At 45.6% G+C, this 61,211-nt stretch overlaps 4 protein-coding genes across 6 annotated transcripts; 1 reads left to right on the forward strand and 3 right to left on the reverse strand.

Annotated features, from left to right (window-relative positions):
* Positions 1-11,448: 11,448 nt before the first annotated feature.
* Positions 11,449-26,457, reverse strand: tbc1d10ab (TBC1 domain family, member 10Ab). Its single transcript, XM_077020445.1, has 9 exons — positions 25,469-26,457; positions 21,832-21,931; positions 21,465-21,572; positions 20,302-20,408; positions 19,754-19,868; positions 19,504-19,569; positions 16,130-16,319; positions 15,590-15,744; positions 11,449-14,743 (listed from the first exon to the last, which is right to left on the reverse strand). Exons 1-9 carry the CDS (start codon positions 25,663-25,665, stop codon positions 14,312-14,314), a joined length of 1,470 nt encoding a protein of 489 aa, XP_076876560.1. The 5' UTR covers positions 25,666-26,457; the 3' UTR covers positions 11,449-14,311.
* A 2,410-nt stretch (positions 26,458-28,867) lies between these two features.
* pptc7b (protein phosphatase targeting COQ7 b) lies at positions 28,868-42,131 on the reverse strand. The gene is made up of 6 exons (XM_077020449.1): positions 41,526-42,131; positions 38,450-38,629; positions 37,255-37,453; positions 33,649-33,772; positions 33,157-33,286; positions 28,868-33,062 (listed from the first exon to the last, which is right to left on the reverse strand). The coding sequence occupies exons 1-6, from the start codon at positions 41,725-41,727 to the stop codon at positions 33,004-33,006; spliced, it is 894 nt and encodes a 297-aa protein (XP_076876564.1). The 5' UTR covers positions 41,728-42,131; the 3' UTR covers positions 28,868-33,003.
* Positions 42,132-42,267: 136 nt separating this feature from the next.
* On the forward strand, positions 42,268-47,842 carry LOC143525955 (tectonic-1-like). 2 transcript variants are annotated; one of them, XM_077020448.1, is made up of 15 exons: positions 42,268-42,307; positions 42,856-42,933; positions 43,116-43,233; positions 43,394-43,527; positions 43,770-43,924; positions 44,331-44,433; positions 44,678-44,790; positions 44,892-44,912; positions 45,177-45,314; positions 45,541-45,666; positions 45,749-45,837; positions 46,333-46,470; positions 46,613-46,766; positions 47,007-47,138; positions 47,247-47,842. In XM_077020448.1, exons 1-15 carry the CDS (start codon positions 42,283-42,285, stop codon positions 47,373-47,375), a joined length of 1,653 nt encoding a protein of 550 aa, XP_076876563.1. In that variant the 5' UTR covers positions 42,268-42,282; the 3' UTR covers positions 47,376-47,842. The 2 variants fall into 2 exon arrangements, with proteins under 2 accessions (XP_076876563.1, XP_076876562.1); XM_077020447.1 differs by lacking the exon at positions 42,268-42,307 and having other exon boundaries at positions 42,479-42,933.
* On the reverse strand, positions 47,574-52,459 carry hvcn1 (hydrogen voltage-gated channel 1). 2 transcript variants are annotated; one of them, XM_077020450.1, is made up of 6 exons: positions 52,152-52,459; positions 50,110-50,324; positions 49,879-49,983; positions 49,249-49,480; positions 48,626-48,738; positions 47,574-48,324 (listed from the first exon to the last, which is right to left on the reverse strand). In XM_077020450.1, the coding sequence occupies exons 2-6, from the start codon at positions 50,287-50,289 to the stop codon at positions 48,268-48,270; spliced, it is 687 nt and encodes a 228-aa protein (XP_076876565.1). In that variant the 5' UTR covers positions 50,290-50,324; positions 52,152-52,459; the 3' UTR covers positions 47,574-48,267. The 2 variants fall into 2 exon arrangements, with proteins under 2 accessions (XP_076876565.1, XP_076876566.1); XM_077020451.1 differs by lacking the exon at positions 52,152-52,459 and adding an exon at positions 50,412-50,692.
* Between the last annotated feature and the right edge of the window lie 8,752 nt (positions 52,460-61,211).

Consider the following 61,211-nt stretch of genomic DNA (forward strand, 5'->3'; position numbering starts at 1 on the left):
GTGCAATACCTTGATGGACCCTAACACCCCCCCCCCCCCCAACTACTGTCTCCTCCAAGCTGATCTTTGACTCCAGCAGTCAGTCACAGACATCACACCTCCCCAAATAATGTCTTACATTCTGCTGCATCTCACACAAACTACATGATTCACAGAGCACCGCATCAGCCTAATTAAGGTATAAGTGCATATACAATGTACCTTGTCGTGTAAGATGGCTGTGTCTCGCATAAACTACACAACTCGATACCCAGGTTCCACCTAAGCTAAGGGGCACAGGGTTTTTGAGGAAAACAGCCTTGCCGTACTGTTTAAAAGGTGAAGTTTGGGAAGTGTAGTTCAGTGGTAAACCTGTGGTTTATACAAGCTCATCTTCACATCAACCTGTATGGTTTGCAAAGATTACCTAATTTACTTTGGTTACTTTTCAGACCCTAAACTAAACGAGTTGTTTTATAAAGCAATGAATTCAGCTTTGTAGAGCCATTAACAGTCCTGGTTGACATTTTGTGTTCTTTTAACCACTCAGAACCTCGTCATCATCTCCTTCCATGGAGGGGTCGTGGGTGATTGACACCAGCCTGCTAATCACCTGAGCCTTGCACGACAGACAAGCTCACACATCGACACTTAACCTCCCCCCGGCCCAGCATGGACTCCTCTAAATCACATTTCATCCTGGTCCCGTTGGTCTGCTGGAGGTGTGGACGTTTGATTTTACTCTTCTGAAGGTTAATGTTGTGCTTCTCCAGAGCTGGGTTCATAGGACAGAAACATGGCTGATGGATCCATGTTAACGCCGTGTCACTCCCGGACGGATCATCAGATCTGTTTAGAAGTGATTTAAAAAGCAGTGTTAGCAACTGCAGTCCTATGGTTTGAATTGGTAATCTTCTGGAAGCGATCCTAGTGTGATATGGGCACAGCACCATGGGCTTTGTGGGCTGTAGTGGTAACGTTCTTATGTTGAAGTAGTCAAGAAATGAAAGCACTGCTTGTAATAAGAGGCTCAGGATTCATCGTTCAGTGTGTGTTTTGAGAAATGTTTGTGTTTGATAATTAGACTGCCACTAACAGACTCTTACTCCAAGGTGGACATAGGAGATGTCTGTTGGTCCAAAACTAGGACACTACTAAACCAGAAGTGGTGTCTCTCAGCAGAGTCAAAAACAGGGTGTAGAAGAAAAACACCATCAAAATGAGGAGCTGGACAAAGCACAAACGTGCAGGACATCTGGACAGTTTTCCTGGAGACAAGACGCTGATTAATTACTAATTCCTAACATCACCGGACCCCCCCATCCTGTTGCTGTGAAGTCCTACTCTGTCCTCATTTGACCCACACCACAGGGCAGAATATATGAATGCAATGGACCTATTGTAAGATAGCAGGAATGGAAGCTAGAGGTTAGCAGAACTCATTAAAAAGCATGTTAGAAATGCAGGTCATGCTAACCTTCGTTGGCCTTTCCCTATCTGGTCACAAGTGCTCTTCCTCACTCATCCTCATCCCTTTTTTTTGATGATTCCCATCAGGGTCATTAGTGTGGTTTGATTTAGACTTTCCGGTATTTTCAGATCCTAGTGGAGATGGAGCAATTGTTCAGGATGGACGCACCATAAAGAGCGCGCAGACTTCATTTCATGATGCTCTTATACGAGCAAAGCATTCCCATGTCAAGAGGTTAATGTTACAGTCCACAGTTGTGGAGGAGGTTAGTGTTACAGTGCAGCCCACAGGGCTGGAGGAGGTTAATGTTACAGTGTGTCCACAGGGCTGGAAGTTGGTGACACAAGATAGGCCCATACGGGAGACCCGAATGAGTGTGGCAGTAAGACTGTGATGGGTATCCCCAAATGTGACCAACCCCTTACACACGTTCACACACATGCTCCCCCACATCTAGGCCAAACATCCAGACCAAACATCCAGACAAATGTCCAGACAAACATTCGCCGCCTATCCAACACCCTGATGACTCCATCAGATGCTAATCAAGCCAGCATGCGACAGATGATGTTTTAGCCATAATGGATCTCATAATGGAAGCCTCTTTCTCTCCCTCCGTTTCCCCAGCTGTGCTTGTTAACAGTCAGAGTGCCTACCCCAATTAGCCCAGCTGAAAGACAGCCTGCCGCTGCTGCAGGAGTCGGCTAGCGTGTGCCACCTTCGCTGTTTATTTAACCCTGCCTTATCTACTGCCCCCAGAGACCCCTGCTGGGTCTGAGCTTCCCAGACCATCCTTTGTCTGCGTTTTTGTTTCTCTGCCGTTCGATTTCCTCCTCGAGCTTCACGGCAACGCGCCAGCAAGAGGCACAGATCTCTTAAAAGCACTGTAAGGAAGTTAACACTTAGACGGGGCCTTTGGATCTCAATCACGGGGGGTTTTTTTATGTAGAAGTGGCCGACTGAAGTGCGTCCAGTCCCTTGTTGTCTCATGTTGAGTGATATGCATTGTGCTTTGATTCACTAACTACATTTGTGTGCTGTAATAGTTTCTGACCTTCAGAGGGTTTGAAGCCAGACGTTATAACTATTTTTCAACCCGAGGGTCAGTGCCTACTCTTGTGCCGTGTGGCAAACTTTGGCTTGGGCAGGAAGTGCTATCTCTAGCGCCATGGCGACTCTCAACGATGTAAACACTTCCGGCTTGTGTTTGTGCATCACAGAAAGTAGAGAGATTTCACCTGGGGCCATCAATCCCTGTCACTCTATTGTTATGTCTGTTTGCATCTGATGTAAATATTTGATTCTCACCCCAAACCTGAATGTGAGAGGGGGATGTCCTGGTCTGTGTCCTTGAAATGATTCAACACTTACACTTAGCTTCATAGAGCAAAAAAAAAAAGAAGAAAGAACTTTTCCAAGGCTTCTGTTTTGGACAAACAAGGTCCCTGTCTGATCCTTCTGCAAGATGTTGCCTGTCTGATGCCACGGTGGCTACCTGGAATCCCCTGGGGCCAGCAGAGTCATTACTGGCCACCACAGTAGCCATGCAGAGCAGCAGTGCCTTCTGGGCCACCAGAGGAAGAAGGGTCTGGCTGACAGGAAGTGACCTCTATTCATACCCACTGCACCAGGCAGCAGAGCCGGGATGAGCCGTAACCCAGTGTTTAGGTTGTCCCCTTATTGATTAGCCCATTGTTTCTCTTCCTGCTGTGAAGACTGGCGGCAAGTCAGAGATGGAGCGGGACAAACACACTGAGGATGACAGAGAGGAAGAAAGGACGGCATGTGCGCCATTGTTACGGCTGTAAATCAAACCTCCAGCGAGAATCTATATTTACTTCTACACACATTATTAAAGGCTCCAGGAGATCACGGGTGACCTCCCTGTGGTATGTACTACTGTTGTCCAGCTCAGCTTGCGTCTTGTAGCATTTTCCCAAGATGACCTGAGCTGGCCTTTCCCGGAGGCCTGCTGGAAGACAGGTTTGACCTGTGGAAGACGGCACGAGGACGTCTTTTAGCATGGTTGTGTGTGTCTCTCTCTGTCTCTCATTTTTCACAATATGGACCAACTGGACTACTGGGTCACATGAAGCATTGCCCAGTTTAGCCCACAGTTTGTGTCTTCTGAGCTGCTGTCCTCCCAGTCCCACCAGTGGAAGGGCTTCTCTGAGCTTCTCTCTCATCAGAAGGTGGGGCCTGAACCAGGGCCCCCACAGATAAGAGCTCCTGGTACCGCTCCTGCGGACAACAAAACAGCAGCGGTAGTAAACCTCCGAGCCTTCCTCTTCCTCTGGGTCACCGTGGAGACCTGGGCTTTGTTTACACATCCGCTAGAAATTCCCTGGCGAAGCAAGTCCAGTTACACCTACAAACAGCACATAAGGACTATTTCTAGGAAGCAAAATGTTCCTGTGTCTGATGTTCAGTGATGTTCTACATAGATTTGAATTTACATTCATTCACCGGCATGCAGAGGGTAAATTCTGTCTGGGTCAGTGTAGATGTCAGTAGCAATGTCAGTGATCAAATGACAGTTCACAAATCGTATTAGGACATTCAGTGTTCATATGGTTCTAACCTTAAACAAATCACCAATTATTAACAACAGTTTATTTGAAATTATTGAATTGCAATGATTAATCCTAAAAATTACCTTAAGAATCTCGTCTCAGATCTGTGCTCTTAATCTAAGATACATAAGAATATGAAACCACTGCTGGTATTTCATGACCTTGTGATGTGAGGACTGTGCTGTTTCAGGTTTATACCTCCTATACTAGTAAGGGGAGAGGAGTGAGTCAGAAGTGCACACACACACACTGCATGGTCACTTGGTCTGTAGGCTGCACTGGTCTGGGGTCAGATCAGCTTCTGATGTGTCTGTGTGCAAGTGTGTTTGCACTGGTCTGGGGTCAGATCAACTTCTGATAACACCATAGTGGTTGACAGATAGAACACACATACTGCTCATGCAAGCATGCCTACATACTCAAAGGTACTCCCTGTCACACACGTGTGTGTATGCGTGCATATGTGTGCAGGAGAGTACACATGCATGCACACACACACGCACACACACACACACACACACACACACACACACACACACACACACACACACAAATGTACACTGTCTTACATGCATGCACAAACACACACACACACATAAACACCCACATACAAGTATGAATCTAGAATAGAACGGCCTGAATGGTGGGGTTACAGCATTTGGAACACAATAAGCTATTGTCATGTAAACCCAGCAGGTCTGACTGCCATGTGGCCCTTCAATTATTCCATATTAAATGGAATATGGATATAAAAAGCTGCCTTAAGTGGATACCCATTGTGAATCACATCATTGTCATCCCATACATCCTCCTCAGGACACGCACGCACCCATGAACAAACACACACACACACACACACACACGAATATACGTGCAGAGACATATGCGCACACATACACACAGGCGCACACACATACACAAACATGCTGAAACATACACAAAACATACATAACATACACTCTTTTTCCCTGATACACTTGCAATCTGTCACTCTGATGCATATACTCCCACTCTCTGACACACCCATACACTTTCACTCTCACTCTCAAACACACACACACACACACACACACACACACACACACACACACACACACACACACACACACACACACACACTGGTGTATTCCCGTGTGGATAGCTCCATCAGTCTGTTTAAGGCACAGCCACTTCCTTTGCGCTGGCTGTTTTGTTTTTGATGCATTCTTGCTTCCTAGACCTGGTGAAGCTTCCACCACGCAGACACACAAAACATTTAGAACAGCAAGGTGAGTTAACAAACATCATCTAAAAAGGACCAGCAATTAGCATAAACATTAACATGATTATCAGTGGCTTAAACCTAGTGGCCACCATTTATCAGGCTGTCATCTGCATAATGTTATCATCTTCTCATTTGCATAATGTCAACCTGGGTTCACAGGCATGCATGTACCTTTAGCTGCATTAACACTGTTGCTGTTGCTTAAAGAAGGCCAGCGAAGACTTTGGAAAAACAGACCAACCTAATCAGACGTGGGGCAGGTCCCTGGAGGCCAGATCAGCGGAAACTCCTCTCCTCTGCTATCAGTATACTGACTGGGCCTTCTCTCTTTCTCTCTCTCTTGCTCTCTCTCTACCTCCCTCTCTTGTCCTCTCTCTCTCTCTATTTCTCTCTCTCTCACTCTCACTCTCTCTCTCTCTCATCTATCTGGGCTGTTCTGTGTGATTCCTGACTCCCGTGTTTCTCAGGACCTCTGCTGGCACAATGTGCCCACCACCACCCTTGTCACTTCACCCATGTGTGTGTGTGTGTGTGTGTGTGTGTGTTTGTCCTGTATCTGCAAAGTTCCTCAGTGAGGAAGAAGATGGGAGACAGTATAGCAACAATGACAGGAAAAGCCCTCCAGATCACACAGAGATTAGAACTGAAAACCCATGCATAAACTCACACTCACTCACTCTCTCTCACAGACACACACAAACACACACACACACACACACACTTTTTAAATAAATAAACCCAACACACTCCTGCGACAGACTCACACACAAGAAAAACAGTCCTCTACAGTTTTGGTGGAGTTACACACCAAATTCACTAATATGGTCAATGTAGACCACGGCAAGAAAATATTCCGAGGTTAAGTGTGTTGCCCACACTCACTCATCCGCAGTCCACAACAGTCAAGGAGATGGACACGCTCTAAAGATGTTCTCTCACTCAGACCTGTCAAACACCTGAAATCCCACAATGGAAAGAGTCTCTGAGTGGACCAGGACAGACGGCAGGGAGATCAACGCCGGTCCTCCTCCACTATAGACTGACCTTGGCAGCTACTGATGAGTGACCAGGCCCAAACTGGCCCGATCCAAATTCACAAAAGCCCCTAAACACATCAGGAACTACACACGTGGTGATCTAAACAGCAAACACGCAGGGCAGAGGTGAGGCATGACTGGCTGTGGATCTTGAAGTTGTCCTGCACAAACAGCAAACAGGCCACCTTACTTCCTGTCCAGTCTTGACAGTAAAAGCATCTGTCTGTTTGACCTCTGACCTCAACCAACTTCCTGTCTCACACGTTCTCAATCGGACTACTGGATTCTTCCCTTCCAATACCCAACACATGTCCTCCTCATGGATACACACTTAAACACCCAACACACACACTTGCATGCACACACTTACACATGTAAACACACACCTGTATGAAAAAACGCTGCATGGATACACACTTAAACACCCCAATACACACATCTGGACACATGTTTAAATACACAAACACACACGCGCCCTAAAGGATACACATTTAAACACCTACACAGGAACACACACAGAGAGGTACACAAACAACCCCAACACAGTTCCCTAATGAACCCCAAACTCCTCTTCTTATCCCACTCGCAACGCTGCAGCCACGCCTCTCGCCAGCTGAAACCCCGCCTCTCGCCAGCTGAAACCCCGCCTCTCACCAGTTGCCTCTGGGAGCTGCTGCATTCCCGGCTCCCACTCCCCCAGGTCTGACATCATCAGGAAGCGTCCGATAAAGGCCATGTCCTCCTGTCTTACAGAACCCTACACTTTTATAAGCTCCCAGCTGAGCTGTGTAACTTGATAAATGATGAAGAATGGCACCAGCACTCTGTCTGACGCTGAATGCTTCATTAACATACTGAGCCCTGCCACTGCAGGGTTGGACGTGAGGTCATGATTCGAGCTGGGAAATGAGGTCAGAAAAATCTAATCGTTGAACATCAGCAACACTCAATCGTACTGCTGACAGAAATGTTTCATTAAAGTAGATTAACTGTCCACTTGCCTGAGCCGGATATTAGACACTATGTTTTGAAGGAATGAAAGAGGGACGATGTCTCTGGGAAGAAAACTGTAATATTTGGAGGATATTTTAAAGACAAAAACAAAGAAGAGACAGTGAGAGATATGAAGACAAAGAAAGATGGAGACAGACAGAAGACCGAAAAAGAGAGTAAAGTAGGAGGTGTCCAGGGCTCTTTTCCATCAGTGAGACCTTCTTACCTGGGTCTTAATCCTTCCCACAATGTGAGACAATTCTCAAAAAAAGATGCCCTACAGACAAACCAGATAGACTACACACACCACATAGACTACAGACAAACCAGATAGACTACACACTTAGACTTAGACCACATAGACTACAGACAAACCAGATAGACTACACACTTAGACTTAGACCACATAGACTACAGGCACACAAAAACAGGGGGAAGAAAGGCGTGATTCAGCAGTGCTGGTTGAAGAGCCATCATGGTGTGTCTAATACTTAACACTGCTGCATAAATCTGGAAAATGTGACCGTCACGGTGGTTTTGGGGGGCTGGATTACTTCCTGAAATGGGGTCGCCTGGGCTAGTGTGACGGCTGGTGTGAGAGATGGTGTGACGGCTGGTGTGAGAGATGGTGTGAGGGCTAGTATGAGGCCTCGCGTGAGGGCTGGTGTGAGGGCTGGCATGAGAGATGGCGTGAGGGCTGGTGTGAGAGATGGCATGAGGGCTGGTGTGAGAGATGGCATGAGGGCTGGTGTGAGAGATGGCATGAGGGCTGGTGTGAGGGCTGGTGTGAGAGATGTTGTGAGGGCTGGTGTGAGAGATGTTGTGAGGGCTGGTGTGAGGGCTGGTGTGAGGGCTGGCATGAGAGATGGCGTGAGGGCTAGTGTGAGAGATGTTGTGAGGGCTGGTGTGAGAGAGGTTGTGAGGGCTGGTGTGAGGGCTAGTGTGAGGGCTGGTGTGAGGGCTAGTGTGAGGGCTAGTGTGAGAGAGGTTGTGAGGGCTGGTGTGAGGGCTAGTGTGAGAGATGTTGTGAGGGCTGGTGTGAGGGCTAGTGTGAGGGCTGGTGTGAGGGCTAGTGTGAGGGCTGGTGTGAGGGCTAGTGTGAGGGCTAGTGTGAGAGATGTTGTGAGGGCTAGTGTGAGAGAGGTTGTGAGGGCTGGTGTGAGGGCTAGTGTGAGAGATGTTGTGAGGGCTGGTGTGAGGGCTAGTGTGAGAGATGTTGTGAGGGCTGGTGTGAGGGCTAGTGTGAGAGATGTTGTGAGGGCTGGTGTGAGGGCTAGTGTGAGGGCTAGTGTGAGAGATGTTGTGAGGGCTGGTGTGAGGGCTAGTGTGAGAGATGTTGTGAGGGTTGGTGTGAGGGCTAGTGTGAGGGCTAGTGTGAGAGATGTTGTGAGGGCTGGTGTGAGGGCTAGTGTGAGAGATGTTGTGAGGGCTGGTGTGAGGGCTAGTGTGAGGGCTAGTGTGAGAGATGGTGTGAGGGCTAGTGTGAGAGATGTTGTGAGGGCTGGTGTGAGGGCTGGCTGGTGTGTGTTCCTGCTCCAACTATCCAGCTCGCACCCAGGTGGTTGGTGATGCGTTGACTCAGGTGGGCTTCGAGCAGGAAGCCCACTGTGTGTAGCGCAGGGGCGTACTGGAGCAGGCAGTGGGCGTGGCCCATGGAGAGGGAGGGGCTTACGGCTCCATGCGGCCTCATGGGGCCTCGCTGATGAGAGGACCAGCTGCTGCCCAGAAGAGTCCCACACGTTTCCTTCATCGTGAAATCAGAACACGGAGAGCACGCTGGAATGGAGCATGTTCTAAAACGAAAGAGAGAGAAAGGGAGAAAGGGAAAATGCCAGAGGGAATAGAAGAGAAGAAGGAAAAACAGATCAGAGGTGTCACCTTGGCATCATCAGGTTCCAGGTTCAGATGAGCGGCGGTAGGACAGAGAGTGTGTGTGTCCCGGTGGTAATAAAGATCCACTCTACTTCCTCCTCAGGGATCAACACACTCTCCCCTGTGGCGGTTATGACAGTCAGACCCCTGATGATCCATTACCACAGCAGGAGCCCATGCAGAACCACCTGTCACACAGGGCTGTGTGTGTGTGTGTGTGTGTGTGTGTGAGGGAGTAACCTTCCTGTGTTGCAGGCATTGAGGAGCCCTCTTGCTGGGGTGTTCTGAGGTTTGCACATGGCAGTGGGGCCTTCAAACCCCCAGCATGATCGCTGATCGCTGGACTCGGTCCACATGGTTATAAAGACATGCAAAATAATCAGATGACAAACAGTCCCTCGTCCCACTAATGAGCATGACGCACTGCTGATTCAGGCTTTAACTGCTGGAAAACAAACCACATCAGGACGGCATCCTCGCTGAGCTACTAATACACCAGCATGGCACAGACACGGGAAGCTGAGGACCTTAAAGGCTGGATGTTGAGTAACATCCTCTTATTTAACGGACAAAACAAGAGTTCACATGTGATCCAAAGGCAGCTGGAAACTCAACGTCTTAATTATACAGCTATATGTTTGTTATATATGAATTATTTGTTGTAATATGGATATTCAGTTAAAACGTATTGACACAAATCTCTTTGTCCGTAATGAAGGTAACGATGCTAATGAAGAACACTGTCCTTCTAATATTGAGACATTTAGTCATGACACAGAAAGGTAAGTCCTTGTCCTCTGCACATCTTGAGGGCTGTGCTGTCCTGCTGCCCGATCAGATGTAGTTACACTGCTGCACCCAGAGTCCTGACTACTGCCAGAAGGTTTGACCACATTGTTCTTGTTTTAGCTACTCGATATTGGCTGCTGGTTAAATTTCACATTGATTACAAATTTGTGCACCGAGTAAACTCACTGTACCTCGTTAAACTGACAGTATGTGAGGAACCTTCCAGAACTTCAGTACCTCTTATGAGCTTCTCCACCTGCTTTTAAAACAGGAAACATGTTCTTCATTAGTATCTTAAATGAACTCCACATCTGTGTGCTGAACCTTGTTGAACTATGCAAATGCCCTGTCCACCCATCATGCTGGGGTGAACAACCCTGGTCTCCACCCTCGTTCCAGGATGAACAACCCCCATCTCCACCCTCGCTCTGGGGTCAAAAACCCCATATTAACGTCATGGCCAGGATACAAATGCCTTTGTACGGTAAATAAATGTGCTTAATATGAACATCCACTCTGTCATGTCACCCACAGGATTCCTTCCTCACTTCAGTCTCTCAGTTTGGTCCTCCAGTTAGTTTTGTTAGATTGTTGAGTTCTGTCCTGTTACATAAAAAAATGTATTGAATTACATTTTTTATTATGTTGCTGTCACCACTGGCTTGTGATCAGAAAGTACTTCACAAATAAAAATCAACTGATATAAAACCTGGCTGTGAGTTTATGGAAGAATACATAGCCCCGCCCACCACGAGATATGATAAATATAAACTCAGCTGTGATTAAGGTGACAACAGCAGACGAGAAGACATGTGGCTAAATTCAGGGAAACACAGTGGTCCTGCAGTCCTCCACAGATGTGAAACACATTTAAGACAATGACTAATCAATTACAGAGAGCACGGACTGGTTGTGTAGGGGACACTATATTTTTCTTTTGTAATTATTTGTTAATTTCATCTTTATTCTCATGTTGATTCCCTCATTGTTGTAGGAACATTCTCACGTTGTGGTAGGTGTACTGATGTGATAGTGATGTCCTCTAATGTAAATTCATATTTCTTTGTCCAGTACGAGATCATGGGTAGAAGTCTTCTAGCCAGCCTGCTGGATGAGTGTGAAAGATAGAGGGTTACATCCGATTAGAGTGCAGGGGGGAGTCTGAGAAATGCCAGGGAGACAGAGAAAGCAGAAAGCCAAGAAGGAGAGATGGAGAGGAGGAGAGAAAAGAGGAGAGGAGAGCGGCAGCTCCGTTCACATGCAAATCTCAGCGGGGAGCTGAAAGAGGGAGAGGGGAACAGGTGTCCCCGCGCGGGCGGGGGAGGTCGGCCCACACAGATCACTCTTTCACCTCCTGGATCCATCTCTCTCAACCTCCTCCCTCTTTCCTGTGAGCCTGGCCAGCTCTCTAACGACAGCAGACACAACCTGACAGCACGCCCGTTAAAGACCACGCCGCTCACACACGTCTAAAAGTATCAAATTTAATCCTGGGGGGAAAATGATTTTTCCCCTTTTCAGAAACATTGTTTGCATACATAGGAATGTTATGTTGCGGTTAGAACGATGTGTAAATACAGAAGGAAAACATAAAAGTTCAATATCTGCACTCATTCCAGACCACAGTGGCACTGCCCTGAACCACACAAACAACCTTCTGTAATACGGACATAAGAGGTCTGGCACAAAGACTCAGAGTTGAACTTGTCCCATCATGAAATGTTGGAGGCCAATAAAATGATCTTCAAAATCTCTCCCAAATAACGCCAGTATGCTTTCAGTAACTGAGGGAGGGGGTCTGAGGGAGGGAGTATGAGGGGGTCTGAAGGAGGGGGTCTGAGGGAGGGAGTCTAAGGAAGGGAGTCTGAGGGAGGGAGTCTGAGGGAGGGGGTCTGAGGGAGGGGGTCTGAGGGAGGGCGTATGAGGGGGTCTGAGGGAGGAGGTCTGAGGGAAGGAGTCTAAGGAAGGGAGTCTGAGGGAGAGAGTCTGAGGGAGGGAGTCTGAGGGAGGGGGTCTGAGGGAGGGGGTCTGAGGGAGGGGGTCTGAGGAAGGGGGTATATGAAGGAGGGGGTATCTGAGGGAGGGAGTCTGAGGGAGGGAGTCTGAGGGAGGGGGTCTGAGGAAGGGGGTCTGAGGAAGGGGGTATATGAAGGAGGGGGTATCTGAGAGAGGGAGTCTGAGGGAGGGGGTCTGAGGAAGGGGGTATATGAAGGAGGGGGTATCTGAGGGAGGGAGTCTGAGGGAGGGAGTCTGAGGGAAGGGGTCTGAGGAAGGGGGTATATGAAGGAGGGGGTATCTGAGGGAGGGAGTCTGAGGGAGGGAGTCTGAGGAAGGGGGTATATGAAGGAGGGGGTATCTGAGGGAGGGAGTCTGAGGGAGGGGGTCTGAGGAAGGGGGTATATGAAGGAGGGGGTATCTGAGGGAGGGAGTCTGAGGGAGGGGGTCTGAGGAATGGGTGGCACTAGCTTCACATGCAGACGATTCACAGCTCTGACTGAGCACCTGCTCTTATGGAGTGGTTCTGGGGTTTCTGGGATTAAATGCTTTGCCTGGCAAGGGGCAAAATCCTTAGCCATGCAGCTGTATGTCTCCAGAACCAGAAAAGCTTAGCTTAAAGCTTCTGGTGGTTGACAGCAGCACGGAGACACGGCATCTCCACACCCGTATGAGAATGGAACGCTTTCTCATGATAATATAAAGAGACTTGTCTACCTACGTCTCAAAGACGTTTAAAAAAGGAGAAAAAGAGCTTCAACTTCAACTGTGTTTTTGCCATGCCATTCACAATAAAATACATTTATGAAAAGAAAAATATTTTATCTTTAGCAACAAAGGATAATTTAGCTTTGCATGCAACAAACATATAGCGTCAGTAAATTAAGAGTTTAAAGCATTAAAGCAAATGTGCAAACATTGTGCAGGTAATAACAGTGCTGATCTATTAAAAGACTGCAGACACACCAAATGGATCTGAAAACAAAACAAAAACACTGCAACAAACGAGCAAAAACACATGGGGACTGCCTGCTATGCCAGATCAGCACTTGAGATTAGCTTGTCTATATTTGAGAGATCCTTAATTTTTCAACACAGCAAACAAGATTGTCTTAACCCACAGGGGCAAACACATTTCAGTCAAAAGCCAGAAATATTCCCAAGATCAGTGCCCACGAATCCTAAATGGTTCTGGTGTGACTGGAGTGAATCAGGGCCACTGGTTTACAGGTCTGACTGACTCGAGTGAATCAGGTTCACTGTTGGAATTTACTTTGACATCCTTTATTTTTCTTAAGTCTTGGCATTCACTTCTAGCCTAAATTAAATGCTATTAAATAATAATAAAAAAGTTTAACATTTCCTTGAAACTTAAATATGACTGGTGTCTCCACCGAGCCCCAAACACCTGACCAGTGGTGACCTCCTTACTGTCTTGGCACAAAGCTGCTTATGGTTCGATATTCTTCTATGGCTGTTATTCTGATTTTACTGGGATTGTTTGTGCCTCTTGCTACTCTCTAATAATTGCTATAGTAGTTGTACTTAATCACACAGATTAATTTAGGGAGGGAACTGTAAACAAAAACAGCAGCAATCTTTGGTCTAAGAGCTATGAAACACTGCCCCCTGTGGGTTATGGAGGCCACAAAACACTTTGCTATTAAAAGTGCCCTTCAATTCAGCCGATGGGTTGCAGGAACAGCCCGACTCTGCCCCCTAGGGAGTTATTTTGCTTCGTGGTCTTATCATCAAGCTGTGATATTTCAGAGACTTCCAGCTGAGCCGCCTAAACCCGAGATGGACAGTTTATAAAATAAAAGTCCTCCACAGGATTTTGTTCCCAGCGGGAAGAATTGATAAGTGAAATAAATATTTAAAATTTAAATCCTGGCAGGGCTAATCAGACCTTCTGAACTTAAGTTCACGAGAGTGTCTCTGTTTAAGCTTCTCCGTCATAGAGGTAACCACTAATAAAGTTGGTTCATATATATAAAATAAAATCATATATTTCTTCATTAAATGAAAAGACAGGAGAGAGCTACAAACAAAAAAGCCACCCCTTACCAAATGATTGCTCCCATGGCATTCTGGGAGCTGCAGTCCAGTCAAAGTGAATGAGGTCACCTGAGAGTAGGACGTTGGAGATGTTGGCAGCAACACTGTGGTGAATTGAGGGCCTCTTCACACACAGTCAGTAAACATTCATGGGCCAGAATGATGGCAGGAGCACCTGATGTGCACTCACGCTCCCCAAGGATGTGCCCCTATGTTCTCCATTGTGGCTTCATCTGCTCCTCCTTCTCTCCCTCGCAATTTCCTCCCAACATCTCCTTGATTAAAGGTATGTGTCATGTTCTGCACTACTCAGACTCTGATTGGACCCCTGATGGAGCGTGTCCCTCTGCATTGGCTGCAGTTGGTCGATAAATGTGTCACAATGCGTCGACGGGTTTGCATTGGCCGTCTGAGGAGGGGAGGCGGAGACTTTCCCCCCTTTTTTCTCCTCGACGGGCCTTTTGCCGATCTTGGTCCCGCCCGAGTCACGCGGCTGGGCGGGGCTGTTGGAGGAGGTGGGCGGGTCCATCACGATGGTCGGCTTCTGCTGCAGGTCTTGGTGGCTGTGGGGCTCGGCAGCTATAATGGCGCGGGCCCCGTGCATTCTGGGAGGGGATTTGCAGTGGAGCTCGCCGTGCGTCTCCTTCCAGCGGCGCAGCTGGGAGAGGTGTTCCTTCTCAATGTCCCTCTCCGACATGGGTAACTCCAACACCTGGAGGGAGAGACAGAGAGAGGGAGAGGGGGAAGGTGGAGAGAGAGTTACAAAAAACTTTATTAATTCGTTTCAATATACAAACAAAATTATGAAAAAAATAACCACCCCACCGTCACTTATCACACTTGAACATCACTGCAACCCCATATATTTTCAAAAGCAGTCAGCTAATTCATGGCACAATAAAACAAAGAATACTTTTTTTTTTTATTAAAAACAAAAGAATAAAAAATGCAACTTTAAGAGACTTTAAAAACACAAATACAGCGCTGGCCCTCACACGTGCTCCTATACACACTGCCATCTTCCGTCGCTCCGGAATGAAATGTAAGAGATGACATTTCATCTGCGTGAAACTGCACCCACTATTAAAACTATACCAGGGAGACTGCACGTAACATCAGCCTGGAACATTCCAGAAATCAGTGACAATTTGTTTCCCTCATGTCACATGAGGTGGGGGAGGAGGAAAGGTTTAGTTTGTGGGGTAAAGGTCTAGTACTTTCTCTGACTAAAACCAGACGGAGAAGATGGTTAATAATTACTCTCACAAATCAGCTGGTTTCCTCATGATCAAACTGCTCTATGGGACACAATATTTTATGAGTGACTACGGTAAAAAACACTGACACTGCCATGTTCAGAAACAACAGACAGAAACACTGAGGAAAACTAGATGTTGACAGCATCTTACAAGTTTGCTCCAGCTCCACCACTGTAGAGACAAACACTGCCCACTAGATGGCGACATCGGCTTTTCCTCAGTTTGTGGCAAGCTCCTGCTTGCAACGTTCAGGTGAAGATTGCAATCAGACTAAATGTGTGTGTGTGTGTGTTTGTTACCTCTTTGATGAGGAAGGCCTCCTCCATGAAGCGTGGTTCTATTGCCCGGAGAAGCTCCATAGTCTCATACTGCCCCTGACATGCCTTCAGTTTCTCCCGGGATCCCAGCATGCATTTCAGCAGGACAAGGCCCACACGGAAAATGATTTTCACTCCTAAACACACACACACACACAGTTATCTGATGGTGTGGAACATACGGTAGTCTGTGTGTGCACTCTGAGCTGTACACGACAGAGGAGTGCATCATTCTGTACGAGTTCGGTCATGTTTTTCATCGGTGCCAGTCTGATGTGTCAGCGGGAGGTCATTGAAGGACACAGAATGTCTGTGAGAATGTATCAGTTCACCACAGGTTGAACAGAACCGAACCGACTCACGTTCCTGCGTGTGAAAGGCCCAGCGTGAGAACAGAGAACAAGAGGGACCACAAGTACTGACCACAAGTGCGTTAGTACAAACATGTTAACGTGACTGTGGAGAGAGTGTAGGTACGACAGGTTGTGTGTGTGTGTGTGTGTGAACATGCAGCAGCCCCACCCTCGCTAAAGAACATGTCCCACACGCGAAGCACAGAGGCCCAGGGCAGCGTGCGGGAGAAGGCACACATGAACCACTCCGTCATGTACAGCACCGGCTCGATCTTCTGCTTCTTCAGGTGCTGATGGGCCACAGGAGACACCCGGTTCAGCAGAGCAAAGAGAACCTCCCCGTCCAGCTGGATAGCTTCCTGCAGTTACACACACACACACACACACACACACACACACACACACACACACACACACATGAATAGACAGAAACATGAGCACACGCATATAGCCGCACAGGCAAATGCAAACACACACACAATCGTCACAGGTTTCCAAGCAGGAATGTCCAGATTCAATGAAGTAAACAATACTGAATGTTCATTGCATGACGGTGGCGTAATACAGGAATGTTTACTACAGTCCCGAAGACATCAACGCGGACGTTTGGGGCCTTAAGCCTTCGTCAGCCTGCTTCCCCGTGATTTAGGAGGAAGACCTTCCGCCAGCGGCTACACAGAGCAAACGTGATTACACACGTGCACAGCAGACGAAAGTGAAGCAGCCAAATGCATCAAACAGCAGCTGTGACACTGAACACTCGCACCAACTCAAAAACACCGCTGTGAAACACCAGGATAGTAGTGTTTTTACATACAAGCATTAAATTACATATTTATACATCTGTGAAAATGTATAGTAGTACATCCCAGTACACACTGTGGGCGAGCTGCAGGCATCAGGATCAGGGAAACTTCACACAAGACTTTGCCACATCTCCTGTGGCCTTTTAAAACATCACATCGGTCTCCACCACTTTCTCTAAATCATACTTAATTTTTGATGAAACGGCTGCGCTAACAGAGGGCACAATATTGACGACATGCTGTTTCTCCAGTGTGATGTACTCCTAACCCAGCACACAGAGCGCCACCTGCTGTTTCTCCAGTGTGATGTACTCCTAACCCAGCACACAGAGCACCACCTGCTGTTTCTCCAGTGTGATGTACTCTAACCCAGCACACAGAGCACCACCTGCTGTTTCTCCAGTGTGATGTACTCTAACCCAGCACACAGAGCACCACCTGCTGTTTCTCCAGTGTGATGTACTCTAACCCAGCACACAGAGCACCACCTGCTGTTTCTCCAGCGTGATGTACTCCTAACCCAGCACACAGAGCACCACCTGCTGTTTCTCCAGCGTGATGTACTCCTAACCCAGCACACAGAGCACCACCTGCTGTTTCTCCAGCGTGATGTACTCCTAACCCAGCACACAGAGCACCACCTGCTGTTTCTCCAGTGTGATGTACTCCTAACCCAGCACACAGAGCACCACCTGCTGTTTCTCCAACGTGATGTACTCCTAACCCAGCACACAGAGCACCACCTGCTGTTTCTCCAGTGTGATGTACTCCTAACCCAGCACACAGAGCACCACCTGCTGTTTCTCCAGTGTGATGTACTCCTAACCCAGCACACAGAGCACCACCCGCTGTTTCTCCAGTGTGATGTACTCCTAACCCAGCACACAGACCGCCACCTGCTGTTTCTCCAGTGTGATGTACTCCTAACCCAGCACAGCCCAACCATGCTGCATCACAGAGCACGGGCCACACAGGCAGCAGAGATGAGGCTGACAATGATGTCAGTGGAGGTCTTTAAGCTTCCCTAATGTATAAACACATTTACATTTGATGGCTCCCCTACATTTAAAACCTTGTAGAGTTGAGTTTTTTCTGGCTGCTGTATCTTGTTAAGACAGGCTCGTTGAAGATCAGCCTAACGAACTGAAGGTTCATTAATGGACAGCTCCACTTCCAGACATCATGAGACAGGCAGCCCTGCAGTGTGACCCTTGAACTTCAGCAAGATGCCTTTCTACATCAGCAAATTCAGCTGTATGTGTGTGTGTGTGTGTGGAGGGGGGTGTGTGTGTGTGTGTGTATGTATGTACACAGCACTGTGTTATCAATCTAAGCTAGAAAGATTTACGGCTAAATCTTGATGAATTAATCCATATTCTTGTTGTGATAACTGCATTGCAAATAAAGACAAAGAAACGAGAAAGGGACAGTGAGAGTGTAGTAACAGAGGGATAGCAGGAGTATGATATGTGTAGTAACAGGGATAGCAGGAGTATGGTGTGTGGAGTAACAGAGGGATAGCAGGAGTATGGTATGTGTAGTAACAGAGGGATAGCAGGAGTATGGTATGTGTAGTAACAGGGATAGCAGGAGTATGGTGTGTGTAGTAACAGGGATAGCAGGAGTATGGTATGTGTAGTAACGGATAGCAGGAATATGGTGTGTGTAGTAACAGAGATAGCAGGAGTATGGTGTGCATAGTAACAGGGGGACAGCAGGAGTATGGTGTGCATAGTAACGGATAGCAGGAGTAAGGTGTGTGTAGTAAAAGGGTGATAGCAGGTGTATGGTGTGTGTAGTAACAGGGGGACAGCAGGAGTATGGTGTGTGTAGTAACAGAGGGATAGCAGGAGTATGGTGTGTGTGTAGTAACAGAGGGATAGCAGGAGTATGGTGTGTGTGTAGTAACAGAGGGATAGCAGGAGTATGGTATGTGTAGTAACAGAGGGATAGCAGGAGTATGGTATGTGTAGTAACAGGGATAGCAGGAGTATGATGTGTGTAGTAACAGGGATAGCAGGAGTATGGCATGTGTAGTAACAGGGATAGCAGGAGTATGGTGTGCATAGTAACAGTGGGACAGCAGGAGTATGGTGTGCATAGTAACGGATAGCAGGAGTAAGGTGTGTGTAGTAACAGGGTGATAGCAGGTGTATGGTGTGTGTAGTAACAGGGGGACAGCAGGAGTATGGTGTGTGTAGTAACAGAGGGATAGCAGGAGTATGGTGTGTGTGTAGTAACAGAGGGATAGCAGGAGTATGGTGTGTGTAGTAACAGAGGGATAGCAGGAGTATGGTATGTGTAGTAACAGAGGGATAGCAGGAGTATGGTATGTGTAGTAACAGAGGGATAGCAGGAGTATGGTGTGTGTAGTAACAGGGATAGCAGGAGTATGGTGTGCGTAGTGACAGGGGGAAAGCAGGAGTATGGTGTGCATAGTAACAGGGATAGCAGGAGTAAGGTGTGTGTAGTAACAGGGTGATAGCAGGTGTATGGTGTGTGTAGTAACAGGGGGACAGCAGGAGTATGGTGTGTGTAGTAACAGAGGGATAGCAGGAGTATGGTGTGTGTAGTAACAGAGGGATAGCAGGAGTATGGTATGTGTAGTAACAGAGGGATAGCAGGAGTATGGTGTGTGTAGTAACAGAGGGATAGCAGGAGTATGGTGTGTGTGTAGTAACAGAGGGATAGCAGGAGTATGGTGTGTGCTGACAGTGCTGTCAGTGTGAGTTCTCACCAGGCCTGCACTGTAGTATCCAGGCAGATACTTCTCACAGATCTGCACAAGACTCCAAAATGCATCCTGACAAACAGAAAACAGATATATAAACAAATTCTGCTCTGAATACTTCTTCATGGACGTCTGTGAGTGTCACCATATTAAACACATTCTCTCGGCTGGGCGGCAGAGTGAACCGTCCCGGTGAAACTATCTGGCTGTGTGACCTCACCGAGGCTGTCGGTTGCTAAGCGCCAGGGGCACTGACCTCAGCAGGCATGTGCATGAGCAGCACTGCAGCAATGGGAGCCTGAGCCTGACAGTAGCCCTCGTCTGGTCTGTACAGGGTGTAGGACTTCAACACACGGAACAGGTCCTGCTGCCTGTACACACACACACATATTACACACACACACACACACACACACACACACACACACACACACACACACACACACACACACACACACACACACACATACACACACACACACACACACATTATACACACACACACACACACACACACACACACACACACACACACACACATTATACACACACACACACACGCGCGCGCGTGCGCACAAACACACACGGGTGCGCACAAACACACACGTCATTAAGAGTGCCCACATGGACGAGTGAGTGTATAAGGATGAGAGAGAGAGAGAGAGAGAGAGAGAGAGAGAGAGGGAGGAAGGGAGGGAGAGAGGAAGGGAGGGAGAGTGAGAGAGAGAGAGAGAGAGGGAGAGAGAGAGAGAGAGAGAGGGAGGAAGGGAGGGAGAGTGAGTGAGAGAGAGAGGGAGGACTCACCCATGGCCTCCCCGAGCCATGAACATCTCATGAAAGGGGAACTGTCTGTGAAGATCCTTCTCAATCACATCCAGCCACTTGGGGTCTCCAGGCTGTATGTCCAACTCCTGGCACAGATGGACAAACTCTGCGTTGCTTAAGGAACCAGTAAACAAAGCTTAAAGAACTCAGATGCTCATCATCCTATCAGAAAGACCACTGAAGTATGTAAAATCAAAGAAGGACCATTCGTTTAGAGTGCAAAACACATTACAAACACACACACAGACACACACTAATGTTGGTGTTAGAATGTTCTAGAACATAGCAAATGAACACAGAAAAGAAAACAAAAGAAACTAACTGGATTGGTTAATGTACAGTTACTCAGTTACAACATCAACTCGGTAGAGCAGCTGGGTTTCTAGACAGCACTGCTAACTCTGTTCATTTGGTGTGAAGCCTAAATACTAGCAAAGCTGTCTAACACGATTCTTCTGCATGAGTTTACACTCTCTACCAGAGGTCACATGATCACACATCATCACGCATTCATTTCCAGACTGCAAACCAATTACAAACCTTTCAAGTGGCATTTTGAGAAGTTTATATTTGGATATACATTTATGTTTGGGTTTATATATAGTTTAAATAGTTTTGAATTTGGTTGTGTTGTGCTTGTGTGGCCAAAAATGAAATGCAGTGTTGTCCACTGTATGAACTTTAATTAACCACAGATTAACTAACACAATCACTAACACAAAGTGATTTAAAAAGCACAATGTGCTAAAGGGTCATAGTGCAACAGAACAGCAATATGCACAGGACAGTCACATTTAAATTATGGCCATGTACGATAATAATGTTCATCAGTCTAAGGTGAGTGGTGAGACAGGCGGAGACAGGCGAAGACAGGCGGAGACATGCAGAGACATGCAGAGACAGGCGGAGACAGGCGGAGACAGGCGGAGACAGGTGGAGACAGGCAGAGACAGGCAGAGACAGGCAGAGACAGTTGAAGACATGCAGAGACAGGTGGAGACAGTTGAAGACATGCAGAGACAGGCGAAGAAAGGCGGAGACATGCAGAGACCGGCGGAGACAGGCAGAGACAGGCAGAGACAGTTGAAGACAAGCAGAGACAGGCGGAGACAGGCAGAGACAGGCGGAGACAAGCGGCCCACCTTGAACCGGGTTTGGTTCTGCTCCCTCTTAACCTTCCCTCCACACAGGTAGAGCCAGGCACGGCCTCTCAAAGACGGGGGAATCCCCTTCTGACATCGCAGCTTCACCTGGGGGGGGGCGGGGGGGCAATGAACATGCTGGTGATTTAAAAATAATCCCTAACCTGAAGACATCCACAGTAAGCTGACAGCAGAAATGCAAAGATAAAGAGTGAAGAAGAGAGGGAGAGAGAGGGGAAGAGACTCTTCAGCTACGAGCTCTGTGGTCCTTCATCTCTGCACCTCTCACCGCACGCGTTTGGTCCGCGTTTGGGTGGCAGGCGGCATGTGCGGGTCCGACTGTGCGTGTGCGGGTCCGACTGCTCACCTTCTTGTGTCTCTTGCTCATCCACTTGTCCCAGTCGTTGAGCATCTCCAGCCATTTGGCCTCCCTGTGTCTCAGCACCTCTGGGGGGATGTAAGCAGCACTGTGGGGGTAGAACACGGATAAGGGGTCTCTTCTACACACAGGCATGCACACCACCTACACACACACACACACACACACATGATGATATGAGTGTGCCGAAGACATGCTGCCCTGACATGGGCCTGCCCCTCAGCCTTCACAGAATGGGCCCTCTGCCCCTCAGTCTTCACACGGTGGGCCCTCTGTCCCTCAGTCTTCACACGGTGGGCCCTCTGCCCCACATCCTTCACACGGTGGGCCCTCTGCCCCACATCCTTCACACGGTGGGCCCTCTGCCCCTCAGCCTGCCACACGGTGGGCCCTCTGCCCCTCAGCCTTCACACGGTGGGCCCTCTGCCCCTCAGCCTGCACACTTTGGGCCCTCTGCCCCTCAGTCTTCACAGGGTGGGCCCTCTGCCCCTCAGTCTTCACAGGGTGGGCCCTCTGCCCCTCAGTCTTTACAGGGTGGGCCCTCTGCCACTCAGTCTTTACAGGGTGGGCCCTCTGCCCCTCAGTCTTCACAGGGTGGGCCCTCTGCCCCTCAGTCTTCACAGGGTGGGCCCTCTGCCCCTCAGTCTTCACAGGGTGGGCCCTCTGCCACTCAGTCTTTACAGGGTGGGCCCCAACGCAGCTCCAGTACACAATCTGTAGTCATGTTGCGAGACAGATCACTGCTGCAATTCTGGAGAAACAGAAAGCTGAAGACCTGCTAAGGTACTGAGGTGCTGTAATGCAAAACTATCGCAATACTTCAGGTATTCAGATGCTTTAGGCAAACCTCCTCAAATAAAGGGATTAAAACTACACTGACCAAAACGCAGCTCATATACCAAGGGATCTCAGCTGGGAAAGACTAAGTGCTGTGTGGTGTTTTCTAACACTCAAACATGGAGTGGAAAGGTTGTGTGGGTGATGTAGTCTCAAAGAGACTGTTTGACATGTGCAAGCTTTCCAAACTGCACTGCGAGAACGACACACGAAGCCCGTCAAAGAGGCAGCTGGTGGCTTCAGAAGGTTCGGCCCTGTCTGTGTAAGGCTGTGTAGAGGACACTCCTATACACACACACACACAAATTAAAGAGCCAGGATTATAAAGGCTATCCGATAACTGGATAGTGCAGGGTGTACAGCTGTGTGAGAGACTGACCAAACACTGCTCTGTTTGCTTTACTCCTGTTTGTGATTTAAGGTTCTTTTTATGATTAAATAGAAAAACAACCAGGCCAGGACTGACATTAAATAGGAGAGGCGCCTCGCTGGAGCTCTTCAGAGAACACACACACACACACACACACACACACACACACACACACACACACACACACACACACACACACAGAGCTGCCTCCTGCCCTCTTTCCTCCACAGACATTCCTACTGGCAGCGAGGCCCATGCTGCTAACAAAACGAAGTGACACTTGTGCTGGTCAGAGAGGCGGGCATCTCACTCACAGACCAGCTCTAGCAAACCAGGCCCATCATTTGATTTGTTTTCAGCACTGTATGCAATGCTTGGAAACCGGACACTTGGAAACTTGGATGCTGGTCTTGCTAGCACCTTGCTCTACCTGCACTAGCAGGTAAAGCCCTTTATGGGTCAGGTTGTTAATGGGTTTATCGTGATTAGCGGGGCAGCCTCACCAGCTGTCCACAGCCTGAGCTCGGGTGTGAGAAGAACAAAGGTCTTTCAAAGCTTTGTCGTAAAACCCAGCGAGCCCAAACACACAGCACCTCCTGTATCCTTCACGGCCTATCAGGATGTTGTAGTGCACCGCAGAGGTGAATTGTGGGCCCGAACCCTGTAGCCTCATCTCCATGGTAGCAGAAAACTGCTCTGGAAGAATAACAGCAAACAAACTTGCCAAAGCCCATAAGTCAGTGTCTCCATGAATGTCGATGTGTCTGAATGGACTTTGTTCCCTCTGTGGAGAAGGACAGTCGAATCTCAGGCGAACATGCAGTCTGGATCAGAGACGTCACGCCCAATATCTCCCTATTCAGAGTAAAATGTCATTTGGCCTCCACAGAAGTTCTGTTACGTGACGGCTTCCAGACTACAGACTTGCTCAAAGACCCCCTTTAAAAGAAACCACATTCCATTTTCATCTCAGCCAAACGCCTCCGCATGCACCAGGATCCTCCCGGGACCCCAGACCGAGATGGGCCGAGAAAGACAGGAGGGGCTGCACTGCTGCACGGGGTCTTTCTGTTTTCTGAGGCCCTGGGAGATAGAAGTCAACTCCAGATCACATTCAAAAGCACCAAAGTAACAGAAGAGCTTAGGTAGTTTGATATTAAACCATTTTTAACTGTCCATAAATTTAAAAATATATAGTAATAAAACATATGATCCAATCCAATCCAATCTAATCTCTATGGCATCTTATCAGATGAGCTGTGCCAGATCCTTTCTAAAATGTGAACCTTAAAGATGTCCCACAGATTTTGTGGAATTGTGCTGGAGAAATAACAGGTCCATTCACTGGAGACACAAGGAAAATTACTTTCCCTTTGGACATTTGTGCCAAATCTTAAGACTTAGAAATGTTATACCATATTTTCCTCTGTAGGTCTAACCAAACATAGCCATAAAAACAGAACTGCAATATCTGGCTACAGTGAAGAAAACCACATCACACAGAAAACACGAGGCATTCATCAACATCTGGATCCAGCAGGAAATGGGTTGGACATTCAATTAGGAAACGAAAGAACATTAAATAATTAATCACATCATAGAGGCTGGATACAAGCTGTTGCGTGCATTTTGGAAACATACTATAAAGAGTTAACGAAAATGCCAAGTTTTATTTTAAACTACTCGTTCATTCTTTAATGTATCATTTTTGGAGATTTGGGGTCAGACCTAAAATAAGGCCACTGGCCAGTGGGCGACTAGCATTTCACAGTCTGTACGAACACACCAAAACCAGGAGAGAACTGCAGCTCCAGTAAGAACTGGAGTAAGGACGTTCATGCAGTAAGAACTGGAGTAAGGACGTCCATGCAGTAAGAACTGGAGTAAGGACGTCCATGCAGTAAGAACTGGAGTAAGGACGTTCATGCAGTAAGAACTGGAGTAAGGACGTCCATGCAGTAAGAACTGGAGTAAGGACGTCCATGCAGTAAGAACTGGAGTAAGGACGTCCATGCAGTAAGAACTGGAGTAAGGACGTCCATGCAGTAAGAACTGGAGTAAGGACGTCCATGCAGTAAGAACTGGAGTAAGGACGTCCATAAGAACTGGAGTAAGGACGTCCATGCAGTAAGAACTGGAGTAAGGACGTTAATGGACAGACAGGAATGTTATAGACATCCGGTTGTTTTAATAAAGATGTTCACCGAAGCGCTTCCCAACACAAAACGGTACCACAGCCACAGCAATGTGCTTCTAAATAAACTTCTGGGATCAGATGATGCATCCCGTGATGTAGAGCCATGTAGGTATGAGGATCTAACGTTGGGGAAGGTGCAGGACAGTTAGCAGGTTGCATTAGTTGCAGGACACCCGGTCTGTCTACCCTGCAGAGCTGGACATAATGAAGCCCATACTCACGGGTCTGTAGTGTACTGCTGCGAGCCGCCAACGAATCCGTATTTATCGGTCTGTCTCTCTGGGTTGGCACAGCCGTTGGGCTCCAGGTCGGAACCAGAACTTCGTCCCTCTTGGTCGGCAAAACTCGCCGCCGTCCCCCGAAAACTCTTGGAAACTTTAGACTGCAGTCCGTTACCTTGTCGTTGGAGTTTAGCCATTGCGACTTCGTTTCAACTCAAAATGAAGCCGCGAGAAACAAGCTTCATTCAGACAACCCTGCCCACGACTGTTCACGTCCCCCCGACAGACAGACAGGCAGACAGACAGACAGACGTTAGTGCTCCTTCGTTATGTCTCTAACTGGCCTGCCTCCGTCAGACTGCTGTGGCACATCATCGCTTTATCAGCTGGACTAACTGATATTTATTCAAGTGATGTTTTAATACGTTTTTAGCTGTCTAATGTGAACGAAGGCTAATTTAGCAAACCATCTAGACAGACATTATTCTGTTTCAAGCTAAATGTGTTTAGTCAGACCCCAGAGCTGCGTAGCATAAGCAACACAAGACAAACGCTGCCCACAGCTCGCTTATCTACCTACCAACCATTAGAAATACCCGTCAAACACAAAACCTCTCTATTAGTTTGATACATTGTCAGATACAGACCAGCTAGCCAGCCTTTGCAATTCTTGCAAATTCTTTCTAAAAGAAAAAATAACTTAACTCAAGCCATTTTTGGCCAAATTGCCTAGCAAGCTAGCTAACCGGCTACCGTAGGTAACTACCTAGTTACCAAATAATTCACTGATCTAGCAGCTGTATTAAACCGAACAAGTCACCGGAGTTGTTATATGTTATCTGCTGTTATAGGAATTACAGCTCACAAAATGCTTTACCTTAACTAACATCTAGGTTACATGTCTAAATCCGTTAACCCCCACCATATACCCCCGTTAGCTGATGCGGGCTAACACCAGGATGCTAACAGGCTCGGGTCAGCTGCGGCTGGTCCAGGTTATCCGTCACCATGAACTTAAAATTATAACTTTAATATTGTAGCACTTTATCAAACAGATCTTACGAAGTGTTTTACAGAAAATAGAGGGTATACAGAAATATAATAAAGCTTATTACACCTCAGGTATTAACTAAAAAACAATCAGTAAATATAAGAATAAGTTGATATATGGATTACGATCAAACATAATCAAAAATAATTTATAATTTAAAGTTAAATGCTTTTTAAAATCACCAATATCATAATATTCTAATTCATGGCCTATCTGGAAATATAAATTGTTTCGAAATATTTTAACGAATCCATGGTATTTTATTACATCTTAAGAAAATAATTTCTTGAACTATTTTAAAGGGCTTGAAGTTGATTATTTATTTCGCCCGGTTTTTTTTTATCTTATCCAAGGTCGTAAGGATAAGGATTTGATTTGCAGTCAAATCTTTTAATGGACGTGTAATTCATAATAAAATATGTCTAAAACTTACAGATGTCTAGATTTAATGAAATATCTTTAAATACATTGTTACTCTTGTGATAGTTGCAATGAATTAAAAGTAGCACTACCAATTTCTTTGTGTGACTATTCAATGATAATAAAGGCATGTTAATCTTATAAGTAAATAGCGCCATCTACGCGACGTCTTGCCTCTTCAGTAGCGGTTGTTAAAATGGGTCGGAAAAGTTGAATATGAAAGGAGCTTGAGCTACATTACAGTTTACATAACACCGATGAGCCACACGAGGGCGCTGCGTAACAGCGATTTTATTTTAGGCAGTGCGCTGCAGTGATTTTTGGGGAGTTTAGGCACGATGATAAACAGCTTCTTGCCTTTATAAAAGTTCGTATTTGACAGATTTTTTGTAATTAAGTATAAACGTACACATTATGTCGCTACTTGATCCGTTGATGTGTGGACAAAATTTGTATTAATATTAAGCGATAACCGAAACTATAGCTTATATGGTAGCTTAGACCATACGGCATACTATAGACGTGGGGCATACTGAAGAGTTCTGACATTGCTTTTGCTCAACGCTCCCGTGATCTCGGGATTATCCTTTGAGCTGATGGACTGAGTTTGTTTTTATAACATGCTGTTATAGGTAGACACGTGACTGTATGCGATCCACAGAGTCAGACTTTAGTCTACAGCCTGAAGTAAATAAGTAAATTTTTACATTTGACACAGTTTTTGACCCAAGTGTTCCACGGAGAAACTACATATATGACAACCACAGAGGCCCAAAGGAAGCAGGTGTACTGATAAGACAGCAGGAGCTCTATCCTGCTGGTATGAGAAAGAGCAGAGAAGTTAAACCACTTTTTGAGTTTTGGCCTACAGCTGTAGATGAAGGATATGAAGGCATATGCCATATGAGCATGTACATTTCTGCAGCATTGTTGTGTCTCGATGCTGGAGTTTGCAGTTTTGTTTGTGTGTTTCATTATGTACACAGACTGTATGGCTTCAGCTGTCTGTGTCTGGGGTGGAGACTCTGACTTGTCAGTTGTATGTTTGTGAAAGGAGATGCAGGTGTTGACTCTGTACAAGAGCAACATTGAGGCTGTCCAGCACATGTTCCTGTGCTGTTAGAATCAGAAATATTCCTCTTCTGCTCTCTTCTCTCCAGCTAAGGGAAGTTTATACTCAAGAGTTGGTGATTAGCTGGTGCCACTAGGGGGAAAGCTGTCTCCCCTCCCCCCTGCATGTCTGTATCTTCCTGTTATTTATATAGATTACACTACAGTAAATCTTGGGCTGTCCCAAATTATCAATAAAGCATTAAGTAGTATTTTACATGGTGTGAGTAGGCTTTCAACATAGCCTATCAAATTCAGATGATTTACTGAACCCTCCTGAGGTGATTGTCTGTTCTAAGTTGACATTTTGGATCCAATCCCAGGATACAGCAGGTGAGAATCATTGGAGCCGAGTAACGTACTCATAGCTGTAGATAATGCCATTTACTGCCCATAGGGGGCGCTTATTAAGAGGAGTCACAAGTTTGCTTGTTGCTATGGCAGCTCTTGGACACCCAGCTGCATGCACTTGCCCCTATAGGCCTGTATATTGTGTTGGCTTTAGCAGAACCGAGAACAGTAACTTACCTTAATGTTGCACTGGGTTCCTGACAAACACCCAAATGAGTCCTTGCACAATACTAACACGCCTCTTCCAATCGACCAATAAGAGCTGGTCCTGTGATGCATGCCGCCTCTGTGATCTGGCCACTCAAGCCTGGTGCTACAGGAGCACAGTACACATCCCCACTGGGTCAAACTAGCTGCCTGCTTGTGGTCTCATTTTTACATCGCACATCAACAGAGAGCAACTTGTTTAAAGCAAATTCAGACTCAAAAGATGAGTGCAAAATCACAAAAATACCAACAGATAGAAGTATAAATACTATATTTTATTTAAATATTTTACAACTTGGAAAACATATTTACAGAAAGGTTTTGCATTGTTACGCTGTACACACACACACACACACACACACAAAGTGTAGTTCTCATTCAAACAGACTTACAAGACCAAGAGTCAACATATCTGCATAAGCACCGTTGCAAATGATCACGAGAGAGACAGGCAGAAGAGAGAGAGAGAAATAAAAAACAAGTGATGTCAAAGGAGGACAGGAATATATTTGAGAAGCATCCCTCCACCGCACCAGGACCCAGTGTTTGAAGCAACACCTTGGGGTCTACCTGCCTCATAAGCCCTTTTTGGATGGAAATTCAGGAGAGTGTTTAAAGGAAAAATGCTTTTTTTTAAGTCAGATCGAGGACAGGAGTACTGATGAGATCTGGAATAGAATGGAATGAAATAGGGCACGTGTGCGAGACAGAGACAGGGGGAAATCAGAGGAAAGGCAACCCGTGTGTGGCGATCAAATCAGTCAGGCCACACACACCCACCAAAAGCAGCATCTCCAGAAGGACATCTCTGCAATAAGGCTACACTCGTACAGGTTTCGTTGGCCGTATAAGAATAGAACACGATGGACGGTCTGAAATTTCTCCATATACATCAATAACTCAGCGAACGCTCCGCTGGTCCCGTCCAAGGGCGCCCTCTGCAGACGGCCGGGGAGAGGGCGGCCGCCATGGTCGTGCTGGTAATATGGCTTTTCTACTTTGGTTTTTCTTCACAGCACGAGAAGCTGAGACAGGCTCCCTACGCATGGCCGCCCTGCTAGGCGTTCTCCACCAGCCCAATGGCTCAGAGTGCTCTTGGAGTGTGTAAGCGGTGAAATCAGCCTGGGGCGTTTTCGCTCACTCACACACACACGCGAAGCAGACATGTAGGAACAATGAGTACAAATGAGACCGCAGTTCCAGGAGATCCTTCCCTAACAATCCCAGAGAAGGACTTTCTGATGGAGGGCTGCATTTCTCCCTTGTTTCATGCCAATTTTAATCCCAAATAAGACAGTGCCCAGATCTGCATCTCACTCCAAACTGCTGTCAATAGTGGACCTAATATGCATTTGTTCGAGGCACAACTTCAAGGTCAAATATAAAGGTGGGCGGAGGCAGATCTACACACGCCGCCTATAAACACAATTTCATCTGCAACACTGGAAACAGGTTTACAATTTCACCATGGGATTTTCAAAGTCAACTCCATGGAACAGAGTACACACTCCCCTTACTTTAAGTACTTTCTTTTAGATGCTTCCAGATCTTGGAGCAAATTTTTCAGTCAATCGTGAATTAATTTCTTTTGATTGCCTTGTTTATAGACAATCATATAAGCGACGGCTTCCACCGCCTTAACCCCCCCCAAGGCAGCACACCAACACGTGTGCTGTGCCAAAATCACAGTGTGTACCTGAACAGTGGTTTGAATATCCCAGGAGTTCCCAGCCCCAGTGACAATGAACCACAGAACCACGATTACATTATGAAACATCCTGAAAAAACACATTCATCTAGACAGTGTTCCTACTCAGGAATCTGACCGAAATTAAACCAGCATGAAAAATAAAACCATACAAATTGACGGGTCAACCATATCACGTATTGCTGTATATATTCTTAATTAGACCAAAATGTACAGATATGACCCATGGGTTTATAAAAATAAAACCTAACAAATGGTAATAAAACATACGGGTGGTGGATATGTCTTTGGTTTTGCAGAGCTTTTTGCTTCCATTCTCTTATTAACAGGAGAAATGAATCCTGGAAAACCAGCCCCAACCCTCTGATGTGGTCTACCTCTGGACTCAGACATCTGCTCTCCCAGACACGCGTGCACGCGTGCACACATGCACACACACACACACTATTAGAAATAGACCCACTCACATGCGCACACAAATAACTGACAAAATGAAAACAGTATGTGAGAAAGTTGTCTAGAAGTCTTTAAAATAATAATAATAATAAAAACTACACCAGACACCCTTTGAACAATCTGCACAACAAAAACGAACATTTATAGAAAACAGTTTACACAATTTTTTTTTTTAATCTTGAGGCGGCTAAAAACAAAGTGTTTATAAAAATAAAATATTTTAATACCTGACCTAATAATTTCATTAAAAGCCTCCCAGGTGCATTTGTGCGCATATAGCCTGCTTCACCCCTCCACTGGCAGAGGCTTGAAATTCAACACGCTCACACAGACGTCGCCCCCTGGAGGCCAAACAAATTCACACAGGCAATGCCCCATGGCTCACCATTAGTTTTCTATCACAGCAATATCTGACTGACAGTTTGGCTATTGTATATGGCAGAGCTACAGCAGCGATACAGCTTCTAGCTCTGCTCCATCACATGTACTAAAGATGGTAATTAACTGATCTGCTCAAGGAGTGGATGGGACTGAGCAGAGAAATGAAGAAAACCATGTTGGAATTCAGGGCACCAAAGACTTAAGAACTGCACTGGTGGTGTGGACATCTTATACATTCATAAACTGTTGCTGTAATTTTCTCAAACTGAACAAATTTCACATCCAGACGTGCATGTCTAGAAGATCAGCAAACCATCCAGGAGCACCCATCAGATATGCCTCTATATGTCAGATATGCCATACCGTGTGTGTGTGTGTGTGTGTGTGTCCCCAAGTAGCCACCGTTCACACCCAGCCGTAAAGTCACTGCACTATCATTTTACAGTTCGTTCATTGCTCAAAAATTGACATCTCAAATAACCAAAACAAGTTTTACATCTCACCTCGCCTCTTGTGCCCTGGAACACCATGGCCCACTAGACAATGGCCACTCCTGCTCAATCCAAAAGAGGGCGGGGTTAGTAGAGCCAGCCGTTAACGCCATCCGCTGAGGTACTGGCCAAATCACCAAGGCACCGCCACTGAACATGGGGACACATTCTGAACACCCTGCCATTGGCCTACAATTACCGCCTTCCTCTGAAGATTACTGCTATTGGTCAACATCTAACCCCTCCCTCAGATCATCAACTTGCCATTGGCCTACAATGAAGCCCTTCCAGTTGAGCCTTAATCTCGCATCGATGTACTACTAAACAGGGGCGTGTTCAGGACACACCTTGACTTGGTGCTCAGAGGGAGGAGCTGACCGTGGTTGGGGGAGGAGCTGACCATTGCAAGATGGGCAGTTTCTCCTCCCCCTTTAACAAGCTCAAGTGGGATTTGTACAGATGAAATATTTTTTTTGAAGAACAGTAATTTTGCATATGAGCAAAACATTCACACACATTTCACCAGACTGTGTGCTGCACTAGTAACAATTTATGGTATGTGGTTCTGGGCAGAGATTCAAACCAGTGCCTTTAGGCTCTGATATTAAGAGGTGCAGACACCTAACGCTCGCAAAATTCTAACGGTGCAAGTCCTTGCTCTGGCGAGATTAGAATGGCACATGTCATTGTGACGCACCAGTGGTGCCAATTCTAGCCAATGAAAGAAAGAAAAACAAACAAGAACAGCTGAAGCATCCGGGAAAAAAAAAAACACACACACACACACACACACACACACACACACACACACACACACACACACACACACACACACACCAACACAGTTAACAAATTCACTGTTCATTTCTTTCTACAACACTCCAACAGTTCACACAGAAGTGTCTTGGGCAGAAGCCCCTTAGGTAAATGCATTTGCTTAGCCCTCTGTACTCTCCCAAACTTACTACTTAACCACAGATGAGAGGAAGAGGATGAGCAAGTTACTCAGACTCCCATAATTCTCTGCCAAGAGCGAGATCATAAAAAAACATCCACACAAATAGCTTCACAGAGAACCTTCATCCACCCACACCAACTAGTTCATGCTGTACTCTTCCTCTGATTGGTCGGAGAGCTACTGAACAATGAAGAAAAGGTTGGGGCCAGGCAGATGCAAAACAGGAAGCAGCAAAGTTTAAAGATACACAGGTGCGAGAGAGACGACAACCTCCAGTGAGCATGCTCAGTCCGTGTGAGAGAGAACCTCCTCCAGTGAGCATGCTCAGTCCGTGTGAGAGAGAACCTCCTCCAGTGAGCATGCTCAGTCCGTGTGAGAGAGAACCTCCTCCAGTGAGCATGCTCAGTCCGTGTATTCTGCCACTATGGAGAGCAGTACGGTGATGTCATCAGGCTTGCCCCCTGAGGAGCAGAGATGGAGAGAGAAATTAGAGAGGCAAACACCAACAACAGGAAATCCCAGACTGCCACTTGGGATCAAAGCTCAGCCACCAACCTCGAACGTTGAGGCCGTTGTCACAGGCGAACTGGGCGAAGGGGGACATGTAGTTGGGGTCGTAGGCGAGGTCCTGGGCCTGCTCGGCGATACTGCGGGCCGTCTGCTGTATGCTGTCGTAGTTGGAGTTCTGGAACAGAGTAACGGTACCATGGTACGGGTGGGGAAAAACACCAGCACACACCTTCAGGACTGTGATGGCAACAGCAGAGGAGAGACCTCCGTCTCAGTCACAGGAATGATGTAAATAATGAACTGGAGCTGGGAAGGTGTTCCTGCTTATTAAAGCTTTATTAGACTAGGTTACATTATGTTGCACTGCTTCAGACTTGGCTTCCTTCATTAACTAGAACCTCTCTGCACGTTATAAAAAGCATCTAAGGGTGCTTAACACTTAATCTCTGTTAAGTTCAAATCATGCATGGGATGTGTCTCTCTCTCTCTCTCTCTCTCTCTCTCTCTCTCTCTCACAGTGTCTCCTAATGGTCTTACCTTCAGCTTCTTGAGCTCTTGAAGGATCATGTAGTCTGGCATGTTGTCAAAGAGGCCATCGGTGGCAGTGAGGATAATGTCACCAAGCTGAACGTCAAAGGAGGAGTTGTCTGCCATTTCAGGACTGAGAGACGGAGAGAGACAGAGAAACTGCCAGTCACGTCGATGCATTTCCTTAAGCCACCTCGTCACACCATTTACCTACATACAAATACCATTTACCATGCAAATTCACCCAACCTTTCTCTTTTTACAAGTCAGCAATAACCCGACATAAAAAAATCCATTTCTGAAAAGAAATAAGTAAATTAGTATGTTATGCATATTAAATGATATTTAAAACAAACAATTAAATTAACTATTAGAGGCATGGCCAGGTTCTCTTATGAAGACAAAGAAGCGTTTTTCTGTGGAAAACCGATGGCGTAATGCTCAACATTAGCACGGTGCCACTTGGACAGGGCTGAAATTCCAGCTGGAGTGTGGGCGTGGCTCCAGGGCAGGACATTGCAGTGGTATGGCGGGGGGGTGCAAGCCACACCGGGTGGGGGGGGGGGGGGGGGGGGACACACTCTGTCCAGCCCAAGTATGTTCCTGGCCTGATCCCAGGTCAGTTTGTCTTCCTGGAAAGCAGAGGCACTGGCTAGCTTCCCGCCTCTGGGAGCTGGCTGGGTGATCTGCTGCTGTTGCCACAGCAAGGTGACCCTAAGGGTCGTGGGAGCACACGTGGGGTCATATAAATAAATACAAAAGACACTCGCGATAAGAGTGTTTGGCAAATGCTGTGGACATAAATAATCTGCTGGAAGGGAAAAGGCCAACCCAAACCTGTGAGAGGTCAAACCCAAGTCCTGCAAAATTAGTCCTGAAACCCTCTCTATAGTCGTTGCCATTTGTATTTACCTGGTCCTCTCCTGTAAAACCTGGGCACACCTTTGGCCTCTCTACATGCCCCCCCCCCCCCCCCCCCCCCCACACACACACACACACACACACACACAGCCTCTACTGTATACGAACAACACACACATGCCTCTCCAAGACCAGAGTCAGTCACACTGGACCAGACCATACTCACTGGATTTCAGGAACAAAGATTCATACATTATACTCGAAACAAGTTAGCCTGATCTGAAGATCAGCTGTCTTAATAAAACATGCAAAATGCTTAAAATGGCAGTTTTTTCTCCACGAAGACTTTAATGAAACAGAGGACAGGAATAAAAATAACATAGAAAAAGGCGTTCCTTTCATTCACATGGAAACGTATTCTGAGAAAAAGAGAGGTATCAGAGAGGCTATAAAGCTGAAGCTGCACCTGCTACCTCACCACACAGCATCAAACATTAAAATGCTCTGCTTAATTTTAGCATCACATGCTAAGCTCAAAGTAGTCACACCCCCTTTAAGACGAGTGGCTGAACTGTAGGGGTTTTGTGGGATGCCTGCACTCTGATTGGTTTATTTGAGTTTGGCCGACTGCCCCTGGCAAGGCAGTAGGAGTGAGCACATGGAATCACATGGCCTTCTCTCTGCCCTTTGTAGAAAATGTCTCACTCGCACACACACAGACACACGACTCTGCCACCAAACCTCACTTGGAGACGAGCAGTTAAAGGAACACAGCGGGCTAATTACAGAAAAGCTGTTTGACCCAGCGTCACCAGGAATAACAGTCCACAGGATCCCCCTACACCGCCATCCCACTGCAAGGTCATGCCGTGATGGCCACTTCAACAGCTCAGCACTGCACTAACCAGCTGGCTAGCCATCGCAGAAGTGATCCAGCAGATCTCTCCAACAGATCTCTAAAACTATATAGATCAGCAGGACAATAGTGCAGGAGATCTACAAACCAATGATCCGCAAGCTGAAGGAAGCATGGCGTCAATTTCTGATTTGCCACCAACATTAAAGTCTTATACATTCTCAGAATGTTGGTATCATCACTTAATCAGCTTCGGTTTCCTGTGGTAATCTAGCACGAGTCTTCCTGCCCTCACCACACACGATGCCAAGACCTCCACTCACATCTCATAGCCAGACTGCTGCAATGCATCGTGGACGGCACGGTCAAAACCCACAGCACACTGCAGCCATCAGACAGACGCGGTCAGAGCGTCAACACGTACGAGACGGAGAGAGCACCACCCACTTGCTGCACCCTTGGCGCATTGGTGGACTGCTTCTTTTATAACTGGTTTTACTGGGATGTTTCTTTTATTTTACCTGGAATGAGGCACAGCCACACTGACACACAAATGGGGCTTTAAAACAATGATCACTGGATCACTGAACTGGATCAATAAGACTGGAAACTTCTGTTTATTCCCAAATGTGGGAGTCCTTTTCTTTACAAACCCATCACGCCCGCTGTCTCCGAGCTGAGGAGAAGCTAAGTGAGGATCAGAAGGTCTGTGGCAGTATGGCCTTCTTACATAGGAGCACTAACTGCAGGGAGAAGACAAGCCGCTGATGTCGTCCAACACTCTGCCCCCCGCAACAAGATTGACGCTTAAATGTAAGAGACCCCGGCTGTTTACATCAGCCCAGTTGTCTCAGGGGCCACCGTGTCAGGTCAGATGAGACACACTGTGTGCATGTGTGTGTGTGTGGGTGTGTGTGTTCTGGAATCCACGAGGATGTAGGACTGCCAGAGGTAGTCCTCACACTGCTGGTGTGTGTTACAAGTGCGATGCTCCTGTTTTAAATCAGCACGACCTTTCACATCAGCACGTGCTATTGCAGAGGCCACGTTTGCAGAGAGCATTGGCTATTTCTGTCTCCAACAGCATCTACCGATAAACAGTACAAAATTATATATTGCTGCTAATGCCATCCCATAATTAAACTGAAAAAATAGGTTATAGCTGGGCTATATTTCTAATTCACACCTTGACAAAAGGTCTAGACTTTGACTTTTTACTATTCATACTATTCATTCATTGGAATCCTCCAAACAGAAGCAGCTTTAGTTTGAACCATGCAAGACAAGCTCACCCTCACAGTTAACGAGCTGTTAACATATATTTTACTATCTTCCCCTGACGAGCAGGCTGCCATAAAGCTCACCCATGTTACCATCTCTGCAGGAATAGTTTTCATTGGGTCTGTATACATGCGGATCACCATGGTGATTTGCTTTCAGTGTGTAATAGCAAGCGTCTGAGCGGCTGTGACCATCACTGGCAACACCACTTCTGCTGTAACTTGAGCTGGAACTGTTGTGAAGCGGCAACCACATACTGGTTTTTGGGTTTAAATCCATTTGCCGGCATATGCCCGCAAGGCGACGTTAAGCCCGCAAGGCGACGTTAAGCCCGCAAGGCGCTGCAGACGCTTCCTCTGTCAACTAAGCCCATACATGGCTGTAGCAGCCATTTTAGAGCAAACTGCACCATTAGGCAGAGCTTGCTGCTACTAGCGCATTATGGAAGCCTATACGAGTCACAAGGCAGCACAAGCAGAAAAGTACATTTGATATGAAGAGTATTGATAATCCAGGAAACAAGTATTGAACTGTTTCAATATGCCCAGTATTGAGATGTCGATATTTTAACACTGGTGAGGAGTATTGTGATGCCTTCTCTCCCAGACTCCACCCACCTGTCACTCAACACCGCCCCCTCCGCCCCTGGTGGGGCGATTGACAGCTGGAAGGGCGTGTTGAAATAGTGCTGCTGCTCGTCAGACCGGTGGACGACCTCTCCTCCCCGGACGACCAGGAACCCAGAGTCGCCAAGGTTACATGTGTGTATCCGATGACTCCTTCGGTCCAGCACCACAATACAGGCTGTGCTGCTTCCTGCAGGGGTGGGACAGGGGGTGGGAAGAAAGGAATGGAGAGAAGAGGAAAGAGAGAGCAGAGGAGAGAATGCATCTGTAAATCAGCAGCAGTGATACACATGCACATGTGAATTTGGGGGTTCAGTCAGACAACAGTTACTGCCATCAGTGGACACGCTGTGCTTTGTCCTGAGCTGTTCCTCTCCTCCTTAACCGTGAACAGCTAATGACACAAACCAGGCACAGAGAGCACATGCTCAGATGATGTGTCTTTAATCCCACACTACTACGGACCCAGAGCACACATATGCCAGCCTCCCCGCCCCCAGCTCACGATAGGCCACACACCCTCGGCCATCTCCCTCAAGAGGGAAGCGATAGGTCTGTTTAGGGGGCATGAATAAGAATCGCATTTCAGATTAATGAATGTGCGCCAAGGAGGCTAAAGATGGCACCCCAGGGCCATCAAAAGAGATTTACAACAGCAGAGAGAGGAAACACCACACACCAGCTCAACGGCGGGCAGCGCCTGCCGCGTGTGGATCCAGACCGAGGCACTAGGAACACCATGGAATATCTGGAGGGGTTCCAGCCCCACTGGCAGCACTCACAGACAAACCTACCGCTCATGGTGGTACATTCTGTTCACTGTGGTTAGGAGGATATTTAGATATTAAAGCAACACAAACTCAAAGCACTTGGCGAACTGCCACTGTGGATAAACTCCTGAAGCTATGGAACAGTCAGAGCTTCTGGGGTTGCTTGATAGAAAAGCTTGGCCAGTATCACCACACATATGTGTGTGTGTGCGCACACACACACACACACTCTATCCGGGCACCCTGCTGACATTTCTTTATTTAATAAACCAAAACAATATGCAAGTGAGTCACCAAATGTGGGTGACTCACCAAATCTTTGTGTGTGGGTGGGTGGGTGTGTGTGTGTGTGTGTGTGGGGGGGGGGGGGGGGGGGGGGGGGGGGGGTGTTTGTGCGCATAGGTGTGTTCTCTTACCCAACAGGGGCACTTTGTTCTGCAGGAGCTCGTAGTAGGCTGAGGTGAGGATGCCCACAGGACTAGTTGGGGTGAACCGACCCTCTCTCACCAAACGCTCACACGTCCGCATCAAAGTGGCAGAGAACTGGGACGGATCCACGCCGTAGTCCCGCCATCCACCCACGCCATCCGCTACGCCTGTGGGGTGGGGGTAGGGGGCAGTGAAAGAGAAGGAGGGGGTGTAACTGGAAGTGTTCTAAATTGTAAAGACACACACAGATGCACGCATGAATGCAAACCCGCCCATATGCACGCATGCAGACACCTGATACCACTGTTTTGTAATGCAAATCCATGACAGTCTTATTGTGTGTGCAGACAGTGCCTCAACATGGCATCTGTAGGACTGTGATATCAAGCTGCCTCCTCACACACCTGTGCCACCCAGCAGACTAACCAACCTCACTCATGCAACAACTAAGTAAACCTTTCCAAAGTGACCTTTCTGAAGTGCAGGAAAGACAGTGCTCAATTCCTGTACTCTCCGGTTTAGGCCAGCCTATTAAACAAGAGAATGCCATTTCAGCTACAGCCGTCCAAACATTTGTCTCCCCCACAGGACTATAATAGAAAGAGGCTGCTATAAACGTCAAGCAGGAAGGGGTCATATCCCCAATCACTGGGTCAAGACTTGACTGCCATTGCATAACCATAACACAAAACGTCACTGGGAACAGAAGGGAAAGGAGTGAGAATGAATGAACAAAGTGACAGGGCCCCAGATTTTTCCACTCATAGCAGGGACATCCTGAGCGAGGGAGAGAGAGAGAGAGAGAGAGAGAGAGAGAGAGAGAAGTACAATATACTTTGTTCATTTATCATGCCAAGTTTATGATGGCCACTTTTGGAAGGTTCCTTCCGGCCCCGCAATCAGACGTTTGTGTCGTATGGTAATAACTAATGTTGCACGTGACCAATAAAGCCACAAGGGAAAAAGCACCATGACTAAAAACATTTTACAGGCCAAGCTTAAATATTTTACTGCTCAAGTTGTGATTCTCAGTGCTAAGGGGAGCATGAACTTAAATGTGGCGTAGTGCAGAGGTGCCAGGGACCTGTTTGGGGTGACCTGTATTAGGAGTCAGGACCTGTGGCAGGCCTCTGGTTTATTTAAAGCACCGTCTTTCTCAGGACATTTGCAAAGGCCTGACGGAGACAAATTTTAGGCTAGATGTACTGCAGTCCAGCTATTTTGGTGACAGTCCAGACATACAGGTCACAGCAGGTTAGTGCATACACTGCGACTTCCATATGAGACGCTATAAGCAACGGTGTGCAAGGTCTCAAAGCTAGAGTGGCCTGCATGGCTCCTTCCACACCACGGGACTTTCCATATAAAATGCCACGTGAGAATCCACGGGGAAGACCATACAAGGAGTCGGACCAAGACTTATGCAACACACACACGAATACAAAATAGCGTCCAATTTCAACACCCAGACGGGACAATGCCAGGCCAAAGCACGAGGGTTGTCATAGTGACCACAACATAAACAACTAAGCCGTGTCTCCACATGCCTAAACACGGCGAGACGGTGGACTGCAGTCCAAGCGCACAGTGAGCAAATAACACCGCAACGAAAGCGCCAACAGTGCGTGCGGAGGAGAGTCTGAAAGCACGCATGGCGTTAGCGGCCCCTTTACCGAGCTGTATCTCAGAGTGACAAATGTATTCCACAAATAAATATTTTGAAGCAGCAGGGCGCTTTAAAGCATGTTTGCAAAAGGAAGCTCGAGAAGCACCACCACATGCGCGCGCTCGGCGGAGTCTCACAACAGCTGGCTCGCGCTCACCCACGTGGCACGTATTGAGCTCTCACAAAAGGAGGTTATGCCGGAAGCAGAAAACGCAACAGAAAAGTCCCTTTGTTTGACCACGTTTAAGGTTTAAAATTATATACAAGACAGACAGCGATAGTTAACCCTAAATGTTAATCTTAACAGCAGGATTTTATGTTGAGATTTGTTCTGGAATAAACCAACGAGAATAAATAAGTCAGTGAATAAAAAAATTACACGGGCATTTTACAAAACAGCCCTTGCACCGCATGATTGTAGATAAAAGCCCGAGTGTATAAAAGCTTCAATTCCAATATGTCCGATAACCTGTTTCCAGTTTGTCCCGAGATAGCGCACTGACAACTTAAGCGTGCCATTGAAACGTAGGTTTCTCCAACATGGCTGCTTCCATACCCAACCATTCTGACCTTTAAAAGAAACTCTGGCCATATTAACTAGAGCCGTGTCGACGCACAGAAACGTTTATTAAACACAGTTAAAACGCAATACTTTCACCGTCTGGGACAATTTTGCATTCTCGCCGGTTCTTTTAAAACGTTAATATGATACCTTTGCAAAACAGCCAAATTTTGGGACGTTAGCTACTACATATCGTCTTAACAGAATGGACATAAAAAAGGAAAGAAAGAAAAATAAAAAGAAAGGTGTGAGGTGTAAGAATAGTTCGTATTTTGATGCTAGTATGTTTACATCCACACCGTTCACGTCTCCGCCGCTAGTTGTGCCTAGAGGGCTCGTCCTCGGACACTTCTAGGTCAAAGGTCAACTCAGAAACCCAGTCATGCCACAGTGGTCATTTAACTTCGTTCTTAGCTTTACTCCGATAGTTCATGGGAAAACGGAGAAAGGCTAGTAGGATAGAAGACGGAGGTTATTTCAGGTGAGGGTAGCCCTGCTGTTCCCATGTACTCCGCTAATACGACTAGCTAACGTTGGCTATCGTTTGACATGATCACGTTGGCAACACCGCATACTTAACTATATTGCTTTAACCCGTGAAGGTCATTCAGACGAGAGACTCAAACTCATGATGGTTCGGAAAAATGAACAGCTTTTACGCAAAGGCCTTGTTTTTTTATGCAATCCGTTTAAAGTTTCAATTGATACCAATAAACGAAACAATGAACTCGTTTGTCCGTTGTAGGTAGAGTAAGTGTGATGCACATGTAGTTAACTAAAGAGACCAACGTAAATGTCAGCAATGGCTCTTGAACCTAGTTAGGTAGCTACTTACCTAAAACATCTGCGGATCTGTGCCGGGCGATGAAGCACGCATCGTCGCCGTAACACATCCCTTTCTTCAAGATTCCTTTGCGAAAATCTTTCCCGAAACCGCAGCTCGCTGTAACCAGGCTATAATCCCGGCCATCTGTCTGAGAAAGTCCACCCAAGACAGCCCTGGCAACAATCCTTCCATAGGAAAGTACAGATAACATCCCCTATGCGTTAGACTAACGTATACCTGCTAACCCCTTCAGCTGCTATACTAACCGTGCCCGTGTTAACCGACAAGTAACGCCGCCTGTATCTACCAACATTCGGCTGCAGTCGCTTCTTATGGGCTAGCTAAACAATCTGACAATTATATAATATTTAACAATTAAAATCGCAATAAACTTTTGAGAAATGCCCTCGTGTCTTTGGAGAGCGCCGATCGGGTGAAAGAGAGCGATGTTTAGGTTGTAGCTGATTCCGCCGACAATGTTCCTGCACATTGCCCTATGCCACAAGACATCTTTCCGGGCTCTCACGCGCTTGCGAACAAACACCGGGGTTCAGAACTAGAATACATACGGGTCCTACACCCGTGTTAGGAACATACGGGTCCTACACCCGTGTTCGGAACTAGTTTACATACGGGTCCTTGAGTCTTGTGACCGCCTGACGTCACACAGAGCGTAGCAGACGCGCAGGTCTTGTGCTAGTACTATAAGGTTTCTGTTGGTATGTCTAATTTAACAAGTAGGGCCGTACAAATCTCTGTGCTAAAAATGGAAAACCTAGGATTAGGGTTAGGTTATTTCTTTATTATCAGATATATTTGTTATTTGTTTTGGACATAATGTACTTACTGGTGGTGGGTCTGGTGAACCATATTACTCCAATAATACATAAACAATTTTAAATTGTCCTAGTTGATGTCATAAACATTTAACATCCTAAACACTGATTAACGTCTTAAATATAACAATTTTTTGTGACGGCAGGAAAAGCAACACTGATCTCAGAACGGCGTTAAAAACGCCTCGTCTAATTTTTCCCAGAATTCCATTACACCCACTTCCTGGAAACGAGTGACAATGTTCGGTTACTAAGCATGGCTTGGCTCATTTGGTTGTTTATTTTAATGCTCTGCGGGAATATTCTTTGCGACAATGATACACATGTGGGGGAAATAAATGCCACGGACGAAACATTCGTTGATTTGGACAGTCATCTTAATTTTACGACGCAAGATACAAACGTTACCTTGCCTCCCTTTTCCGTGTCAACACTGCCCACCGACACAGCCACACCATTCCCCAGTCAAACAGATCTAACGGAGACACCGATTCCTCCTACAGGCTCCAAACCTGCCCGGTCCGGCACATCTTCGCTGCCTCTACCACTATCTGATTCCCTAACTCCACCTGTAACTGAAGGTAGGAACTTCTGAATATCAAGACCACCTAGCTGCTTCGCTGAAAAGGCTGCCCTGCCACAGCGAACTATTAGCACCAGATTAGCTAGATAACGAATTGTCTATTTCCTGCAAAACAGTAACCATTTAATGTTAGGGTAACGTCGCTGACATCCAGTCAAATGTGGTGTTCCTCCGTTCCAGTGTCTGACGTGTGCCCGTGCAACGTGCAGAGCGCGCGCTGCGAGGTGAACTGTTGCTGTGACCCGGACTGCGCTCGCGAGCGGACACTGTTCACACGCTGCTCGGTGCCCAAAGTCGTGTAAGTTCGTCAGGCCAAACAAGCAAACCAATTTCTCCTCATTTCTTAACACTTTTATTTTACTATTCTTTGTTCTTTTGCTCTAAACAAAGGAGATTAGCGCCTATATTGATAATAACAATAACACTTTCTTATATAAGTTGTATTGGTGTGTTTGCAGTGGTGACACTAAACTGTGTAGTCAGGACACAGCTCTTTACACTCTTGCCACAACACCAGATGGTTTATCCCAAGTGAGGACGTCAGTGCTGCGCGAGGTCAACCCTGACGTTTTCTGTATACAGTCTGCTAACTGTAAGTGCACCATTATGTTGTATGACATTTATATTTGTAGTTACAACAGTTAACCTTTTTGCCCAAAACATGCTACAAAAACTTGTGATTGAAGTCAAACCCTCACAAGGCTGCAAAGCCCACCACTAAGTAAAGGTGCATCAATCACATAACTAGCTAAATGTGTAATTGTGCCATATTAGTTCCTCTGTCCCCTGATTACACACAGTCCTGTCTGAGGCCAATGCTGGTTTGCTCTGTAGATGAACAGGGTATGTCATTTGTCACCCCAACAATACCTACGGAGAGTAATTTTGATGACCTCTTCAGTCATTTTGTGGGATTCTTCTTTGGACTCTCTGATGGCCAAAGCAACATCCTAGACACTGCTCTCCAGGGAAACTCTCCAGGATACCAGGTAAAGTGACACCCTCAGCTTTGGACTCAGTCATGTGACTAATTTAGAAGAATTTTGGTTATTTTGTCATATCTGAGAGTTGTCTTCACTTGACAGTATTTCCAGTTCAACATCATGTGCTTAAATTGACTTTTTGCACTGCCTTGGAGTAATAGATATTGTCACAGAGACCTATATTACAAAGTGACTAGAACTGAATTTGTAATAGTTGTTCTTTTCCCAAACCTCTGCAACAAAATGTCACATCAAGTTTACAAAAGACTGGACAGGTGTAATTGGATTTTGTGTCAAGGAAAACCTGATTACAGAGCAACACAATTAAAAGTTCTAAGAACAACCAAACAACAGATGATTAAACCTAAGTGTGATTATCAATTGTCCCATGCCTGCCGTGGTCGGCCCTCAGTACGGGGACATCATCCTCACAGAGGGAGATGCTGGCCAACAAGACTTCTTTAGGCTTCCTGGGTCTGGAGTGACAGCAAACTGCTTTGACACAAACCCTGCAGGTCAGACACATCATTAGTGAGTTACACACAGCACTGACATTATAGCGAACACTACTCAAATTAGTTATCACAGTGATGCTTTATTTAGTGATGTTCATGAACGTACTCAGAGGTTTCCCCTCCATGTTTGTTTGGTCTACATAGTCACAGTGCTGTGGCCTTACGGTCCCCTGCTGACCTCTGGCCCTTTAGTGCAAGGCCCCTTGGGTCCTGTTGTTATGATGGCCACCATGTCTCTTCACAGCGTTTCTGAAGGACCAGGCGAGCAGCTGTGTGAGGAGCTTTGCCTTGGTGCAGGACTGCACTAGATTAGAGACCTTGAACCTCAGGACCTACAGCAGCTTCCATGTTTTTTCGGTGAGTCAGCAGGGTTAAAGGATCACAGAACCACTTGTAGATTCTTTAATGTGCCAGGCAGAGACTCAGTGCCACTCTTTGTTTTTTGTTTTGTTTTGCAGGGGAAGGGCAAAGAAGCTACCGTAAGAAAATGCCATTATTTGTTATTCAGCCAGACTGCCTTTTATCGCTTGTTTAGTGTGTTGCTTCTTGACACACACATATACAACACATATCCCTCCATGGAATTCTCGCAGGCTTTGAGGCTAAAGATATAAAAGGGTCTGCTGAAGTTCAGGATTAGCAGGAAGGGATTAGCTCTACGTCCTCAATGGTCTCTCTGTATGAGCTGGGCTGTGTGTCTCTCAGCTGGTCTCTCTGACTGAGCCGGTTTGCGTCTGTCTCAGTTAGTGCCTGTAGAGCTGGAAGCTGTTACCCTGCAGACCCTGGAGGGCACACAGACTCTAGCAGACGTGGTTTCGGCTTCTGCCTTCCAGCCTGTGTTACTGGAACCTGCTGAGGTCTGCAGCCAGGTAGTACTACAGGTACGTTATGATGAGGCATATTTATAATTAGTAAAATGCAAAAATGAGCATGAGCAGTATTTCCATATGTAACAGCACTGTCCACACCCATTAGTAAAGAATGGTAATCCTGCCAAAAAAAAGTAATACAAATGTATCTAAAAAAGTATATTTAAAATTTAGATCATTTTATAAAAATCCTATTAGACATGCCTGTAGGAAAACTGTTTTCTGACATGTGCTGCAGGTCAAATACATGGTCAGGTATGCTGACGCAGGGCAGATCGTGGGCGTGACGGCATCGTTGGTGCTGGGTGCTGTTAACAAAGCCATGCTACCCATTCAACAGCAGTTTCAACTAGTCTTTGTTCAGGTGCACATCAGCAGTGAACCGCCACATTATCATCTGTTAATAGTGATTGTCAAGGCCTTAATTACTTGTTACATTTTTCTAGGAGGCCAGAAGTGACGCGCTGCTTCCCTTCAGTGGCAATCCTGGTTATGTGGTGGGACTGCCCCTCGTGGCTGGATGGAGAACTGCAGAATATCCTTTTCCAAAAAAACACTGTGCATTTATAGATTAATATTTTTGCTAATTAGTTCAGTGGTCAAACAAAAAGGAAAATGAAATTGGTTTCAAGTATATTCATATTTCTTTTATCACACTCCTTTCTGCCACCATTCTATAAATGTTTGCCACTGCAGCAGATAAACTGATACCCATAGACTTCTGGGGCTTGATAACCTCTATTTGCTCTTCAAGGGTGTGTTCGTGTATGTGTTCCACCATGCCTTCACTGAGGAGTTAGTCTTGTCGACACAGTAGTTCAACAAGTAAACGAATTGTTTAGTGAATACAAGAACCTGGACCAGGTTTTGATTCTGTACATTTTGGGGCTTTGCATTTTGGTAGTACATTTCAGCAAAAAAAAGAACAAAGATTGTGGTACGAGAACTATACTCTAGGAACTCCAGAACGAACTGAAGAGAAAGGGCTTTCACAAACCTCTCCTTTTAGATCCCTTGACCACATCATCAGGGGCATAGTCCGAAGAGCTGACCCAGAGGGAACTCTCACGGTGGTGCACAGCTCTGCAGATCAGGACTGTCTGTCAGGCTCCCCCCGGCGCTCCCCGGTCTTGTTTGGCAAAGACACGCTTTCAGGGTGCACCTTTAGGTACTCATGTCACAGTATATTTAACATACTGTTCCAAACATTGATATTGGTTTCATCAGCAGGTCCAGCAGACTCGTTGTTGTTGATGTTGACATTGTTGTTTGCGTCTGGTGAAACACTCTTCTGTCACCCGCCTCGGCAGGCTGGATGATGGGGCAAGCTGTTCATTGCTGTCTGAAGCTCTGTTATGGAGAGTGAAAGGCCAGGGCTTCCCAGACTATGTGGCGTCTTTTGGGAATAGTCTGCCTCAAAATCCCATGGACTGGGTGCCTATAGAAAACCAAACTATACTAACGGTAACTAGTTTACTTGTCTCACCCCTTAACCACATAGAGAGCTACTGTTGCAACTTTTGAAAATAATTGCCTGAAACACATAAGTCATGACTCAATTCACTGTGGATAGTCTTGTATGCAGAAGTGGGTTTTTAAGCAAGAGGAAAGTGTCTTCTAGATGAGTTCTCAACCCCAAGATGTAGGTCCACTCATTGATAGACTGAAAGCTGACATTTACAATTCTCTTTAAAATGATGGTAGAGTGTTCCAGGATGCCGTATTCCACTGTCTTATCATCTTGAAGTAAGATGGACCAAGTATGGGACCCTGGTGAACCCCCAAGCTCAGATTGTGAGCATTAAGGAAATAATTCAGACCAATACCAGTGTCTTGGTAAGTCAAGCTTGGATTGTGTTTGGTATATCTGCACATCTTTATGGCATTTGTTCATCATAATCCTTTTGTTAAATGACTTTTGCTGTAAATGATTTGTTTCCACAGCCACCCCTCTCCAGTATTGCTAGCTCTGTGAGCTTTATTGACGTGTCTGCTGCCGCCAGTCCAGGCTTTAGAGCTCCGCCCACCATCGACGCCAAACTCCCCTATGACTTCTTCTTCCCGTTCATATGAGCAGAACACAACATTTCTGAGAGACTGTACACTGGTCAGTGCTTTGCCACGGTCAGCCTGGGCTTTTGAGAGGCTGTGGCTGGCTCCATTCACCATGGCTGGCAGTAATTTTCAAAAGCACAATTTCACTGGGAGGACTATTTGAACTAGTTTACACTATATTGGGTTCCACCTCCTCTCTAAAACACAGTTAGCAACTATTTTACCACTAATTTATTTTGTACATAATGGTTAACATTTTCTTTAAAATTTTCTGTACATACTACCATTTGTAATAAAGAATGTGTTCATGATTGCTTTACAATGCATTACAGTATGTATTCTGACTAAAGCAAATTTCTCAAAGCAAAGGAAAGTTAAAAACCACAAGTGATGCGAGAAATATTAACACACACAATTCTGAACTATGACAACATAGCTTTAAAAAAATCTTAAAAAAAAAAAAATCTGGAAGAGAAGCTAAAGGACTGTGTGAGTATCTTGAGTTATTCTCCATTGGTTTCCCACATACCCTCTTTGCGTCGTCAGGTCAGAAGCTGTTTGTGATCATATTTGATCGCCTGCCGGATGGGCTCTTTATTGTCCTCAGGTGTCCTGATCCACAGATGCTAAATCGCACTGTATATAATGTGCCCTTGTAGTGCAGCTCACAGTGTACTCACTACTGTACTGCTGTGACACCTGACTCGAAGGATCAGCTACTAATAAAGTCCCTAGCATGCATTATTATGGCCCTCCAGGACGGACGTCCTGAAAGGTCTGACACCCCGAGATTGGAGCAGAATTGCTTTATACTGGGGGTGCATTTGGTTCCCTTTGCCTTTGAAATTTGCATTTTGTGTAGATGGAAGCAGCCTTTAATGCAGGGGTGGGGGAGTCTGGGTGCATCTCATCAGAAGTCTACATTGTGTTGCTTTAACAGTGTTCGTAGCCTGCTCATCTCTTCCTCCTGCAAAAAAATAATTATAAAACAATTCAGCAGTGTTGGAAATACTGTATCAAAATCAGGGTCCACAGTCTTCCTGCGTGGTGAGTGCGTTTTCACCTCCAACAGCACTGCACGGTTAGTACTTTCTCTGCTCTTAGTCATGTGCTCACCAAGAACCTGATAACACTCTGAAGCAGACAGCAGTGTGCCGGAGCGTCCAGCTACTGCGGCTCTTCTCGTGCCGCTCGATCAGAGACGCTGGGCACAGGTCGTGCTCGTAAGTGCAGCTCTTCCAGCCTGACCTGTGACCTAAGACACTCACCATTCTAGCTTTCTCTTCTCGCATCTCGTCAACCTGCTGGACAAGCTGTTCGTTGCTCTCTTCCAGCTTTTGTATTTTGTGATGGGCTCGGTTCTCCACCGTCACCAGGATCCCTGCAGGAAACAGAGAGAACAGGTGTGTGGTCTGTCTAACAGCCCACTGCTGCTTTGGACTGTGGCCCAGCAGGGTCACATCCCCGGAAGGCCCATTTTGCTTATAACATTTGAATGGTTTAAACTATGTTAAGATAAGCTAGGAAAGAAAAGGAACTATTTACAGTGAGTGCAGTACATTTGGAATGTGCACATGCATTATTAAGGACTTTTAGAAAAAAATGTTCATCCTTGGATTTATAAATACTTCCTGTTTATGCAAAATATTAACTCTGGCAGGCAGGTGTCTGTTACTTTCATAGACACCTCTAATATAAAAGATGAGTTAAAAACAAAGCCTCTGTTTTTTATGTTGGCAAGCTCCTGTTTTGATATGAGACACAACCCACCAAAGTGCCTGCTATCAGAAAATAAAAGGATGCTTTGAAAGAGGACAATGCTTACATGTATTCTTATAGCCTATAATCTAAAAACAAGTGGATTTATTATTCATGCACAAGAACTACATACCGTTCACAATCCTGGCCACCCTCCAAAGCCTGAGCAGAATCAACAGGCCCATGCCGTCAAAAGCATCTTCCTTGGAGATGTACACGATGTCCAGGACAAAGGACACCACAACCACTATCCCATCAAACACCTCAAACTTGTGCTTGAAGAACTCCAGGCGGAAGGCATAGAGCTTCACTATCAGCTCCACCATGAAGAAGGTGAGGAGAGCCAAGCTGAGGTAGTGGAAGACCTGAAGAGTGAACTTGGTTATGCAAACAGACACAAACAGGTGTCTTTCCTAGACACCCACAGTTGCTGCAAACCGTTTAAAGGAACCCTAAGGACCTTAACGTTTAAAGGAACCCTAGGGACCCTAACGTTTAAAGGAAGGCTTCTGTAAGCCTTCTGCAACTACACAACAATCCCAAAAATGAAACAAAATATGATTTAACATCAGTTCATCAATACTACACTACAACAACATTCATATACCAGCATGAAGAATTTAAATTTTTTTGTACTCTTTCTGAAATGCAAAAACACGTCATCATGGGATGTAAATGCAAATCCACGCAGCAGCCTAGACACAGGCAGTGCTACAGGAAGCACCCTGCACAGCCCTACAGGTTCACCCAGGTCGCCACTCACCCGTGGGGCTATGTGGTGCTCATCTGCATGGATGATCGACAGATCCATGAGCAGCTCACACAAGACAAAAAGAGCATCCAACACCACCAGGCACACAACAGTTATCTACAGCACAGAATACACACAAGGGTTATTCGGAGCTCCACAGAACACATGCATTACAAACCTGGTCAGTACTAATAATAAAATGCATGGGGCTATTGTATTTAATCGTACTTAGAATTTTGGTACCTGAAATTTCTCAGAGCGGAAAAGCTTTTTCATCGATTCTCGGAAGGTAATCTGAGAGATGTGGACCGCTGTTGAATCCAGAACGTCGCTGGCCGCGTGCTGCTCCGCATCGTGCCACTGAAAGTGTGATGCGCTGTGATCATCGCCCACCGCTGTGAAAATTCTCAGATGTCGTGCCATGATGCCTGAGGGTTTTCTGAGGTTGATTAACACACCTAAAACAGTTGTAAAGGGAAATTTAATCAATTTCAGCACAATTTAAAAACAAAATGAAATGTTAAACCAACATCTTACATTATTACCTTTATAACATAGCCAAGGTCAGAAATATTCTCACAACTTCTGCATAAATTCGTATATCAAGCCCACAGAGCGTTCAGAATACAGTAGCTAATGTGCTAGCATGCATGAAAATGCAATACTTGGCTAGGTAGATAACATGTTTGCCTCTCAGCACTAGGTTCTTGAAACCAAGTCCCTATCTGGGTGGTGTTTCCATGTTCTCCCCGTGTCTGTGTGTTAACTGGATTTCCTCTGTGGTTTCCATTTACATGAAATTGTCCTAGTGAGTGAGAATGATTGTGTCTGTCTGTCCTAGTGATGCCTATCCTAATAAAGTTGTCCTCATGCAGGTGTGTGTGAGTAGTTGTGTGTCTGCGTGGCCAGTAGTGGATGGTGCTGTGTTCTGGGTGTCATTCTCTCCCTCCCCTTCCTGTACCCTGTAGTACCTCAGGGAGCTGAGAATTTGTTGCGAACAATTAACTGCTTCTCCACCAGTGTATGACTGGATGTAAAATAACATCACCTTGGGTTCCTTGAAAAGGTGCTGTATACATTTTTAAGTTTATTCATTAAAAAATTAAACACACCCATACACCCATGTTTAAAAGAGTTGCACATGCTACCTGTGCCTCTCAGAACTGACTTCAAAATAATCCTGCCCCTCTATATCTCAACAGTTTGATTGTAAGGCATAGGCATGTACTTTCATGGGCCCTCAGATGACCTGACCAAAATATGCTGGAGGTCCCCACCACCTAAACAGATGGTTCACAGGCTGCCTTTAGCAGACATGGCCCTGACCAGAGAGCCCTTGACTACTTAAACATATTCAGCCGTGTTCCTGTTCCCTACGGCCTATAAATAACCTGCCAATTAATCAGCTCTGTATCATCGTTTTCACTTTTTCTCTGAACTTTGATCTGGCTCAATGCATTTTTATTGAAATCATATTTTAGTTAATATTGATTCTTTTTATTTTCACTGTATATTTAAACATACTTTATTCACAAATTAATCACATTTAACTTTATTTCCTAAATATCTTCCTCAGGTGACAGATCTCAGGATGAAATCTTTATAATACTTCCATGTACCCTCTGTTTTCTGCCAGCACTTTATTAATTGTTTAAGAAAGGGATATACAAATAAAGTTTAATATTATTAATTTAGGCGAACAGTAATGAACAACAAATCATTAGCCACGCGTTACTACTCTATGTCCATGGTGAAAAGAAAGCTAAAACCCGGAGTTACTGTGGCATTTGTGCAATAAACTGCAGACTCAGCAACGTCGACACCGTAATGGCCCCTCAGTGTCCAAGTTAATCAAATCTAATGCATTATTTTCATAACAGATAGTTCATTACACTACAGCTCTCTCTACAGCTCCACGGAGACAATGTGCATTGATGCGTTAATGTCTTTTCATATTCCCAGACGCGCTGTAACTAAGTGTCAACTAAGCGTCGTTTTTGGAAACATCACCACAATAACTGGATAACTCGTGATTTCCTCTTAGGACACCGAAGTCTCGCACGTTTGTAACGACCGATACACAATTAATACCAATATAATTCCAGTCGCAGCCTGCGAATTTTGAAAGCGGATATTTTCATTTTCAAACCACAAAAGAAGGCTAAGCATTAAACTATGTCCGAAACGTAAGACACTTAAGTGTTGGGAGTGTTGCGAGACAACTTAAGTCAACTAAGGTTTCTCACAAATGCCGACTGGACAAAAGTTGTAGGGTACATAGTTACCTTGTCGCCGGAAAGTAAGTAAAGCGAGAGGCGTCAATAAGATTCGATCAAGGTGTGACTGTTTCGGAACCAGAACTCCTCGTTTCCTTCAGTAAACGTTTGACCTCCAGACTCCGCCTCTCGTGTGTTTAGTCCGTTTGGTGAGATCTTCCAGACGGATATTCTGTGAGACGTACGTGTCTCACCATAGCTGTTGTATGTACTATTCTACATATAACTATATTGTATTTTATGTATCTAACCAGCAGTATAGAAACGGGATTCATATCCAAGAACAAAGGTAATATTTGTAGTCTTAAAACAAGATCCAAAGTCCGGCCAGTGGGTACATTTTAATTCGCCCGCGGATTCTCTTAAAACGTAGATGCTCGCTGGCAGACACGTTGTGATTTTTATTTTCACCAGACGGTGGCAGCATGGCGGTAAAATGCGTTAATTGCGTCACACATTTACCGACGTTTGCAGACATGAGTTATTTTTCCATAAAGAAAAAAAAACCCAAGAAAGTTCTGTGGGACCACATAGTGTGCATCAAAGTGTATGTAATCCGATGACTGACTGACGGACAGACAGATGGATGAATGGATGAATGGATGGATGGATGGATGGATGGATGGATGGATGCAGTAGACTAAGCTCGGGTATAAAATATTGGGGGAAAACAAAAGCAAATGGGTTGTTATTACGTCTTTTGATTGACCAAATAAGCGCTGCCCGTGAGCTGGGCCGTCTTGCCTCTACCCTGCAAACACTAGAGTGCAGTCGTGCGTTTCTAGGCAAACTGTTACTAAGTTACCGTTTGTTAAGAATGTCCTCGCGCTTAAAAGGCCACGACTGCTGCACATCTATTAGGACTAGCCAAAGACCGAGTAGCAAATACATTATTCCACGATCGACCTTTTCAATACTTTGGGGACCTTCCACGTTTAGTCACCTGATCCCATGCACAATTAGTTTGTCATACCCCTGTAAAATGCTTTAGTCGAATTATAGCTTTTATTCCAGTACACAAGAATCACGTTCTTCGGGCAGGCAATTTTGAAATATATATATATATAATGTATGTATAGACACTGCTTGTGCAATAGGGCCCAAAATTTGGTGCTACGACCTGGTCCCATATATACGCCACTGCTTTGGGCCCTATTGCACAAGCAGTGTCTATTAACCCCCACCACCCTCCGGAAAAAGGTTCAAAAAGCTGAGCAGTTAATAACAAGTAGTAAGAACAAAGGCTTACTGCCAATCCAGTTACCTACCCACACATTAATCTGACAATTCCGGTTCCCTAAACATAAATGTATAACAAAAATAGCCTAATCACGTAACACTTCACTGAATTTCGGTTTTATTAACGACTAAAAAGCTACACCAGTAAATGCCCCCAAAGGTAGCCTATAACTTCACAGGCCAGCATGACAACGGAGCACTTTTGTATTGCGTTTCACTAGTTAACTTTGCTAATAATTTGACAGTTTTTAACCTATGACATTGAGCCTAGTAAGTTATACTATTAGCCTAATTATATTATGGCCCAATACAGCCCCGTCGACAGGGGGGGACAACCGGGTCTGTTGTCCCGGGCCCCAGGGCCAGGGGGGCCCATCAAAGAGCCCAGCAATTTATTTTTTTATTTAAAGTCTATAATTTTTAAATAATCTTGAAATCTTTCATTAATATAAAATTCTGTACTCAAAATAAACTCAATGGCTAAAATATATATGTTTTTTTTACCTATCTGCATATTTTCCATTAAGTGCATACACCCCCGCATCCCACTGAAAATGGTTTGATCCAGCACCGACCGTAACCGGCTGGTACCCGCACAACAGCGGGAAATACAGTGGTGGATAGTTAAAGTAAATACAGAAATCTGGAGCGCAGAAAAGAAAGGAAAACATTTACCTGACGAATTTTAATGTTGCATTGTGTTCCAGGTTTGAAAAGTGCTGGAATTTAGGCTAAAGTACTTGAAAATGCTTGAAATTGTAACTACTTCGTTTCACAACAAATAGCTGTCTGACTGAACAGTTCTCGTGAAGACGTTAAGATTGGGCGTTTTGAAAATAAACAACCATTAAATAATGTGATAAAAAGCGAATTATTTCGAGTATATGTATAAATATTTAACTTTATTAAGTTTAACGTGCTGGAAATTATTGAAATGGACCTTTAAAGTGAAGTACAAGTGATTTAATTCCACATTATAAAGGTGTATGAACCCTGCAAACATGACTTTGTTCATTGCGCTGAAGCACGTCGCGCGCGAAGTTACAAAAGTCAAGAGGTGCACGACCTCGCGAATGGACAGCGCGCGAGGCCCTCGCACACGGGCGGTGCCACTGCGATTACGTCGTTTTCGCGCGAACCCTCGCGCCGCTCGCGACGCGTCAAATATAAACCAGTCAGCTGACAGAAACAGCTTTGATGTGTGGCTATATTATATACTATATGACCTAACAGAAGGATTGTCAAATGACGAAATTCAAATGACGTGCGCCGGGGGAAGGGGGGGGGGGGCACATTAAACTTTCTTGTCCCGGGCCCTAGCAAGACTGTCAACGGGCCTGGCCCAATAATAAACATTGATTACAATCTTTGAATGAGTATAGCCTACTATTGCAGCGGCGTGGTAGGCTGTGCAAACAAAAAATATATATATTTATAGTTTATCTCCGATTACAGATAAGGCATCATGTTATTTCTAATTTTGTGTTATGCAGTTCTCACTGACAATCGCGGTGGTATTGAAGCGTTTCATAACCACAGGAGTTCATTTAATGTAGGCTATTTCCTTTCACATTTGGGCTCAGTTTTCTTGAGAAATAAGTTTGTTAGCAGTTGCTTTCCTTAATTTCTTTTCTATTTATTTTGTCTCTTTCCAGTCTCGATTTCTTGAGCATGGTCTTCCATAGCACGTATACAACGCCCACTGCCGCTTCAGCAAAATGAACGTCAAATGCTCGTAGTTAAAAAGCCCGGTGAAAACGGACTAAACCATTTCGTGCAAGGGGTGAGGGTGACTAACTCAGTAACATTAATTGTGAGGTTTAAATGTTATTAATATTTAAAGAAAAATACAATTCTAGACTCATCAAGGGGCCCTCCCCACACTTGGGGCCCGGCGCCCCTGGATAGGCCTAGAAATAAATACTTCAAATTTAGATTAGATAATGAAGGGAATTCTAATTTGTGATAAATCCTTAGTCCCAACCAGTCCCTAGAGTTGAATGTGCTCTGTGAAGTTCATTTGGAGTTGTATGAGCACCGTATGTGTTCGTTGCTGTGCGACCGACCACATCGGACCAAATGCCATTTAAAAGCCTAGTTTTGTATAGAAAGTTGGTGTATTTAATGTTGGCATCCGGTAGGAGGCATCGTACGCTATGTCATTTAATTGTAGCAGAGGTGAAGGGAGTACTTTTATAACCTTCGACCATATATTCGTCGCTTCCCCTTTCTCCCCCCCCCTCTCTCTCTACGAACTTTGAAACACTTGTCTGTAAACTTAAGATTCAGTCAGATCTTTCACACTCCAAGTCATTTAGCCATAGCAATTGTATGCCTAGGTCTCTTTTCCATTATTTCTAAATGCAATTAATATAACAAATATCATAAATGATCGTAACGTTTTAATAGTCCTTAAACCATCTAATGAATGGGCCCAACTGTTCGCTAACCGGTATGAATTGAGTCCATAGTGGCCGTCCCGCCCATTTCCTCCGTCTCCCTAGACGCAGCTGGACCGAATGAGTGCACACTGGGCTCGCGCGTGAATCGACCTCTGTGTGGCCCTGATGCTCCTCGTGTCTTATCCGCGTCTGTCCGCAGGATGGTCCCTCGCGCTGTGAGCGCGCAATTAACAGGACTGTAACTGTGAAGAAAGGCGACCGCGCTCATCTGTGCATGAATAAAGAGAACACGCCACAGAGAAAAGCATATTGCTGAATACGTTATGCCTTTAATGAGCGAGTTTAAAAAAAAAACAGCTAGTTTGACTATTCGATCATTTCAGACGGACTTGGCATACCAACTCAGGCAATGATTCTGGTTAAATTCAAAGTTGATAATGAAACGCGAAAGCACAGACATTATGCTTATAAGTTCTTCCTGAGCAATGACTAAAGGACAACTAGAGGAGATCATAGCAACTGACAAATGTAAACGGTTTAAGGACACAGAGATCTTGGTGTCTCGCACCGAAGTGAGTCGAAAGCAGGTAATAAGACATCCTTTATGCGAAGCGGGCAGGCGGGGCAGTTTTGGGGCGGGGTGCCCTCGCACAGATCCTCTTTCTCCAAGTCCTGAACAGACGCTCTCAGCGTTGCGCTTCCATTATTAACAGGCGCGGAGCTGGTTAGGCAAACGCGCCCCGGTTTGCAGAATCCAGTTAGTTGGAGGTGCCGCGACATTGAGACAAACGTAGTGGAAGAGTTTCACTTGTCCTTTTCCACTGGTCATGAAGAAGAGCTGTCAGCACTGTCCGGTAAGTCTCTGCTACCTCGCGCAGGTCCCGGAGCACCCGCTTTTGCGTGTGAACGGTTTTTGTTAGACTTCAGAGTGTGGCTTGCCTCATATCATATTATCTTCTATCATATAACGCTTATTTTTGCACCAACCAGTCCCGATATGAAAAGACAGAAATTTTGAAATGTGACTTTTATCGCGAACAACATGCTTGTCTTTAAATATCGACAAGAGTATGCTAACACTTACATTCTTATATTTTGTCCATGCACATTTGGAAGTTACCGAGTGTTGGTCTTCGTAAGGTAGTGCACGTGTGCATTAAGGTGTATGAAGGGTGGAGAGGAAGAGGTGACGGCCAGAGTACAGCCTCAGTCAGCGTACTGCCTCAGCGCAGTCTAATAGCTGGCGCTATCTTTAATACAGGTTCGTAAGGTTTGTTCCGACAGGGAAAGGTTTGGGGTGACGCCGAATGCCTTTACGCATTATTGCAGCGTTCATGGTATTCCGACGTGAAAGATGATAATGTCAGGAAGGCATGAATCGCATACACCCAGATGTGAGTTAATTCCAGCTCAACTGAGCTCAATTTTACAGTCAATTGAACTCAATCACTTTTAGAGAATTTTGTTTACTACTGTGCTTCACATGAATAGCCTACTTTGCACGACATTACGAAAAAAATGGACTCAAAGAAAATAGGCTATTCAAAAAGACTCGGCGCAGGTGTAAAGACTCGAACCGTTCTCACTTTCTCCCTTTTCTCCTGGAGTTTACAAGGGGGCGCTTATCTCCTACTAAGCTGCAGCGTCACACCACGTCAGTACCGTGCTACGAAGCTTCAGTCTTTGCCATTTGCTCTGAAATGTAAAATAATGCACCCCTGATACTTTAGCTGCTCATAATGATACAACAGGAAACACCACACTGTTTTATGTAGAAATTTTCATTTTTTCAGTTTGTCAAACTGAGATGTAGCTGAGAAATTGAATCTGAGATGTAGGTTCTTGGTTTTACATCGATGTATCGATTTATGGGGAAGTACCGTTACAGCGGTAGCGGTTCGCCAGCATGGCTGCTGATGGCTCTGTTCACTCAGTGATGCACGAGACGTGTGGATTTCTCATTACTTCTCCTTAAAAGTTCTGACGACTTTAAAACCATGTTGTTATGCCACTGTAATGAGGTCGTCACGGTGACCACTTGTGACCGGTTATGTGATCTCAGTGCTGGCAAAAGGGAACTGTACACACAAAATGAAAACCTAGGTAATGGTGTTGATAAGTAAACGACAGCGTTATACAGTACTGGCTCTTTGCAGTGCATTTGCTGGCATCCAAGTCAGGTAGCTTCCCATAAACACCACCTATAACAACAGGAACACCGATCATATCAGCTTTCCAGAAACAACCAAAATGGGCAATCATAGCAAACACAGTGGAACTGTAGTGGTGAGCTGAGTTGAACACACACCTTGCATTCTCTTGCTTTGGCATTCAGAATGCAAACAGCTGATTTACTGTGTCCTGTAGCTATGGTGAATATCGGTGAAGGTGAAGGTTGCCTTCAAGGCAATATATGGTAAAGTAGACTAACAGATCCAAAGGAAAATTCGAGCCAAACAGGTTACTGTAGAACAGGCCACAACAAACCCAAAAGATCGATAAAGTAGGCAAACAAAAGCAGGCTGACTGAAACAGACAGAAATATCTCACTACGACATATGAGAAACTTTTCCAAGACAGACTACCGCTTGTGAAGCATAAATACACCAAGGAGGGGTATGGAGACAGAGGTCAGGATGATCAGCCTTGGGAAGAACATAACTGATGATGTCACAAACAGAAACAAAACAAAGAACAGGCACTATGGAAATGGGAACGATGAAAAAATATTTTGTACTGAGCTGTAGCAATCAGACATAACCGGTGTGTGAAATTCTTGGCACACTCCCATTGTCAGCTATTTGATCTCGACAGGAGCTTCATCAGCACACCCAGCTGTCTGTTCTGCCATGCCAGTTTTTGAACCATTTCATTTAACTTTTCCTGGTAACACTCCTGATATGTTTTGTGTGTGTGTGTGTGTGTGTGTGTGTCATGCTCCATCTACTGGTTGTGTCCTCTCCTCCAGTAGAGATCTGTTGTCCCTCATGTTTCTGTCATGAAAGACTCTTTGTCCCAATGGCCTGTGGCCTCCTGGACTCAACGGCTGCTTTCCTGGACCCACAGGTCTTGGTGTACAGGCCAGCAGTTCCCCTGCTCTCGGGTCAGACTGCATGACCTGGTCCTGTAGAAGGACTGACGAGGGGTTATCTGTCATGGTTTCCTCCTCTGGTGACACGGTTCCCACCGTGCCATGTGGTATTGTTTTGTTTTGTTCATTTATATCTCCTGTCATGTTTTATTTATTGCCTCTCCACACCTGATCATCCACAGCTGTGTCCTTGTTATCCCTTGTTAGCCCTTGTGTTTATACCTCACATGTTCCAGTCTGCCTTTGCGAAGTCTCCCCCAGGTGCCATGTAGCGTAGTGTAGGCGAGTATAGGTTAATGGATGCTAGCATATGCTAGGATGTAGACTAGCAAGGGCTAGTTTAGCCTTGTGTAGGCTAATGTAACCTAGTGTAGGCTAATGTAGTGCAACCCAATAATGCCTAATGTAGACTAGTATAGGCTAGTATACCTTAATGTAGCCACATGTAGCCCAATGTAAATGAGTGCAGTCTAATGTACCCTCCTTGTGGTACAAAATTATTTGTGGTGTGTGTGGGGGGGTGGTGCAGTTCTGATTGTGTCTAGGTTTAACAGGTCATTGTTGACTTGTGGTTAAAGGCACAATCAGTGGGTTGTAAAACTCATGCTTACTGATGTCAAATTTATGGTTTGTTTTCATTCTTAAAGATAATGTTATAAAGATAATTTTACATCTGCCTCATCCTTACCCACAGTGCCAGAGGGTGTCATTACACTGTTTACAAATAAGGAAATGGAAGCAAGGCCCAGAACAACACTAATACATATGGGTCTGTATGCGGTTGAGTGTCAGAGTCTGGATCCAGAACTCTGGGTAGGAGTAACATGTCTGTAGGCCTCGGGAGTAGAACTGCTGTCACTTTGCTGAAGTAAAACCACACCATAAATTTAAGGACAATTTCCATGTGCTTATATGTGTTTGCCCGTGCCCTGTGTGTGTTAGTGTGTCTGTGTTAGTGTCTGTGTGTGTGTGTGTGTGTGTGTGTCTTCAGGGAATTTCGAGATCAGAGCCTCTAAATAAAAAGTGTTTTTTTAGCAGTGTGTTTACAGTCTCACAATGTGTTTGGTGTATGGTTGTGTAATAAAAAACATAAATAATTCATATAACAAAGCTACAATGTGTGTCTGTGAAAGTTTGTTAAACTATTGAAATAAAACTTGTGTGTGTGTGTGTGTGTGTGTGAGAGAGAGAGAGAGAGAGAGAGAGAGAGAGAGAGAGAGAGAGTCTGACAAGTTGTGTATAACACAAGTTGACAACACGTCGTTACTTTTGCAGAACCCAATAAGTGACTGTAACCTGCATGACTCCCGAGCCCGTCCTGTAGCCTCCATGACCCCTGACCCCTCCTGTAGCCCCTATGAACCCTGACCTCTCCTGTTCTAAGCTTAGTGTTTTGTGCTAATTGAGGAAAAACAGTGAAAGCCAGATGTGCTTCTTCTTTCCTCAGAAGCTGGTTTGGAGGCTTCCTCACACCAACAGAATGTTCAAAGGCAAATTCAGTGTGTGTGTGTGTGTGTGTGAATCTTTGTGCAGGATGTATGTAAAATGGTGTTTTTAAGAGTAGGCCAGATGGCGGAATGAGGAGATCCAGCTTAATTAAGGGGACTGAGAGTCACCTGAGGCCCAGAAACACACATCAAAGACTCTTCTGTGTCTCCCTCAGTTTCTGTTTCCATCTCTGACTCTGTTCCTCTCTTTTCCTACTCCCTCCCTCTCTCTCTCTGTCCGTCCCTCTCTCTCTGTCTGTCTGTCTCTTTCTCCCTATCTCGCTCACTCTTTCTGTCCCCCCATTCCTATCAAATCACATCAAATCAAATGTTCTTTATTGGTATCAAATGATAAAATACCCATATTGCTAAAGCAATGCAATATATGTAAATGTACTACTAATATACAAATGACTAAGAGTTTTTTATAGAGGATAAAAAAAAACAAAATAACAAAAAATAGTGCCTGAAATAAAATGAATTAACCAATGAAGTAAACAATAATGACAGCCAAGAAAATGATATTAGAACACAGTCTAAACAACTGTGAATGTATCTGTTATACTATTTTCTCTGATCTTAAGGGAGGTTTGTATGAATTGTCCTTCGGGATCTGCAGTTTCTGTATTTTCCCTAGTAATATTTTCAGTTGTTCCATATCAGTCAGTGTGGGGGGAATGTGGGGATGTTGTTACTAATTCTATGCAGAAAGGATGGTTTTGTATTTGGGACATAAACAATGAGGTGAATCTGAGTATCAGTCTCATGTCTCTACTGACTGTCTCTCATGACTGTCTCTCCCGATTGTCTCTCCTGACTGTCTCTTCTGACAGTCTCTCCTGACAGGCAG

This window comes from Brachyhypopomus gauderio, chromosome 10, assembly GCF_052324685.1.
Source record: "Brachyhypopomus gauderio isolate BG-103 chromosome 10, BGAUD_0.2, whole genome shotgun sequence".
NCBI classification, from domain to species: Eukaryota; Metazoa; Chordata; class Actinopteri; order Gymnotiformes; family Hypopomidae; genus Brachyhypopomus; species Brachyhypopomus gauderio.

Bases quoted from the DNA above. Each gene is read 5' to 3' on its own strand.
- tbc1d10ab (XM_077020445.1), bottom strand. From the start codon at position 25,665: ATGGCTAAACTCCAACGACAAGGTAACGGACTGCAGTCTAAAGTTTCC. The intron at 21,932-25,468 runs GTGAGTATGGGC...CTACCCCCACAG, and splicing joins CAGCAGTACACTACAGACCC to TGCTGCTTACATCCCCCCAG. The intron at 14,744-15,589 runs GTAACAAACACA...CTCTCCCTCCAG, and splicing joins AGGCCTTCCTCATCAAAGAG to GTGTTGGAGTTACCCATGTC.
- pptc7b (XM_077020449.1), bottom strand. From the start codon at position 41,727: ATGTTATCTGTACTTTCCTATGGAAGGATTGTTGCCAGGGCTGTCTTG. The intron at 38,630-41,525 runs GTAAGTAGCTAC...CCCACCCCACAG, and splicing joins CAGATCCGCAGATGTTTTAG to GCGTAGCGGATGGCGTGGGT. The intron at 33,287-33,648 runs GTAAGACCATTA...ACTCTGTTCCAG, and splicing joins AAGAGCTCAAGAAGCTGAAG to AACTCCAACTACGACAGCAT.
- LOC143525955 (XM_077020447.1), top strand. From the start codon at position 42,609: ATGGCTTGGCTCATTTGGTTGTTTATTTTAATGCTCTGCGGGAATATT. The intron at 42,934-43,115 runs GTAGGAACTTCT...CCTCCGTTCCAG, and splicing joins AACTCCACCTGTAACTGAAG to TGTCTGACGTGTGCCCGTGC. The intron at 43,234-43,393 runs GTAAGTTCGTCA...GTGTGTTTGCAG, and splicing joins TGCTCGGTGCCCAAAGTCGT to TGGTGACACTAAACTGTGTA.
- hvcn1 (XM_077020450.1), bottom strand. From the start codon at position 50,289: ATGGCACGACATCTGAGAATTTTCACAGCGGTGGGCGATGATCACAGC. The intron at 49,984-50,109 runs GTACCAAAATTC...TCTGTGCTGTAG, and splicing joins TCCGCTCTGAGAAATTTCAG to ATAACTGTTGTGTGCCTGGT. The intron at 48,739-49,248 runs GTATGTAGTTCT...TGTTTCCTGCAG, and splicing joins GGTGGCCAGGATTGTGAACG to GGATCCTGGTGACGGTGGAG.